This window comes from Bidens hawaiensis, unplaced genomic scaffold (genome assembly GCF_021521415.1).
Source record: "Bidens hawaiensis isolate Kalapana, Puna unplaced genomic scaffold, B.hawaiensis_p1.1 tig00003654_1, whole genome shotgun sequence".
Classification (NCBI taxonomy): domain Eukaryota; kingdom Viridiplantae; phylum Streptophyta; class Magnoliopsida; order Asterales; family Asteraceae; genus Bidens; species Bidens hawaiensis.
Window position 1 is genome coordinate 7,805 of NW_027491210.1, and position 72,089 is coordinate 79,893.

The 72,089-nt window shown below is 37.8% G+C and overlaps 1 protein-coding gene and 1 pseudogene across 1 annotated transcript; one reads left to right on the forward strand and one right to left on the reverse strand.

Annotated features, from left to right (window-relative positions):
• Window positions 1–2,530: 2,530 nt before the first annotated feature.
• LOC143624098 (pentatricopeptide repeat-containing protein At2g13600-like) lies at window positions 2,531–29,854 on the reverse strand (annotated as a pseudogene).
• A 3,079-nt stretch (window positions 29,855–32,933) lies between these two features.
• Window positions 32,934–36,139, forward strand: LOC143624115 (chaperone protein dnaJ C76, chloroplastic-like). The gene is made up of 5 exons (XM_077094852.1): window positions 32,934–33,317; window positions 34,124–34,316; window positions 35,044–35,150; window positions 35,218–35,425; window positions 35,990–36,139. The coding sequence occupies exons 1-5, from the start codon at window positions 33,174–33,176 to the stop codon at window positions 36,112–36,114; spliced, it is 777 nt and encodes a 258-aa protein (XP_076950967.1). The 5' UTR covers window positions 32,934–33,173; the 3' UTR covers window positions 36,115–36,139.
• Window positions 36,140–72,089: the final 35,950 nt, after the last annotated feature.

Genomic DNA, 72,089 nt, shown 5'->3' on the forward strand with positions numbered 1-72,089 from the left:
ACAAAGGGTACCCTTTCACAAATCACGATTTGAAACCGGCCAATCTAATAATTTATTTATCAATTAAATCCTTAATTTACATTAAAAAAAATGGTTATAACTATAGGGTAGAGATACTGTACAATAATGTCTTAACGTACGATAGGTACGCGAAACGCTCAAAGGCAAAATTACTAAAATGCTCAGCCGAAAACCTAAAACTGTCACACCCCGATCAAAGGCGGCGGAACATGTCGGGGCGTAACGTATTGATTGGACAATAGCTCAAAAGACACTAATTAAAACGACAATAAATATTTAATTTGATTAACATTAAACACGAACACAAATTCAATAATCATAAAACTACATCATATTTATTATTTGAATAAATATCATTGGGTAAAAACTAATATCTTCAGTCTTGATTAATGTAAATTACTTGTACCTGTAGCATGGATAAAAATAGAGTTTTTCAACACGAATGTTGGTGAGAATACATAAGTTTTAGTTATGATATATATAGATAAAAACCACAATTCATATGTTAATGTTAAACATTACACTTCTTATGAAAATGTAAACAATTAAATAGATGTGGACCTGTTCCTCTTGATACAAAATCAATGTACTTGGGTAAATGTATAATCATACTTGATGAGAATAGATGAGGATGAGATACCAACCACCAAACATAAAATAAACATTTAATCACATAGAGCATAATCATAGAGCATGCAATAATTACAAATGAATCATGTTTTGAATAAATGGGGTCAAAAACATAAGTAATGTAAATACAGTATACATGCTACCCCCAAAACGTGTAAAAGATAAAAAGGGGTATGTAAACTCACTTGAATGAAGGAAAACAGTAACGAGAAGATGGTAGCGGTTAGGGTGTACTTAGTCATTTCCACGAGAATTTCCGACAATTTATCCTAATTTTAAAGGAATAAAAAAATAAATATGTAATCGAAACAAATGCACTAGACGCAATAAGGAGTTTATAATGGATTTGAGATCGATCAAGCGTTAAATACATTTTATATTAACTTCATAAAGTTGAATTGAAAACATAATCATTTTTTTTAATATTTTTACAAGTTTCTTTTTAAAGAAAAAATATACTATATATGTATATATTTAGGTATTTAATCATTTATATAATAAGCGAATACTTGTTTTGAAAGATTGGTGGTAAACATTTTGTTAATTAGATTAGTCTTTTAAATTAAGAAAATATAAATTTATAAATATACATAAAATTGTATATTTATTATATATACATGCATGGAAAAGCTAATTGATAATTTATTTTTGAAAGATTAACAGGGTTTGGTTCGTTAAACGGGTGAAAATTGATATTAAATTTCAATATAGTGAAAGATTGTTAAAGGAATAACATTTAAAATAAGAATTAAAAAATACTTACAAAACCGGGCATGGGGAGACTCGAACTGGCGCCCCCAGGCTGGTTCAGACTTAAAAACGGGTGCACCAGCCAACTAGGCTGGTGTCTAAACTGTGTAGGAGAACAAGAAAAATAATATTTAACATGTTATCAAAATCAACCCCAAAGCCCAAGAACCCTAATCCGTAATTCCCCAAACTGATATTCGATTGCCCTCAGTTAACCTAAATTGATAGAGGGCTTTGAATATACCCTTGATTTCGATCTAGCAGCATAAAACAATTACCTTAAAACGAGTATGAATTGAATGTGAACAACCACCCAAGGCGTTCGGCTTAAGAAACGGACGGGAGATGATCAGAATGGCTTCGCTTGTTGCAATTGACTTAGGGCTTAGGTTAGCGACGATGTGAGGAGTGTGTGTGTCAATTTAATTGCATTATGGTTATGTATATATAAGGTTACGAGGTCAAGAGCAGTCCCGGTGAGTTAATGGAAACATTGGTCATATTTGTAAACTTCTAGCTGTCAATTACGCATGTTTACCATAACTATGATGTTGTGTTGGCTACAAATCAAACAAACTCGTCACAATCCTGATTATACGCCGGATTGGGTGGGTTGACCTTGGTCAAAATCGTTAAGGGGGGGAAAGGGGCTGGTATGGGACAAGGTAGGAAGTGAAGAGGGGAAAGAAAGTTTGGGTGTTTGACAGATTTGGCCCCTCAAGATTGGAATGGTTTAAATCTTGCTATAACTTGATAAAATTAATATAAACTAACAATGAAATAAATAATTTTTATAATGCTAGATATTTCAAATCAAAAATATAAGATGGGTCGGGTTTCGTGTTTGAAAAATAATGAATGTTACAAAAACGCTCAGCCAAAAACTTAAACGCTAAAAAAGGTTTCGTGAAAAAAAATAAAAAATTGATCGATTAACGATCCAAATATGATTTTTTCGGTGACTCGATGATTAATTGAGTATGTATTGATGATCCAATATGTGATTTTATGGATTAATTCCATAAATATATATATTCTTGTACGTTAAAGGATTATCGTATTGAATCTTTTCTCTATAAAATTATAAGTCAAACAAAACCCTACATAACATAGGGTCAAAAAAAGAACTCTAATTATCCTCAAAAAGTACCAACATGTGATACTTGAATTGGTCCAAAACACCAGATATCTCATTCCAATCATTCCCACTTCCATCTTGAGAGTAAAACACATGCAACTCATCTCTCACTTCTATCCAACTACACCCTCCACTTTTCTTCAACCCTCTTTCCTTCATCACTTTCCTAGTTTTCAAAACTTCCCGCCATTTTCCTGCCGACGCGTAAACATTCGACAACAAAACATACCCGCCCGTCTTCCGTCCCGCCAGTTCCTGGATCGTCGCAGCAGTTCTTTCCGCTATCTCATCTTCACCAAACGTTTTACACCCGCTCAAGAGAGCCGCCCACGTGTTGACTTCTGGTTCAAACGGCATTGACTTTATCAGATCTTCAGCTTCACACACCCGTCCTGATCGCGATAAAATGTCAACCACACACGTGTAATGTCTCTCATTCGGTTTTATGTTGTAAAAAGTTTCCATTAAGTTGAAATAATGAAGACCCTTGTCCACAAGCCCGCAATGAGAACACGCAAACAAGATTGCTAAAAGAATGAGTGAGTTCGGCTTAATACTTGTCGTTTTCTCCATTTCTTGAAAAAGCTCGAGACTTTCTTCTGCAAACCCGTTTTCTGCTAGCCCTTGAATCATGGCTGTCCAAGAAACCTTGTTTTTTTCAGTCATTTTGTTGAAAACACGTCTAGAGTTCTCGATATCACCTGATTTTGCATACATGTCAATAAGTGAAGTGCCTATAAAAACATCGTGTTGAAACCCAAGGTTGAATGTCTTTCCATGAATATCTTTCCCCTTATTTAAAGACGTTAGGTTTGCACACGCGCATAAAACAGTTGACAAAGTAGATATATCGGGTGTTTGACCCGAAAGTAGCATGTCATTAAAGACTTCAAAAACATTATCGTATTGCTCGGCTTGTAAGTAACCCGAAACCATTGAGTTCCATGAGCCGATACTTTTAATGGGTATTTGATCAAATAGTTTTTTCGCCTCTTCTTGTAACCCATTTGAGCTATACGCGCTAATCATTGAGTTCCAATATACCACATTCTTTTTTGGGACCATGTCAAACACTAAAAACCCGTCTTTCGGGTTTCCACATAACCCGTATAAGTCGATAGCTGCTAACGAAAACATCATTCACCAATCCTACTTTAATCACATGGGCATGAATGGTTTTACCGGATTGTAAAGATCTAAGGTTTGCTAACGCGTTAACCACACTAGAAAGGCTAGACGAATTCGGCTTGATCCCGGTTTCAATCATTTGAGAAAACAGTTGTATAGCTTCTTTGGAACAACCTTTTTGGGTGTACCTTGAAATCATAGCACTCTAAGAAACTTCATTTCTTTTAGGCATTTCATCAAACACCTTACGCGCTTCTTCCAAATCACCCGTTTCAACATACATGTCCAGAATCGCGGTCCAAGAAATCACATCCCGCGTCCCATTCGTTCAAATATTCTTCTCGCGACCTCCATTTTCCCCAATCTCAAACTAAATGTAATCAAAGAATTACAGACCGAAACATTATCTTGAAACCCGAGTTTAACCGCTAAACTTAAAACACTCATCCCGAATTCAAAGTCCCTCACTTCAGCACAAGCTCTTACGACAGACACAAACGTAACATGATTAGGATAAACCCCATGACTCAACATACCCAAAAACATCTCCATGGCTTTCAAATGCATTCGATTCCAACAGCCCGCTAATGGCAGCCGTCCAAGATATGACATTCTGAAAAGGGTTTCTTTCAAACAAGCACATGGACTCATCCACCTTCCCATGCTTCAAATACCCAGAAATTAAGGCAGTCCAAGACACCTCATTTCGTTGAGGCATTTCGTCGAACAGCTGGCGTGCTTGATCAAGATTCCCGTATTCGACACTGGCAAAGATCAAACAGTTGTGAACAATCATGTCAAAGGTGTCGTAGTCTCTAAGCAGCTGATGGGCTTCTGGTGGTTTTCTGAAATGCAGATACATGATGAGTAGTCTGAGCGATATGCGTCTGTGTGAAGAGATGCCGAGTTTGTGTAAGTGGGCGTGGATGAGTTGGCCTTGGGCTATTAAGCGATGATTGGTGCAGTGTTTAACAACGGAGACGCTGGATTCGATGAAATTAACGAATGCTACCCATCGTTTCAATTATCAGTTTATCATCACAACAGCATTGGCTGAGCTGGGGTCAGTTAACATTTGATTTTGGTATGCGTCGGTCATGTTCAACTTTCTGCATGTGTCACATAACTTTTGGTTAGTGTGAAATTTTCCGACTAGCAATATGCAAGCATGACTAGTGAAGAAACACTAACCGGACCCCGGGCAGATTACTGGTAACCTGGGGGTTAGATAGATGTTTCCCACGAGGGGTTAGACCCTTGGAAGATGGTTCTTCTGATAAGCTGCAAAACAGACACCGTGAGCTCGTCACTGAGAAGGGGGGGTTCCTCCTTGTGACCACCCTCCGGCGTGAGAATCAGACTAGATTGCTCTTTAAATATAAAAGTATATTAAGAGATTGCTAGAGCAGATATCAGGTATATTATGATGATAATGTGATATGATATGATGAGATGAGATGGTCATACCATTTGTGGTATTTATAGCCGAAGGTAGGTTTCCAAGGAGGTATGGCCGGCTGCAACAGTGTTCCTGTTTACCAACAGTAGCCTACGCACGTGCCCTGCTGGTAGTTGGTGGGTAGGTAGCGGCTGATAGCGACCAGGCCTGCTGTATACTATTCCTTTTCCACCAACTGCCGGCTACGCACGTGATATGACAGGAGTTGGTGAGTAGGCAGCGGCTAATAGTGACATACAGTGTAGGAACATGCTGCTCGCCATACTGTTGTCCATAAGCTGTCGTATCTTTAGTCAGATCTTTTTCCCATACCTCGTCAGGTACAGTACAGAAGATCTTCCCGTATCGTACGGACTGGCTTATTTGGGCGGGAGTATTCCCCCTCCCACCCTTGTGCGGGATTGTTCCCGGCTTCGCTCATTCCTTCAGGTGACACTGAATGATTGAGAGCTAAGTGCCTTGTGCGTGTAGCCTTGCTGCGCGGGTGGCCTTCCATAATGGCTTGTATCCGAGGCTGCGGGGACAGGCGGAGTCCTTTACCATTGGGATGCATTTCCTGCGGGACCAGCCTGCATACTGCGCGTAAGGACGTCACGTCTCTGAGCATGGTTGGTCCTGCGGATCCAGTTGTTTTCTGCGCAGACGTCCCTGTTTAAGGTGAGTCTTGCGGGTCCAACTGGGCTCTGCTGGGACCTACCTCTTCAAGTCCCCCAGTCCAATGTTCTTCTCATGCATGTTTAATAAAGTGAGGTGAACTTTTGGACTTAAGCAAAGGGTTTTGAAAAGGGTTTTTTAAGGTTTTCCATGGGGATTCTTCCCGCGGAAGTCCTTGTCACTTGCAGAAATGCCCGAGTTTTCTGCTTGGTCTTTGGGTATGATGCGGGTAGGTCTGTAACCTCCTCGCAAGTCAGGAGCATTGAGTCCCAGTTGTATGGATTTTCCATGAGGTTTTGGTAGTTTTGAACATAGTGATCAATTATGTTAAGACCACCAATTCCATCTTGGAGCTTCAAACAACGTAGTTCTCGACCTTCCCGCTATGCGGGGATGTTATTTCCGTTTCCGCAAGCATTGCCCAGAAGATCCTTCTTGGTTTCAATTCCCAGCGGAGCGCTAGGTATGTGAAGGGTTTTGCCTTAACACTGTACATGCGCTCGTCTTACGGTTACTTTACTTCCAAGGTATTCCTAGCGTCAATTCCCTGCGGGTGCTAGGTATGTGAAGGGTTTTGCCTGAACACTGTACCCGCAGCCGTCTTATAGTTACTTGGTTGCCGAGGTACTTGGCTTCAATTCCCTGCGGGTGCTAGGTATGTGAAGGGTTTTGCCTGAACACTGTACCCGCAGCCGTCTTATAGTTACTTGGTTGCCGAGGTACTTGGCTTCAATTCCCTGCGGGTGCTAGGTATGTGAAGGGTTTTGCCTTTACACTGTACCCGCATCCGTCTTACGGTTACTTGTTTGCCAAGGTTTATTTGGCTTCAATTCCCTGCGGGTGCTAGGTATGTGAAGGGTTTTGCCTTTACACTGTACCCGCATCCGTCTTACGGTTACTTGTTTGCCAAGGTTTATTTGGCTTCAATTCCCTGCGGGTGCTAGGTATGTGAAGGGTTTTGCCTTTACACTGTACCCGTATCCGTCTTACGGTTACTTGTTTGCCAAGGGGTAAGGGGTATTTTCCCGCTTTTTAATATTTTCAAATTTTTGAATTTTGAAATTCGAAGAGTTGGTGAAAAGATAAGAACAGTCCAAATCTCTGAAACGTCGTGTGACGGTTTCTTCTGACTGTGTCAGGACGTGCAGGAAGTTATGGTGACGTGACAGAACATGGTCATTCCAGTCGCTTTTTCAGGCGCGTGGGCGCGATTTTTCGGGCGCGTGGCCGCGAAATTACCGGCATACGTCCTTTCAACAGCTGTTGCCAGTTTGGTTTTTGCCACGTGTCATAGTTTCATTGCACATTCGATTTCTCTCTCCTCCGCATTAATTTCACCGCATTAATTGCGATTACTATATAAAGGGGGAGAGGGTTACTTTGCAATTCACACTTTTCACTCTTCTCTTCATCTTTAAGGCGATTTCCGGCGAATACTCCTTTATTCAATCGAGCATTCTCTCGAAATCGTTCTCTTCTTTCTCTGCAAGATGTCTTCTCGTGATGCTGAAGCTATAGCTGACGACAGGGGTACTGCTGGCGAGTGCCAGTGTGCTCTGCCCGGCGATCAGTACCGGTATGTTGTCAGGAAGTTCATGCTCGATCATCTCGAGCCTGAGTTTCCTGAATCCCACCAGACCGTGTATGATGCCCCCAGAGGCAAGATCGGGGTTTATGCTGCATTTTTTGTCTATGGGAATCTTAGATTCCCGTTGACAAAATTTGTTTACCGTGTCCTTGAGAGGCACGGTGTTCATTTGACCGAGCTGCACCCCATGGCGATCGCCAAGATTCGCCATTTTGAGTGGGTGTGCCGGATTTTGGGCATCGAGCCCCATGTGGACCGCCTGATGACCTTCTATACCTGGAGGTGCATCCAGGGGTGGTACACCTTGACGACCCGTATTAAGGGTCTGAAGATTTGCGACACCGAGCGCAGTCTTCGCGCGTGGAAGCAGGAATTCTTCTACATTTCTGCCCGCGCCATCCCCCTTGCCATGAAGTTTAAAAATGGCCAAGCGATACCGAGCCTTCACGCCCCCAACTACCAGGAGGCGGAATGGTTTTCGAAGATATCCCGGATCCAATCTCCGGTTTACCGGTTTGCGGAGTCCGGGATGGTCATGTTAGGGATGAGCCGGGTGTGGAAGGATGCGTCTCAGGTTCCCATCCTTCTCGAATACGGTTTGAACTCTATTCCCTATGGTATGTCTTGTCTTTCTTTTTGATACAAGTTTGTCTTCTAACTGTTTCTTTTCTTTCAGAGGGAAATAATTTGGAGTCGCTTCTGTTCCCGCGGGAAACCGACGGTCCCGCGCGGATGGGTACTCGTGCTCTGGACGAGGGCGAGTTGCCCATCCTGGAGCAAACGGCGGATCGTTTTGTGGAGGTCTATCCGCTGGGCCACGAGATCCTGAGCCACCGGCGGCCAGGTAAGGCGATATTCTTTCCTCAATCTCTCAATGCTGTACCCGCTGTTGGAATTCTTGACCTGTCTTCTTCTGAGGAATCCTCAGATGCTCCTCCATTGGTGCGGAAGAAGAAAGCTGCTGCCGGTGGGAAAGGGAAGGAGAAGGCCTCCACGGCTGGTCCGGTGGTTCTATCTGACTCGGAGTCAGATAGTGAAGAGGTGGCGGGGAAGCCCGGTGGTGAGAAGACCACTGTTCCGGAGGCTACGACCGTTACCTCCGGAGAACCAACGAAGACGACGGTGACCGGTACCAAGAGGCCGGCTCCATCGGGTTCCTCCCCGCCCGTCCGTACGTTCAGGGTCAAGAAAACCCGTAAGTACAATCATAATGTCTTTGCAGATTTATTACTTCTTAAATTTATCTAACGCTTTCTTCTTTGTCCAGGCGTGGATGTTGACGCATTCCGGGGTGAAGCGCATGGGAGTACCTCCCCGCCAATGACGGTAGGCTCGGTCAGCCTTCCTGAGGCGTCGACCCAGGCGCCTGCGCCTGCATCCGCTGGTCCAGTTGCTCGTTCCTTTGAGCCAACTGTTCCGGCCGAGATGACGTCACCGCCGGCCGTGAGTGCGATTTTTACAGCATCCTTCACGGAGCCGGCGGTTACTGCTGTTGCTGAGGAGGCGGCGACCGCGGCGGCGACCACAACGGCGACCACGGTGGCTGCCACCATGCCCGCGCCACCGGCACCTACGGCCGGACCATCAGGTACGCGCAGGGCTTCCCGCCGATCTTTGCCCCCTTCCCGTCTGCCTGACCTGTTGGATGGATTTCCTTTAGGTTCAGGTGATGGGTTTGGCGGCTATCGGCCTGTCATTGACCCTACAGGTGCGTAGGGTTCCTTTCTTTTTCCCTTATGTTTTTTATCATCTTTTCCTTACTGCCTTTGTTTCTTTTGCAGTGTCGGATTCCAATGAAGTGTATGTTCCGCGATGGAACATACGCCGAGGAACAACCCTTCGTACCCCTGTGGAGTGCGTGGACTGGGCTCGCCACGCTGCTCCTCATGGTGCGTTGGGGGAAGCCATGGCTAGCTACCAGGAGGGTAGGCTAACCAATGAGCTTCGGGTTCTCCAAGCCCGGATGCAGCCGCGCGTCGAGCTGCTTTGTCGTGAAAACGACAAGTTGAAAGCAGCTCGCGCCAAGGACGTATCTGAGGCGCGTGCTCTCCGGGAGGAGAACCAACAGCTGGCGGCAGCTGCCGCCGACAAGGAGAAGGCCTTCAAGGCCCTCGAGGTTGAAGTTCAGGCGCGACTCGAGGCCCGCTCCAAGGCTGCCCAAGCTGTGAATGAACAGCTTCGGCTGGCCAGGGAGACTGCGCGAAACGCAACCGAGAGGGCTGCCAAGGCTGAAGCCGTTGCTGAGCCTTTGCGTGTGGAGAATGAGGAGCTCAAGGCCAAATTAGAGGCTCTCCAACGCGCTCATGATGCCTTGGCAATGGAAGATGCCAAGAAACTCCAGGAAATCTTGGACCAAAGAGGGGTGCTTGACCACACCGAGCGGAAGCTTAAGGGCGTCGAAGAGGCTGCCGCAAAGGAAGTTTTACTTGCCAACCTTAACAAGAGCGAAGCCGAACGCGCCCATAACGAAGATCAAGCTGCCCTCCAATGGCTTCTTCGAGAAGCGTTGCCTCAGGTATGTTTAGCTTTATCTTCTCGCTTTTCTTTTGTAAGAAAAGGTTCTAATACTTGTATTTTTTCTTTGTAGGTTGTGCGTCGGGTCTTTTCAGAGACCTCTTACGATGATGCTATGACCGCAGCCCTCAACGCTTCTCATGAGGATGGGGAAAAGGCCGGCTTCCTGCTTGGTCTAGGGTTTGTTGAGAAAGGCGTCCCGCCTTCCAACTTCCCTTTGTTCGATGTGGATACCGAAGCCATTTATGACCAAGCATTGAACCAATACGCCGCCTTCCCGCATCCAGTGGTGGAAAAGGTGGACGAAGTAGCTGCTGCTGATGATGGGTTAGCTGTCCTCAAAGCGTTCCTCGAACCACCCCGTTCTTCTGACGGAGCGGGTCCAAGTGGAAGCGGCCCTGAAGCTTGATCCTGAAGATCCCTTCCCATTGCTAAGACTTGTATAGTTTTATTCTTTTAGGCGGGTAGTTACCCGGCCATTCTTGTAATATATTCTTGAAATATTAATCTTTTTGCGTATAAGATTGTTATTTCCTTCTTTGGGTTCCTTGCTTTATAAACTTATGACTTGCATACTTAGTTTAAATTAGCAATTTTCCAAGTGTTTAGAATAAGAACCTTTGAACGTGGTTGATAATGGGTTAAAGTTTCGCTTCCTCCTTCGTGATTGTGCGGGTAGAACCGTCACTTGCACTTGGTAGGATGGCTAAACTTTAACCTTCATCTGACCTGCGTGTAGGTTTTCCTTTTCGAAATTTCTAAGGCATTAAGATAAGTTAACCTTTGAACGTGGTTGATAATGGGTTAAAGTTTCGCTTCCTCCTTCGTGATTGTGCGGGTAGAACCGTCACTTGCACTTGGTAGGATGGCTAAACTTTAACCTTATCTGACCTGCGTGTAGGTTTTTCTCACCTTTTGAGGATAAGTTAACCTTTGGACGTGGTTGATAACAGGAAGTCTTGCTTCCTCTTTCGTGATTGTGCGGGTAGAACCGTCACTTGCACTTAGTAGGATGGCAAAACTTTACCCTTATCTGACCCGCGTGTAGCTTTTCCTTATCCTTTTTAAGAATTTTGTTTTGAACCGTTCGACGCGCGGTTGTCGATAGGTTAGTGATCGGTTTCCTTTCATGATTCATGCGGATAGACTGGCACTTTCATTTAATAGGATAATTGAACTCTTCCCCTTCAACTGACCTGCGTGAAGGTTTGTCACGTTATTGGGTTCGTGCGGGTAGGACCGCCTTCCCATGCAATGACTTCACGTAATTATGCGGTGAAAACCGGCATATTAGTGTTCAGAAAAGTATGAATGTAAAATCATCAGCTTCAATGTTCTTAAAGAGAATCATTTCCATTAGAAGTGGCTCTTGGCCTTTTCTTTACAAATTGGAATTGATTTACATGCAGACTGTGTAAATGAGCTCCCTTCCATGTTGGGATGGGAGTGCCATCGAGCCGATACGCACCTGGTTCGGGATCTCGTTCTTTACGCAGCATGTAGTCTCGATTTTGAAGCTGGAATTGATTCGTGTCTTCCCCAGCTGAGGTTCTATACGCACCCGCCTGCTCAGCCTTTATTGTGCCACGAGGTGCGCGAGCGTCCCATCTCTGACAAATGCTTCGACCATGTCCTTTACGTCTATGCATTCTTCAGTGTTATGGCCTTTTGTCTTGTGGAAGTCACAGTATTTGCTCCGATCAGCATCGTGACGATGTCGGATTATTGGAGGCTTTGGCCATGGGAGCTCTTCAGTGGCGAATATCTCAGTGACGCTTTTGGTGAGTGGCGTCCATCTGGAGTTCCGGTGCGACTGTACATTATCCCTTCCGCCCACTCGATGTTGCAAGCCGGATGAGGTGTCAAAGTTTACCCTTGACTGCCAAATGCCTAGCTTTCGCTTTTTATTTAGTCTGGCGGTGAGGACGTTGTCTTCTCTCGTCTTCTGAGTGTAGAGGTTTGTGCTCTGTGGGAGATCTCTACCCAGTTGCTTCTCTGTTTCCGCATAGCGTTTTGCTGCTGTCATGATGCCATCCCATGTGGATGGCATGCCATCTTTACCCGTTAGGGTGCGGATGAGCTCTGGGTCATGTGCGCCCTGGATGAAGGCAGCGCGAACAAGATCTTCGCTGATATTGCCCAAACTTAGCTTCTTTGAGTTGAAGCGAGTGATGAAGTTTGGCAGAGATTCATCTTCCTCTCGTAAGCATTTGAGGATTGTCCATTGCTCCTCGGTATACTTCCGTTGCTGGCTGAAGTGTTGGCTAAACTTCTGTTGGAAGTCTGCCCAGTCGTAGATGTGGTTGACCGGTAGACGATCAAACCAAGCTCTAGCAGCCCCAACAAGCGTCATTTGGAACATGTAGCACCACGTGGGTTCCGTCCAATTGCTGACGGTTGCCCCCGCTATGAACCTGTTCAAATGATCGTCTGGATCAGATAAACCGTCATATGTGCCTATGTTAGGCATTTGTTTGGCACTCTTTGGGGCGATTGCTTCCGCAATGTCCCTTGCAAACTTGGACGTTCCTGCATTCGCAACGTTTGGTCTGAACGTTTTGGAGAAGTCTCGTGGACTTCCACCTGTGGTTTTTGGTTTGAAGGCTTGTCCAAAATGCCTTTTCGGTTGGGATTCCGTTTCCTTACGCTTCCCTTTTGCCCTATGGCGAGGGTTCGCGTCGGAGTCGGATTCCTCCGAGTCATCCTCCCAGTATTCGAATTCGTCGGCCTGTTGCACGGAACGCAAGCGTTCGTCCAACTCAGCCTGGAATTCCTTTTGTCGTGCCTCCGCCCATGCCTTAACTTCATCGAGAGTCTGGCGGGGGAGTCTTCGTTTCTCAAACTGGGTATCGGTGGATCCCAGTAGGCGATCATTTACTGCACTTGCCCCAGCTTTGGTAAGTGGGGTAGTGTTCGTAAGATTTACTTCACTTGCCCCGGCTTCGGTAGCCGGGGTAGTGTTCGTAAAAACTGTGTTGCCGGTATTCCCCCCAGTAGCTGGGGTTGTGGTTACCGGAATTTCTCTAACCATCTTTGTAAAAGTTTGAAAAAACTGGAGAAAATTGTAGTTCTAGCTTTATGCACGGATGGCGCCAATGAAGAAACACTAACCGGACCCCGGGCAGATTACTGGTAACCTGGGGGTTAGATAGATGTTTCCCACGAGGGGTTAGACCCTTGGAAGATGGTTCTTCTGATAACCTGCAAAACAGACACCGTGAGCTCGTCACTGAGAAGGGGGGGGGGGGTTCCTCCTTGTGACCACCCTCCGGCGTGAGAATCAGACTAGATTGCTCTTTAAATATAAAAGTATATTAAGAGATTGCTAGAGCAGATATCAGGTATATTATGATGATAATGTGATATGATATGATGAGATGAGATGGTCATACCATTTGTGGTATTTATAGCCGAAGGTAGGTTTCCAAGGAGGTATGGCCGGCTGCAACAGTGTTCCTGTTTACCAACAGTAGCCTACGCACGTGCCCTGCTGGTAGTTGGTGGGTAGGTAGCGGCTGATAGCGACCAGGCCTGCTGTATACTATTCCTTTTCCACCAACTGCCGGCTACGCACGTGGTATGACAGGAGTTGGTGAGTAGGCAGCGGCTAATAGTGACATACAGTGTAGGAACATGCTGCTCGCCATACTGTTGTCCATAAGCTGTCGTATCTTTAGTCAGATCTTTTTCCCATACCTCGTCAGGTACAGTACAGAAGATCTTCCCGTATCGTACGGACTGGCTTATTTGGGCGGGAGTATTCCCCCTCCCACCCTTGTGCGGGATTGTTCCCGGCTTCGCTCATTCCTTCAGGTGACACTGAATGATTGAGAGCTAAGTGCCTTGTGCGTGTAGCCTTGCTGCGCGGGTGGCCTTCCCTAATGGCTTGTATCCGAGGCTGCGGGGACAGGCGGAGTCCTTTACCATTGGGAGGCATTTCCTGCGGGACCAGCTTGCATACTGCGCGTAAGGACGTCACGTCTCTGAGCATGGTTGGTCCTGCGGATCCAGTTGTTTTCTGCGCAGACGTCCCTGTTTAAGGTGAGTCTTGCGGGTCCAACTGGGCTCTGCTGGGACCTACCTCTTCAACTAGTTTAGTATCTCTACTCTACGGTGCAGAAGCTAAACGGGTTGGGCTTGAAAATTGTTATCTATATTCATCTTTTGGTGTTGGAAATCACACCCAAAAACACAAACGTTGAAAGAAGCTTTCTGTTTATTATAACTCTTAAGAGTGGCCCATAAACCACCTATTTAGTACTTAACAAACATCGTGCAAAACAATTTAACCTATTCTAGTAAATTAAATAATACTTAATATTCTTACCAAAACAAGCATAAAATATTTTTATTTAGCCCCTTCAATTTTCTTGATAACCTGTTTCAGGATTAACTTTCAATAGTTCGGTCGTTTATTTCTATAGTATTTTTGAAAGGTGTTTTACACGGAATAAATTAATATATACATTACAATGAATAATTTAATACAAATAAAAAAGATAATTAAGTCTCTTTATATTATGTAAGAAAAATGTATTACAAATATAGTCGTTTATATCATCAAATATATTTGAATTTTAAATTGAGAATGAGTTGTTCTACCATCGGTATACAATAATGAAGCAATATCACTGGAAGCAACATTTAAAACAGTGAGGTCTTTCGATGTGAAATATGTAGCTAAAGTCTTTCCCAAAAATGTTTTTTATTCCATATCCGACCATATACAAAAAAAACACACCAGATTTTCCTTTTTGAAAAGCTTTCATGTTGTCCTTATAAACACATTATTATTCAATTATTACAATATTATTATAATACATATAAAAATGAAAATTTTCTATATGATATTTAAGATTGAATATTTGTAAAAAAAAAAATTAAAAACAAATTATTATAGTTTTCTTCAATATGAAGATGTCTCAAAAATTGAATGTTAATGTACTCTTTAAAAATAAACTCTTTTATATATACATTAGTTTTTATCCCCCATATTACGGGGGTTGTTTTATATTATTTGTTTCCAATATTTTTTGTGTTTTGAATTTTTATTTTTTTTGTTGAATGAAAGTTAATAATATACTTATGTTAGATGATTAATTGTTTCACAAATAAATGAGATGTTATTACCTGGTTTAAAACCTATATGGGTTTGATGAGACCCAAGCCCCGTTTATTTTTTTTACTATTAAATTGGTTTTTTTAATTATAAATTATATATATCTTTTTTTTAAATAAATCATATATTAATTTTTAGTATATCCCTACTTTATAGGAATTTTATATCAAATATTTGATGAGATTAGTTTTTAATTTAATGAGGTGTTATAACCCGTTTAAGAAATATTTCGGTTTGATAAGACCCATGCCCATGAATTCAGGTCAAGTGCATGAGAAGCCTCAATTTAAAAATCAAGCAAATCTAGTGACTCCAAAAAATAGGGGAGTGACCATATCGTGACACGTAGAATTTTATGTTTTCGTTTATATATATATTACTAGTTTTTGTCCCCCGTATTACGGGGGCTATTTTACATTATTCGTTTTTAATATTTATATACTTTTTTGGTGTTTAACTTTATTTATTGTAAGGAATTTAGTAATATACTTAAAGTTTGATGATAAAAGGGTTTCACAAATAACTAAGATGTCATAACCCGGTTTAAGAGTTATCTGGTTTGGTGAGACCCAAGACCCGCGTATTTTTTTACTATAAAATTGTTTCTTAATTATAAATAATATATATATATATATTTTTAAAAAAATCATATATTATATTTTAGTATATCCCTATTTTATAAGATTTTCATATCAATAATTTGGTGAGATTGATTATTAATTTAATGAGATGTTATAACCCGTTTAAGAAATATCTGGGTTTGGTAATACCCATACCCGTGAATTCGGATCAAATGCATGAGAAGCCTCCATTTAAAAATCAAGCAATCTGGTGTCTTCCATAAAAGGGCGTATCTGAGGCGCGTGCTCTCCGGGAGGAGAACCAACAGCTGGCGGCAGCTGCCGCCGACAAGGAGAAGGCCTTCAAGGCCCTCGAGGTTGAAGTTCAGGCGCGACTCGAGGCCCGCTCCAAGGCTGCCCAAGCTGTGAATGAACAGCTTCGGCTGGCCAGGGAGACTGCGCGAAACGCAACCGAGAGGGCTGCCAAGGCTGAAGCCGTTGCTGAGCCTTTGCGTGTGGAGAATGAGGAGCTCAAGGCCAAATTAGAGGCTCTCCAACGCGCTCTTGATGCCTTGGCAATGGAAGATGCCAAGAAACTCCAGGAAATCTTGGACCAAAGAGGGGTGCTTGACCACACCGAGCGGAAGCTTAAGGGCGTCGAAGAGGCTGCCGCAAAGGAAGTTTTACTTGCCAACCTTAACAAGAGCGAAGCCGAACGCGCCCATAACGAAGCTCAAGCTGCCCTCCAATGGCTTCTTCGAGAAGCGTTGCCTCAGGTATGTTTAGCTTTATCTTCTCGCTTTTCTTTTGTAAGAAAAGGTTCTAATACTTGTATTTTTTCTTTGTAGGTTGTGCGTCGGGTCTTTTCAGAGACCTCTTACGATGATGCTATGACCGCAGCCCTCAACGCTTCTCATGAGGATGGGGAAAAGGCCGGCTTCCTGCTTGGTCTAGGGTTTGTTGAGAAAGGCGTCCCGCCTTCCAACTTCCCTTTGTTCGATGTGGATACCGAAGCCATTTATGACCAAGCATTGAACCAATACGCCGCCTTCCCGCATCCAGTGGTGGAAAAGGTGGACGAAGTAGCTACTGCTGATGATGGGTTAGCTGTCCTCAAAGCGTTCCTCGAACCACCCCGTTCTTCTGACGGAGCGGGTCCAAGTGGAAGCGGCCCTGAAGCTTGATCCTGAAGATCCCTTCCCATTGCTAAGACTTGTATAGTTTTATTCTTTTAGGCGGGTAGTTACCCGGCCATTCTTGTAATATATTCTTGAAATATTAATCTTTTTGCGTATAAGATTGTTATTTCCTTCTTTGGGTTCCTTGCTTTATAAACTTATGACTTGCATACTTAGTTTAAATTAGCAATTTTCCAAGTGTTTAGAATAAGAACCTTTGAACGTGGTTGATAATGGGTTAAAGTTTCGCTTCCTCCTTCGTGATTGTGCGGGTAGAACCGTCACTTGCACTTGGTAGGATGGCTAAACTTTAACCTTCATCTGACCTGCGTGTAGGTTTTCCTTTTCGAAATTTCTAAGGCATTAAGATAAGTTAACCTTTGAACGTGGTTGATAATGGGTTAAAGTTTCGCTTCCTCCTTCGTGATTGTGCGGGTAGAACCGTCACTTGCACTTGGTAGGATGGCTAAACTTTAACCTTATCTGACCTGCGTGTAGGTTTTTCTCACCTTTTGAGGATAAGTTAACCTTTGGACGTGGTTGATAACAGGAAGTCTTGCTTCCTCTTTCGTGATTGTGCGGGTAGAACCGTCACTTGCACTTAGTAGGATGGCAAAACTTTACCCTTATCTGACCCGCGTGTAGGTTTTCCTTATCCTTTTTAAGAATTTTGTTTTGAACCGTTCGACGCGCGGTTGTCGATAGGATAGTGATCGGTTTCCTTTCATGATTCATGCGGATAGACTGGCACTTTCATTTAATAGGATAATTGAACTCTTCCCCTTCAACTGACCTGCGTGAAGGTTTGTCACGTTATTGGGTTCGTGCGGGTAGGACCGCCTTCCCATGCAATGACTTCACGTAATTATGCGGTGAAAACCGGCATATTAGTGTTCAGAAAAGTATGAATGTAAAATCATCAGCTTCGATGTTCTTAAAGAGAATCATTTCCATTAGAAGTGGCTCTTGGCCTTTTCTTTACAAATTGGAATTGATTTACATGCAGACTGTGTAAATGAGCTCCCTTCCATGTTGGGATGGGAGTGCCATCGAGCCGATACGCACCTGGTTCGGGATCTCGTTCTTTACGCAGCATGTAGTCTCGATTTTGAAGCTGGAATTGATTCGTGTCTTCCCCAGCTGAGGTTCTATACGCACCCGCCTGCTCAGCCTTTATTGTGCCAAGAGGTGCGCGAGCGTCCCATCTCTGACAAATGCTTCGACCATGTCCTTTACGTCTATGCATTCTTCAGTGTTATGGCCTTTTGTCTTGTGGAAGTCACAGTATTTGCTCCGATCAGCATCGTGACGATGTCGGATTATTGGAGGCTTTGGCCATGGGAGCTCTTCAGTGGCGAATATCTCAGTGACGCTTTTGGTGAGTGGCGTCCATCTGGAGTTCCGGTGCGACTGTACATTATCCCTTCCGCCCACTCGATGTTGCAAGCCGGATGAGGTGTCAAAGTTTACCCTTGACTGCCAAATGCCTAGCTTTCGCTTTTTATTTAGTCTGGCGGTGAGGACGTTGTCTTCTCTCGTCTTCTGAGTGTAGAGGTTTGTGCTCTGTGGGAGATCTCTACCCAGTTGCTTCTCTGTTTCCGCATAGCGTTTTGCTGCTGTCATGATGCCATCCCATGTGGATGGCATGCCATCTTTACCCGTTAGGGTGCGGATGAGCTCTGGGTCATGTGCGCCCTGGATGAAGGCAGCGCGAACAAGATCTTCGCTGATATTGCCCAAACTTAGCTTCTTTGAGTTGAAGCGAGTGATGAAGTTTGGCAGAGATTCATCTTCCTCTCGTAAGCATTTGAGGATTGTCCATTGCTCCTCGGTATACTTCCGTTGCTGGCTGAAGTGTTGGCTAAACTTCTGTTGGAAGTCTGCCCAGTCATAGATGTGGTTGACCGGTAGACGATCAAACCAAGCTCTAGCAGCCCCAACAAGCGTCATTTGGAACATGTAGCACCACGTGGGTTCCGTCCAATTGCTGACGGTTGCCCCCGCTATGAACCTGTTCAAATGATCGTCTGGATCAGATAAACCGTCATATGTGCCTATGTTAGGCATTTGTTTGGCACTCTTTGGGGCGATTGCTTCCGCAATGTCCCTTGCAAACTTGGACGTTCCTGCATTCGCAACGTTTGGTCTGAACGTTTTGGAGAAGTCTCGTGGACTTCCACCTGTGGTTTTTGGTTTGAAGGCTTGTCCAAAATGCCTTTTCGGTTGGGATTCCGTTTCCTTACGCTTCCCTTTTGCCCTATGGCGAGGGTTCGCGTTGGAGTCGGATTCCTCCGAGTCATCCTCCCAGTATTCGAATTCGTCGGCCTGTTGCACGGAACGCAAGCGTTCGTCCAACTCAGCCTGGAATTCCTTTTGTCGTGCCTCCGCCCATGCCTTAACTTCATCGAGAGTCTGGCGGGGGAGTCTTCGTTTCTCAAACTGGGTATCGGTGGATCCCAGTAGGCGATCATTTACTGCACTTGCCCCAGCTTTGGTAAGTGGGGTAGTGTTCGTAAGATTTACTTCACTTGCCCCGGCTTCGGTAGCCGGGGTAGTGTTCGTAAAAACTGTGTTGCCGGTATTCCCCCCAGTAGCTGGGGTTGTGGTTACCGGAATTTCTCTAACCATCTTTGTAAAAGTTTGAAAAAACTGGAGAAAATTGTAGTTCTAGCTTTATGCACGGATGGCGCCAATGAAGAAACACTAACCGGACCCCGGGCAGATTACTGGTAACCTGGGGGTTAGATAGATGTTTCCCACGAGGGGTTAGACCCTTGGAAGATGGTTCTTCTGATAACCTGCAAAACAGACACCGTGAGCTCGTCACTGAGAAGGGGGGGGGGGGTTCCTCCTTGTGACCACCCTCCGGCGTGAGAATCAGACTAGATTGCTCTTTAAATATAAAAGTATATTAAGAGATTGCTAGAGCAGATATCAGGTATATTATGATGATAATGTGATATGATATGATGAGATGAGATGGTCATACCATTTGTGGTATTTATAGCCGAAGGTAGGTTTCCAAGGAGGTATGGCCGGCTGCAACAGTGTTCCTGTTTACCAACAGTAGCCTACGCACGTGCCCTGCTGGTAGTTGGTGGGTAGGTAGCGGCTGATAGCGACCAGGCCTGCTGTATACTATTCCTTTTCCACCAACTGCCGGCTACGCACGTGGTATGACAGGAGTTGGTGAGTAGGCAGCGGCTAATAGTGACATACAGTGTAGGAACATGCTGCTCGCCATACTGTTGTCCATAAGCTGTCGTATCTTTAGTCAGATCTTTTTCCCATACCTCGTCAGGTACAGTACAGAAGATCTTCCCGTATCGTACGGACTGGCTTATTTGGGCGGGAGTATTCCCCCTCCCACCCTTGTGCGGGATTGTTCCCGGCTTCGCTCATTCCTTCAGGTGACACTGAATGATTGAGAGCTAAGTGCCTTGTGCGTGTAGCCTTGCTGCGCGGGTGGCCTTCCCTAATGGCTTGTATCCGAGGCTGCGGGGACAGGCGGAGTCCTTTACCATTGGGAGGCATTTCCTGCGGGACCAGCTTGCATACTGCGCGTAAGGACGTCACGTCTCTGAGCATGGTTGGTCCTGCGGATCCAGTTGTTTTCTGCGCAGACGTCCCTGTTTAAGGTGAGTCTTGCGGGTCCAACTGGGCTCTGCTGGGACCTACCTCTTCAACTAGTTTAGTATCTCTACTCTACGGTGCAGAAGCTAAACGGGTTGGGCTTGAAAATTGTTATCTATATTCATCTTTTGGTGTTGGAAATCACACCCAAAAACACAAACGTTGAAAGAAGCTTTCTGTTTATTATAACTCTTAAGAGTGGCCCATAAACCACCTATTTAGTACTTAACAAACATCGTGCAAAACAATTTAACCTATTCTAGTAAATTAAATAATACTTAATATTCTTACCAAAACAAGCATAAAATATTTTTATTTAGCCCCTTCAATTTTCTTGATAACCTGTTTCAGGATTAACTTTCAATAGTTCGGTCGTTTATTTCTATAGTATTTTTGAAAGGTGTTTTACACGGAATAAATTAATATATACACTACAATGAATAATTTAATACAAATAAAAAAGATAATTAAGTCTCTTTATATTATGTAAGAAAAATGTATTACAAATATAGTCGTTTATATCATCAAATATATTTGAATTTTAAATTGAGAATGAGTTGTTCTACCATCGGTATACAATAATGAAGCAATATCACTGGAAGCAACATTTAAAACAGTGAGGTCTTTCGATGTGAAATATGTAGCTAAAGTCTTTCCCAAAAATGTTTTTTATTCCATATCCGACCATATACAAAAAAAACACACCAGATTTTCCTTTTTGAAAAGCTTTCATGTTGTCCTTATAAACACATTATTATTCAATTATTACAATATTATTATAATACATATAAAAATGAAAATTTTCTATATGATATTTAAGATTGAATATTTGTAAAAAAAAAAATTAAAAACAAATTATTATAGTTTTCTTCAATATGAAGATGTCTCAAAAATTGAATGTTAATGTACTCTTTAAAAATAAACTCTTTTATATATACATTAGTTTTTATCCCCCATATTACGGGGGTTGTTTTATATTATTTGTTTCCAATATTTTTTGTGTTTTGAATTTTTATTTTTTTTGTTGAATGAAAGTTAATAGTATACTTATGTTAGATGATTAATTGTTTCACAAATAAATGAGATGTTATTACCTGGTTTAAAACCTATATGGGTTTGATGAGACCCAAGCCCCGTTTATTTTTTTTACTATTAAATTGGTTTTTTTAATTATAAATTATATATATCTTTTTTTTAAATAAATCATATATTAATTTTTAGTATATCCCTACTTTATAGGAATTTTATATCAAATATTTGATGAGATTAGTTTTTAATTTAATGAGGTGTTATAACCCGTTTAAGAAATATTTCGGTTTGATAAGACCCATGCCCATGAATTCAGGTCAAGTGCATGAGAAGCCTCAATTTAAAAATCAAGCAAATCTAGTGACTCCAAAAAATCGGGGAGTGACCATATCGTGACACGTAGAATTTTATGTTTTCGTTTATATATATATTACTAGTTTTTGTCCCCCGTATTACGGGGGCTATTTTACATTATTCGTTTTTAATATTTATATACTTTTTTGGTGTTTAACTTTATTTATTGTAAGGAATTTAGTAATATACTTAAAGTTTGATGATAAAAGGGTTTCACAAATAACTAAGATGTCATAACCCGGTTTAAGAGTTATCTGGTTTGGTGAGACCCAAGACCCGCGTATTTTTTTACTATAAAATTGTTTCTTAATTATAAATAATATATATATATATATTTTTAAAAAAATCATATATTATATTTTAGTATATCCCTATTTTATAAGATTTTCATATCAATAATTTGGTGAGATTGATTATTAATTTAATGAGATGTTATAACCCGTTTAAGAAATATCTGGGTTTGGTAATACCCATACCCGTGAATTCGGATCAAATGCATGAGAAGCCTCCATTTAAAAATCAAGCAATCTGGTGTCTTCCATAAAAGGGGGGAGCGACCACATCACGACACATAAGATTTTTGAGTTTTCATTTATATATTACTAGTTTTTATCCCCCGTATTACGGGGGCTGTTTTATTATTTGTTCTAATATTTATTTATTTTTTGAATTTATATTTTTTTATTGTATGAAAGTTAATAATATACTTATGGTTTGATGATTAATTGTTTCACAAATAAATGAGATGTTATAACCCGGTTTAAAAGTTTATAGTTTTGTTGAGAACCAACACTCGTTTATTTTTTTTACTATGAAATTGGTTTTTTTAATTATAAATAATATTTATGAAAGTTAATAATATACTTATGGTTTGATGAGACCCAAGACCCGTTTATTTTTTTTACTATAAAATTGGTTTTTTATTTTAAATAATATATATATATATATATATATATATATATTAAAATAAATAAGATATTAATTTTTAATATATCCTATTTTATAGGATTTTTACATCAATAATTTGGTGAGAATAATTTTTTATTTAGTGAGATGTTATAACCCATTTAAGTAATATCTGGGTTTGGTAAGACCCAAACCCATGAATTCGGGTCAAATGCATGAGAAGCCTCTGTTTAAAAATAAAGCAAATCTGGTGACTCCAAAAAAAGGGGGAACAACCACATCGCGACACGTAGGATTTTTATGTTTTCGTTTATATATATTATAGATAGATTTTATTTTAAAGAAAATATATTTATGACACTTAATTACTGTATTAATATTTTTTTATATTAAGTATGTTTAAAATATAATTTATGGCATTAATAATTCAATCAATGAAGATTGACCAATTAATACGGTATGTTGAATTTATAATCAATACTATATTTAGAATCATTTTTTTTTTCATTAATAGAAGAGAATGTGATTTTGATGGAAATTTAATAGTGAGAATTAACCTTAAAATGTCACGTGTCTAGAATTATTTTCTTTTTAGTGTAGGTAAATAGTTTTGTAAGGTGTTTTATGACAAAAGTTAAATTTGTTAGATTTTTATACTAATACTTAAAACTTGTTTTTTTTCCGTAAAGGTTTAATTGCATAGTAGTATGCACTAAATAAATAAATCATGTAAAAAAATGTGACCATGTTAACCTTTAATTTTGTCACTAAATAAACATGTCATGGGTGTTAACACCTATTAACTAGAGGTGTTCAAAACCGGATATCCGGAGTTTTGGATATCCGAAAATTTCGAATAGTGAATTTCACTATCCGAATCCGTATCTAAAATTTTGGATATCCGAAATTTAAAAACAAAATAAAAGCATTTTCTTGCAGATCTGGGCATTAGAAATTGGGGCCAAGGAATGTTACTTTCAATCTATCATCACGAAGGAATTCCATGGCTTAATTACAAGAATTGAATTAAAACAAATGTTGGTTGGTTTCTTGGAGTTTTGGCCAAGAAATTGAGAAAACTAAACTTACACAGTAACGACAATAACAATATTCTATCTTCCAAAATCACTAAATTAAAATGAACATTATCTAGAGGAGGAGAGGAACAAGCGATGGGCTAAGAGAGGACGGGCTGGTGCGTGGTGAGGACCCCATCACGCACACCGCCGCCAGTCCCCCATCACGCGTGATGGGGGCGCGCGTGATGGCTATCACGCAGAGGGGGTTAATTTCGAGAAATGTAAACGTTGGAGAGGGAGCCGTGATGGGGGCGCGCGTGATGGCTATCACGCAGAGGGGGTTAATTTTGAGAAATGTAAACGTTGGAGAGGGAGCCGTTGGAGGATTTGGACCACACCACACCACCACCACACCACACCACACCACACCACACCACACTACTACCCCTACCAAATTTTATCAAATGTGATGGATTTGAGGTTGGTGATGTGACACACCACCATTGGGTGTGGTGTGTGAGGAAAATACCACCACCCCCTCCCCCTAAGCAAGAATGAGATGGTTTTCACTTTTCAAAGCAAATTAATGAAATTGAACAGGCGGCATGGCTTTAAAGGGATTTAGAGTATTGATTTATAAATAATAAATAACTAAATTTAAAATTTCGGAAAATTTTAAAAATCACTCTCCGAATCCGAATCTGAAAATTCGGATTCGGATTTTCAGATACTTCGAATACGGATTTTTTTACACCCCTAATGGTGGATTCAAAAAATTTTCAATGGTTTAAATAAAAGAGAATGAGTTGATTTTGATGAAACATTTTCTCAAGTGGTTAAGATAATTACTATAATGTGTGTTATTTGTTTAACTACTCAAAATGACTGACATTTATTTCAACTTGATATGATAATACTTTTCTCTACGATGATTTACATAAGGTAGTATATATATGTCTTTACATGAAGGGTATTTTTCTAAAGATGAAACCAAGGTTTGCAAGTTATAAAAATTATTGTATGATTTAAAACAAACGCTTAGAACGTGGAATGCTAAACTTGTTGGTATTTTGTTAACTATAGCCTTTGTTCAAAGTTATAATGATTATTCTTTGTTTATAAAATCTGATAAAAATGTGTTTATTGTTTTACTAGTATATGTAGATGATATAGTTTTGACTAAAAACAGTACAATTGAAATTGAAAATGTTAAAAAGTTTTTAAGGTCTAAATTTCTTATCAAGGATCTAGTATTGTTAAAATATTTTTGGGAGTCGAAGTTTTAAAAACTGAGGAAGGTTATTATCTTTTTCAAAGAAAATATTGTTTAGAATTGCTAAATGAATTTGAATTAATTGCGTATAAACCAGTTAATGTTCCAATATAACAACATTATGTTATCTCTTTCTTAAGTAAAAAGGATGAAACTCTTTTAGTAAATGTTACTAAGTATCAAAAACTTATTGGAATGCTGATTTGCTTATCTCACACACGTCCGAATATTTCTTACTCAGTTCAATATCTTAGTCAATTTATGCACAATCCAACAAGTATTCACTTGGACCTTGCATTAAAATTTCTAAGATATTTAAAGAAATCCCTCGGTACAGGTGTTTTGATAAGTAAATCTGATAATCTAAATCTTGTAGCTTATTCAATGTGACATTCAAGAAAAAATGAGTTACACCTTATTTATTACGTAGTGACCAAACGATTAAACGAATGCTACTGATTATGACCTGTATACATCTGGGGCTATATATAGTTGATATACATATTATAGTTGGGATGAGCTTGAGACAGTACCTGTATCTGTAATCATACCTGTATCCGTACCAAAAATCAATAAAAACATGTACCAATACTCATACCAAATTTTTCGGTATGGTACGGGTATTTCGGTACAGTACCCGTTTTTGTACCACTTTTTCTTTTTTATTTCCAAATCTTCGACGATCTTGAAACTGGTACCAGTACGAGTAACAAACAACCTGAATTAGTTCCGGTATCGGTACTTGCACATGTATGTGACGGGTACCAAGTTAGTACAAGTACCAAATTGGTCGCCGATTTAATGATAATATATTATTGAAGAACCCTAATTCGGCCGCCAACTTTAAGTGATTTATTTGTTGGTTCGAGTCTTGGATGTTATATTGTTTAATATTGAAGAAAAGTTTGGTACTTGTTCAATAATAACATAGTTGGATAATTTAGTTTATATATTAAATATGAAGAATCCTAATTGAAACCCTATATATTCCAACCAGGTACAAAATACCAACCGTACCCGTACCTGTACTCTATTGTACCTGTACCAAAATTCAACAAAAATGAATACCAATACCCTTACCGAATAGACGAAATCGATACGGGTACATGTACGAGTACGATACGGGTACGAGTACGTGTATTTGGGACAAAATGCTAATCCCTGTATTATAGTAACTAACATTAAAGCCCTAGTATGTACAAAACTACTTAAACGAAAGGATTTTCGTTAATAATACGCTATGATATTAAACGCAATCGATTGTATCAAAACAAGCATTGCATCATCCGTTAAGCCGAAAAAGACTTATAAAACACTCATTTGAGATGTTTTAAGCAACTTGTGAAATATTTTGGATTTTTACAACAAAATGACTAGGGATGGCAATGGGTCGGGTTTGAGATGGGTTTAGTCAATCCCAAACCCATACCCGATTAGGAAACCCCATCCCAAACCCGTCGGGTTTTTTTCGGGTAATTACCCGTTGGGTTTCGGGTACCTATCGGCTAAATCTGACCAAAGACCCCGGGTATCTATCGTATTTTGGAAAATTATAATTAATTGATTATAAACAAATGAACAATGATTACCATAAAATGTCTCACATAATTGCCTAAACAAGTTTCATATATACATGTTTGATCTATTTTTTTTATACTGAGCTACCCTTCAATGAATTTAAAAGTCTCGCTTTATTCAAACCAAGTATCTACTTTATGCTTTCCACATATTACAAACAACCAAATCAACAAAATATATTCTAATAATAATAATAATAATAATAATAATAATAATAAAGTTACATCGGGTATATATTCAGGTAAATGGGTTAATGTTATCGTGTAATCGAGTATTTTAGAAATCCCAAACATGTCCCAAACCCGCGAAAAATTTCAAAACTAAACCCAAACTCGTCCAAAACCCTAATGGGACGGATTTTACCCATCCCAATTATGTCGGGTTTCGGGTATTCCCATCGGGTTTGGGTTTCATTGTCATCCCTATAAATGACATGTTTTTCTTAATTTGCAAAACTTAGCCGAAAAACACTCGTTTTTGCGCTGTTTATCACATCCGAACACTTTTTCTCACCAAAAACTTAACTCAAATTAAATTTGAACTCGGGATTTCACGTATGGGACGCAAAACGATGAAAATGTGGACAAAAGAGGGGCCCTAGGGGGCCCTCCTATGGCGGCCGCAAGTAGGGGGCCCACCCCCTTGTGGTTTCTTCCCTTTTAAGCTTCTTTAAACATCAAAACTAGATATTTTACCAACTCAACATCTGCTCCATCAATTTTCTCTCTAAAAACCAGCTAACAATTGAGGTATGAACTTGATTTTTCATTGTTTTAAGCTTGTTTTAATCATAAGATTATGTTTTGACTAGTAAAAACCATGTTTAACCATATAAAAACCTTCAAACTGGTCCAAAAACATATTTTTATGCTAAGCATGGTTTCAAATCAGAATCAAATACTTTTTGGCTAAAAACACGGATTAGGAGGTTTAAATCACGTTTTTTCGGTTTAAAAACTCGATTTCAAACCCTAACCGAAACCATAGATTACAAGACTGTATGATTGATGTTATATGCTTGGTTATGTGATAAATTATTTGTAGATACACTAGCTAGAGAGCCAAGAACTCGAAAAGGCGAGAACAGAGCCCAAACACCCAGATACCGCAAAGGTACTAACCGAACACTCGTTTAGGGGTTGTTTGTGTCTAGATTGTGACGTGATTGTTTTTAGATTATGAAACATTGCAGAGACATCAGGGATCATAGGAATGATTCCCTGTCCGAATTTGGTAATATTTCGATAAATGGAGAATATTTGACGATTTTATTACCGTTTATTGATGATTTATTGTGAAAAATAGCAAAACAGATTAGAAAATTATGAAATTTTTTGGGAACTCGGTAAAGTCATTGTAAGATCACACATGAAATTTGGGGTCCATTGGAGAACCCTAGCTATGGTTTGTGGATTCCTGTTTAATCGAGTTTTAACGTTCGATTTATGCTCAAAAAGGTATTTTAGCTAAAGTGTTAAGTTCTGGAAATATTACATGGATTGTATTAAGATATTTTGACCACTCGGAAAAATAATCAAATTTTTCGGGTACAGTTTGGTATAAACGGAGGAATTATCAGTTACAAATAACATATAGAATGGATTTTTATAAATCAATAATTGAGCTTCATAATTCTGAAAATATTTTATTAAAAATCTACACATTTTAATTTGTAAGTGTGAAAGTTTCCATAATTTAGATATATATAAATAAAAAGTTATACAAATTTAACATTAAACAAATATAAGTTTTGATAAAACCGCCAACGTTATGATTAACGATCTGACTGGAATATCAAAACGTGGTCAAATATCATATTTTGGATAAATTTAGTAAAACCAAACTTTTAAGAGAATTCCGGACAATTCGGGTGAATTGTGCGCGTTTTCTACAATCTAGACCGTATAAAAACGGAAACGAACCCTATAGGAAATCCATAATCTAAACCCTAATTTTCTTTTAAAATTTGAATCATTGTTATCAAATAGTACGTTTACTCAAATTTGTGTGATCTTACTTATTTTAGAAACGCATAAACGACCAACTTGACCAGACACGGAAAATGGTGAAATGGAACCAAAACCGATTTTGAATATTGACACTGTACAACGACACAATCTTAGACTATTGATATGATATGGCCGTAACAACCATACCCAAACTAGATAAACAGCCAAATTTAGTTTAAAGATTGTACTAGTATTAACAATACAATACCGATTATAGGATTCGATCTATAATCAAGACATACTATGCATGGTAGTGTGTTATGGACGCTATACTACACTAATGTGAGTTTCATGACCCCTCTTTTTAGACTGTTTTACGAACATTTGGGGTGAAAAACATGTTTGTTTGTGTGTGTGTGTGTGTATCTAGAAACGTGTTATGATGTGAATTTTCTAAGTGCTAACATTTGAAAGTTCCCATAAACATGAGTGATTAACTTTGAGCTGATGGCTTGTGAATAGTACAATTGGTTTGACAAACCCAATTGACAGAGCAGTGGGGTATGCCAGGACATTATACAATTGCACATGACCATATATACATGCTATGTGGTATTAGACATAGTACCCGAGGCATGCGACAGTGAAAGCCACGGGAAGTGCGTGGCAGTGGAGGCCACGTGGTAAAATCACGACAAGGGTCCACTTGTGGCTTAGTATAATTACATCATATACATACATAATATGAATACTATGATTATGCAGACCGATTTTGTTTAAACTTGTGAAACTCAACAACTATTCGTAGTTGACCCCTTTTTAACATCCTTTTCAGGTGTACCAAAGTTGGAATAAAGTGGTTGTGTGCTATATGCTTGGGCAGTGAATGTAACTATAATAAATAGATGCAAGTATGCCAATATGGAATAAAGTGGTTAACGTACTGACCAATGTTGTGTAACACTTAGTTTGTAAACAAAGTTAGAGTTACGTAATACAACGTAAATTAGTTTGTTAATGTTTCTTTATAAACAATGTGGTTGATACTAGAGGTGTCTGTTACATTCCCATTTTACGCTTCCACTATTCCTAGTTGGGGTGTGACAGGGTGTAACATTCAGATTTTGTCTGGGCTAAGTGTTTGACCAGTCGGAGGGCTGTGACTGGTTATTGTATGATGATGGGTTCGTCCTTGGTTACTTGGAAGAGTAAGAAACAACATGTGGTTTCTAGGTCTTTAACCGAGGCTGCATACCGGGCTATGTGTGATGCTTCTTGTGAAGTGACTTGGTTAGTAAAATTGTTGAAAGAATTAAATGTGAATTTGTCAACACCAGTACAGTTATATTGTGATAATACCGCTGCAATATCCATCGCTGCAAACCCAGTTTTTCATGATAGAACTAAACATTGTGATAATACTGTTACATCATCGAACCCTAAGTATATTATTAACTTTCTTACAATAAATAAATTTAAAATCCATAAAAATATATAAATATTAGAAATGAATAATGTAAAACAACCCTCAATTGGCCAGGTAATATTGTAATAAAAAATGAAGAAAAAGACGTTCAATGTGCTAGAGTTATTTTTTCTAGTTGAAACAACCTCTCATCTCCTCTCAAGTTTGTTAGATCTAAAACAATTTCAGTTAGGTTTCTTTTATTGTAAGTTCTTGAGAGAGTATTATATATTAGATCATGGTGTTGTTGATCTAATTTGGTCGTAGTCAGTTTAATCGGTGTTGTAAACTTTGTCTATTTCATTTGTGATTGTTGAAGATTGGTGCAATTGATGTAATTCTGGTGTGTTTAATTGAAGTCGGTGTATAATTTCTGACATTAACTTTATCACTAAATAAAATGGTCATGGGTGTTAACACCTATCAACACCCCTAGTAGTGGTTTCAAAAAAATTAACGTGGTGGTTGGAAATTTTTATGGTCGGTTAACTATGGTTATATTATAATTTTCTTCCATCCGGTTCGGGTTGACTTAGGTTAGGTGATATAAAATTTTTAAGTTGAATTGGTTTTCTTTCGGTGAGACCCAATGAAAGGTTATCCAAATCAATAAATTCAGCAGGTTAGAAGATGATCATTGACCTTTTATTTTGATAAATCGTTCAATTATAATGGGGTTTCAAAATTTATTATGATGTTATTGGGTTCTTGAGTCTGGTTTGACTAATTTTACCATACTATTAAAGCAATATAAGTTTTCACATAGCTTTCAACTAGTATGTCCATATAGGCTTCTAACTCATCAATTTTTCATTTATATAATTTTCACATTTTAATTTGAACATTAATTTTAAACATTAACTCCTAAGTTGAATAAAGTTTGAAATATGGTTATAATAATCACATATTGAGTAATAAATACATTTGTTTTCATTGTTATTTTTTTAAAAAATTTTGAGACTTTGTTATTTTTATATATATATTTTTTTGTATTTCGGGAAATTATTTATGTACGTTTGGACCGGATGTATGGATGTTTGAATTGAAATAATGGTTTAAGTCACGAGTTTTGGATTATAGTGTTGCTTTATTACATGAGTGGTTTAATAAAAATTATAATTATATCTCATTGTGATATTCATATATTTAACATTCTTTATGTTGTGTATTTAAATGTTTCATAATTTCAATAAGAATAGTTTCTATAACACACAACTTATGTTATAACATCTACATGTTTACGCTTTATAGTTTACAACATATGACTTCAGTAGATGATGAAGTTTTAATTAATGTATTTTTTGTTTCATGGTATAAGTTAAAAATATGTGGCATAACTTAGAATTATGCTTTAAATTGTTATATTTCTCTATCTGTCTTTGTATTTTGAATTCTTTTAATAGAACAACAATGTGATACCTTATAATAATAATAATAATAATAATAATAATAATGTTAGATTATCTGATGTTTACAATTCAGTAAAATGTATATAACAACACACGCGCGCACACACACGCGCGCACACACACAAAAACATATGGGTGAGTTAACGTACAATAATGGCTTATTGTACATTACGTACGTGACCTTCCAGAGCGTTAGATTAAAAAACACGCGGTGACAATTTCGTAAATAACTCAATAGTAGTTCGCAATCAAAATTTGTCTATTACAAATCGACTCTGATCCAAATTCGGAACTGTCGCTCAATCTAATTCAATTTCTAAACTCTAATCACAGCTTAAAGTATGAAATCTCTAAAGTCAGAAACCAAAACCAAATCAAAATCGAACGTCGTTGAACATCAAGAAAACTTTAAAATTGATCAAAAAATGATGATTTAATCAATCGAATTGATGTGTAGAAGTATTTAGATTCATAAATCGATTATGGAACTGCAGAAATAATGCACTCAATCGAGCTCTGATTAGGGTTCAAAATATTACGTTTAACGTTATGAAACAAAACTGAACATCTTTAAACGTTCTAATACGTTCAAAGAAGTTCTGACCAAAAAAGAGCATATTTAAACGTTCTGAAACAAAACTGAACATCTTTAAACGTTCTAATACGTTCAAAGAAGTTCTGACAAAAAAAATAACATCTTTAAACGTTCTAACAAAAAATGAACATCTTTAAACGTTCTAATACGTTCAAAGAAGTTCAGAACTTCTAAACTAACAAAAAAGTCCAGAAACACTTATACCTTCAGACCTTTAAACGAACACCTTTAAACGTTCAGAAGTTCATATATAAAATTAAACACCTGTAATATGAAATTGAACACTGAAATCACTTCATATAATCTCGTAATCATCAAACAATTATCAATCGACCGTCAATTTGATCATCGATTCGACCATATGAACAAAATATGGAACGCCTGCAACTGGGTTTCTGCAAATAGCGTATTCAACTCAAATCAATTGAAGTGTGTGTCTGAAAATGACGCCGGTGACGATGGTTGAATCGATGCAACGGTTAATTAGGATGAAAACGATTTGAAATAATTTAAAATTTTGCCACCGCGATATATATATATATATATATATATATATATATATATATATATATATATATATATATATATATAGAATCAGGATCATGAGAACTTTTTTGAAATTAAGAACTATGACTATATATATATATATGAAATTTTATATATTTTTCGTCTATGTGTAACAGATAATTTAACCTAGTCCAACTAATATACTAGTACTGTTACGAAAACGCCATGACAACATTATGTGATTTTCAATCAAATTCATTTTGCCAATTCGTCCATTTTGCACATTGCCTCGTGGAGTATCATACTTCATTAATATCTAATCCACAAAGACCTGTATTTGTAGTTTACGCAATGAATTTATAAGTACTGAAAATAACAAAATTAAATCCATGTCAGCGTGAAAAAAGTGCATAAAAAAATATCTAAAACCAAAATATCTTAAGGTTGAATATTCTGTTTCAAAACACTTGGAGGCCATAAAACCATATACATTTTCCACCAAAAATAAGAGATAAAACGGAGAAATGGCAGCCTTTGCAGTTTTCCGGTTGCCGGAAGTCTTTAACCACCGTGCCGGATTAAACCATCATCCAAAACAATCCCTCTCAAGGTATCATCACAACTTTCCGTTAATTAATATCATATCATATCATAAAACTAAATAGCACTTTGCTAACTTATAGACGGAAGTCAAAATCTGGTGCCACCACATGTCGTATGCAAACTCCTGATCGGATCCGGAAGACAGGTCAGAATTATTATGACCTGCTCGAGGTTTCAGTGAACTCCAGTTCTCAGGAGATCAAAGAATCATACAGAAAACTACAAAAGAAATACCACCCGGACATCGCGGGTCAAGAGGTCTAAATCTTTCTCTCGCTTTGCATACATAATAAAATGGATGGGCTGGAGGAGTTCCACTCATTAACTTATGAGAGCTCTCGTAAGCTCGAGCTTATCTCATTACTAGTTTTTTTTAGCCCGGGCTATGCTTAATTGTGATTTACTAATTAATTTATGTACATTTATAATTTTTTATACTTAAAAAAATTTTTAATTAAAATTTTTCTATAGTTATTATTTATTTTTATCACAACTCTATATATAATGATACTTATTATTATAAAATTTACATTTAATTTTTTTTTATAGAAATACATCAATTTTTTATACATAAAGTCAAAACAGGCTAGTTTAGGCTCGCTAGTCAACTCAAGCTAAATAAATGAAGCTTAAGGTTAGGCTTAGTTATTAAACAAGATTATCTCTAAGCTCGGGCTTGAATTTAACTTTTAGAGCTGATCTTGTGTAGCTCACGCGTGACTTGGCTCGTTTACACCCCTAGGCAGCGAGCTTAATTTAAACGAAATGTTTTTTTGGTACAATAACCTATACTTAACATTGAGATTAGGAAAAACAAGCTTGTTTTGCTCAGGTGGCGGAAAAACCAACGGTGTCATGTATTAAACTGGATTATGTCAGTTTGATTTGCGTTGATCCGAAACACATTTTTTTCAAAAAAAAAGTATATATATATATTTTTAATTAGTAAATTTTTAACAAAAACTAATTTTTTTCGACCTATATAGCTCGTTTAGTGTTTAGATTTTCTTTTTTGTTTGGTTTTACCCTTGGAGATAAAACATAACACGAGTCGATCAATTTAGGGTCATGAGCATACAATTCTCTTAAACGAGGCGTATACTGTGCTAATGAAAGATGATTTAAGAAAAGATTATGATGCTTCAATCGGCCATGTAAGTGTTGGGTTCGGAGGAGATGAACTGAAGATGGGTTACAGCTCGTGGAATGGACCGTTTCGACCCCAAGCACTTTTTGTTGATGAAAAAGCTTGCATAGGTCAAGATTTCCTCTAACTGGATTTAGATAATAGTAGTGTTTTAGCATCTAACTCAACATCTTGAGTTACATTTGAAGCAAGTTTTGTTAACATTTTCTTCATTTTGTGGGACCCAAGTAAAAGATAAAAATGGGAGAAAAATAGCATAAATGAACATACCATAAGATGATTTTATTCAATTCCAACTCTTAAGGCCTAAGCTATGATCACGCTATAACAGATCAAAATTAAAGGTTAGATTTTAATAAATTATTACGATATTAAAATCTACTATGAAAACTACTATCAGAAATAATGTCAAGCTAATATGAAAATCATAGGTTTGAGTTTAGTCTAAAAGAGTAAAAGGGTTTGAGTCAGTTGTGGGTCGAACCCGCAAACATGCTTACCCAATATGATCATGCTCGGGTTGACCCGGTGAGTTCACGGGTTCACATGTCCTGTTTGTTACCTTTTTTTTCTTTTTTTAAATGAAAATATGTTTTATCTCAACATTTAAATGATAATAATACATAAATGAGCATAAGGTTTATAGTATAAACAGGCCGTTTGTGTCAACCCGTGAAAACACGTCCCATGCGAGGATTCATGTCATGTCATACCACGCCAACCCGTGAATACGACCCATATAACATCCCAACTAGTAGATGTAAAAGTAACAAAATTTTCACAGAAACTTAAATGGCCTCATCTAGATGACCCATTAGGCTGTATGCACTGTTACAGGCTGTAGAGAGTGTGTACACAATGCCAGCAAAACATTCATAATGGATGAGACTACCGGATGCGCCCGAGTCAAAGTTCAATTCGGAGACGACGCCACTAGAATCGAGGTATCCAAAAAACGTTTATAGTCAAACATCATTTAAGACGTTTGATTATTTGATTTGCATGTAACAGGTGGCGGTTGAATCATGCCCATTGGACTGTATCCATTGGGTAGAAAGAGAAGATTTAGCCGTGTTGGAGTATCTTAATACGCCACGACCCAGACAAGGGTACGGCGTGTTTGGACAAGGGTGGGAAAAACCTGAAAACGTATTCATGGAAGCCAAAACATTCCAGAAGCATCTAAAGCAGCAACAAGCTGAATCTCTGCGAAGAAACGGTAAGTAGGTCTGTAAATGAACTGATTGTTCAGTGAACCCTTGAGCATGATCTTTGTTTAAGAAATAAACGGACAAACATGAACAAATTTGATTGTTCATATAACTAAACAGTTACGAACATGAGCACATCATGTTCGTTTAAATGTTTATTTGAATTTAATTATTAGTTATTATTAATGCTAATTGGCCCATCATGCGCCAAATCATCAGCTCAATCAAATTTTAGAATCAAGCATTCGTAATCGACTAATGAGCGAATGAATGAACTAGAACACATTTATTTTCTTTGTTTATGTCCGTTTAAAATATTAACGAGTGGAAATAAACGGACATGAACACAGTCATCTTCTTAATGAATGAACATGAACAAGAAAATCCGTTCTTTAAGTGTTCGTATATATCCATTCGTTTGTTTGCTTAGAGTTAAATGGAAGAACACGGACAAGCCGCATTAGTGATTACTAGGGACCTCGTTTACAGGCCTAACCTTAACTATTTGCATAAAAAATGACTTGATAAAATGCTGAATTCAATCTCTTATGAAACATGAATTAAAATTGCAGCAAGACATGATGTTGAACAAGAAACTGAAGCGCAAGCAGAGGCTCGAGAAAGTGCAAGCTTAAAACTGAAGATGGAGAGATTTTCAGGGTTCTGGGAATGGATGAAGAAAGTTTCATTGATGTAAAACTGTAAATGGAATAGGAAATATGAATGGAAATCGTGGTGCAGCACCAGTTTATATTGCTGACTAAAAATGTATATAAACTTATTACACTTTTGTTTACAATCAACATTTACATCTTTTTGCAAGCCTCGTGGTTTAAACCAAACTGAAAGAAAACACAACCACATGTCCTTTTTTTTCTATGATATAAGTTAGGGAAAACTTATGGCATGCTAGCCAATAATAACATGTAGTTTTCAAGAAAATAAGATGTAAACCTTCAATAACATGAAAGAAAACACATGTAGTTCTTTCATTGGGAAAATGGTCGACTGTCAATTTACAAAAAATAATAATGGTTCTTAACTTTTATCTGTCTTCTGACCTTAAACTCAATTTTCATGAATCGAGTTTGATTGGGGTCTGAGTGGATCATTCGGAGGTTGTTCGGTTGCCAATATGGTTGGATGTAAAAGTGAAAAGATTCCTTTTATTTATCTTGGTCTTCCGTTGAAGCCAAGATGAATTATCTTAAGGGGTTCTTAAGGCAGGGGTGGGATCTAGTTTTGGATAAGTTTTTGAATCGTCTTACTAAATGCAAAGCTAATTTGTTATCCATCGGTAAAACGTCAGTCACACACCATAATAATATTTTCTCTACATAAATATTATTATTATTATTATTATTATTATTATTATTATTATTATTATTATTACCGTTAGAATTCTGATTTCCTTTGTATTGCTTCATACATATGTACTTTAGAGCTGAGGGTCTCTCTGGAAGCCACCTCTTTATCCATGTGGATAGAGGTACGGCATGCCTACATCCCACCCTCCCTAGACCCTACTTATAACTATGCTATTGGTGGGATTTCACTGGGTATGATTGATTGGTGAAACGTCAGTCTTTATCTCTTCGGTTCTTGGAGCGATTGGTAATTATTATTTTTCTTTGGTTCATCTCCCATTTACGATTAATATAATAACTCTTGTTATTATTACAGAATATTGATTGAAATTCATTAACTAGTTTTTGGAATATATATATATATATATATAGGGCACCCCTTTATATAATCTCCATGCGCCAACTTAAGAGAGAGTAATAACCGACATATATTGTTTCTTTTCAATTCGAACTTCAACCATTTTATGAGAATGCATTAGACGAGTGCTACCCTTGTACTTATGTTTGAGGAGAAAAACCCGCACAACCCGTCTGAAATCATCTACAATGGTGAGAAAATATCTTGCTTGTGTGTAAGAGGGTGTTTACTTGCCCCATACATCGCAATGAATAAGTTCAGAACATGCACCAGTTTTTGTATGGCTAGTTTGAAAGGGCAATCTAGTATATTTTGCTTTAATGCAAGAATCACAAACCTTATTCGAGTTTGAAGAAGCATCTTTGATAAAAGCAAAGAAAAATAATAGGCACGTGACCTAATCTTTTATGCCATATATTGACTGTCGCCAACATTACTTTCCTCTCATTTCCCATCATCCCCATCTTGTACAGACCTTTTGAGCATTCACCCGCTCCAATCAATTCCCTCGTACGCAGACCTAGCATGACACAAAACTTGGGAAAAATATCATGGCACACTGTAAGTCATTTAAAATTTTAGTAACCGACAATAAGTTACACTTAAAATCTGGGACATGTAAGACATTCTTAATGACCATTCCATTCGGTAATGTGTAATTACCACATCCTTCAACAGGTATTGTGGCTCCATTTGGTATACTAACAGAAAATTCGTAATTTTCTTTTGGTTAGGTTTTGAAGTAAAGCTTTGTCATAGGTAAAGAGTTTGGTAGCCCCTGAATTAATTATCCACTTACCGTTTTGGTTCATGTTACCTGTCACATTAGCCTTTGGTTCAACCACCTCTTTGGTTGCTTGTTCCTTGTTTCAAAAAAATCTGATGAACTGCTGATACTGTTCTTCGTTTAAACTCAATATGGGGCTTTTCTTATTTTCTACACAGGCTGCCTTCGGTTTGATTTGTTTTCCTTTGCTCGACCACTACTCTGGGTAACCGATACGTTTCAAACAACCATCTTTGTTATGGCCATTCTTGTTACAAAAGGTTAGGGGTGGAAAATGTGACTCACAGGTTGAATAAGTTGTATTAAAATGTATATAATGGGTCAGAATGGGTCAAACTAAAAAAATAAAATGATTGAAACACGTCAAAACGGGTTGACATTTCTCGAATTTTATTTATTTATTTTATGGAACGAGAAAAATTGAGAAAACTTTTTAGTACTTTTACATTTTTAGTTTTGGATTGATATTTCGAGTTATGATTTTTTAATTATTTTTTTTGAATTTTTAACGAGGAGTTTTTGAAATGGGTCAAAATGGGTTGAGATTTCAACCCTCACTAAAAAATAAAAAAAAATAATAGAAAAATTATAACTCGAAATATAAATCAAAAACTAAAAAAAGTAAAAGTACTAAAAAGTTTCCTCCGTATTCTCGTTCCATTAAAAAAACTTGAGAAATGTCAACCCGTTTTGACCCGTTTAATTCATTTTCTATTTTTAGTTTGACCCATTGTATACATTTTAATACAACTCATTCAACCAAATGGGTCACATTGGCCACACCTACAAAAGGTGCAATTTTCCACAGATTCACAATTGCTTCGTTTAACTCCCTTTCGAACAATTTTAAATTGGGATTGTTCTGGGTTCAACTTAGCTGAGAAGGAGGCCCATAACGCAACGGGCTTTTATGTGGACATGTTGCTGCTGGACTCAGCCTTTTGCTTTCCGTCATTCTTGTCATCATTGTTTTTGTCACCAGCCATGATTTAGGGTTTGGTTAATGAGTTTTGTGAATGGATATCAATCTCGCTCTGATACTTTAATAACTCTTGTTATTATGGCAGAATATTGATTGAAATTCATTAACTGGTTTTTGGAATACATATATATAGGGCACCCCTTTATATAATCTGTAGGGGGCAAAGAAAATAGAACAAATAAAAGGCCAAAAAATTAAGTAGATAATTAAGGCACGAATCAAGGTGCACCAGAAAAGAAAAATATATGTCGTTTTATAATAAGCGTCTTGAGACTATGAGAGCAAGACTTTTTTGGGGAGCAGCTTATGAGGCCAGGAAAATAAATGGGAGTTGGTTTTAGCTGACAAATCTAAAGGGGGATTGGGAATAGGAAGTTTGCCAAGACTTAACCGGGCTCTTCTGTACAAGCGACGGTGGAGGTTTGTCTTGAACCCATATTCTATATGGGTTCGAGTCATAAAAATATGTACGGGGAAAGACTCGATATTGTTAGTGCACGGTTTTGTTGTCTCGAGTCTTTGTAATTTATCATTTGTAATTTATTATTATTTAATGTTAAGGGGTATTTATGGAATTATAATCCCATTCGTTATGTAAAGGCTCATTCGTTAAGGTATTTATAACGAATGAGCCCATTCGCTATTTGTACAATTCATTCGTTAAGGATGTTTAACGAATGAACTATAATCGTTATCTTGTACAGGCCATTCGTTAAGGATGTTTAAAGAATGGACCTTAGTTCGTTATATATGTAATCCATTCGTCATGGAATGTTGATGAATGGGGATATAGTGAATGAGTCATTCGTTATACCTTATGTTTTAACTTATGTAATGATAACGAATGGAGGCCATTCATTACGGGATGTGTAACAAATGGCATCCATCGTCTATATAAGGCCTGTTGGAGCCTTGTTAATTTAAGTATTGTTTAAGCTATAAACCAAACCCCTGCCCAAGTTCTCTCTTATAATTACTTCGTTTAATATTATTATCAATTATCTAATCTAAAAGCATGTCAAATAACTACATCTAATATCTAATCAGCATAATATGAATCTGTGTTGATTGGATCTCGGTGTTCAACAAGTGGTATCAGAGCATCCATGGTTAAATTTCTCTTGAATTAAGGTATTCTAGTATGAATTGATAAGGAATTCAATGTTTATTTGTTAAAATTTGGTTTAATTTTAAGTTTATTGAATTTGGTTGAATTATCATTCTGAAATGATAATTGGAAGTTGAATTTGGTGGAATTGTGTTCGAGTTGAATTGTGGAAGGTGTATGAGAATTGAATTGAGTTATTGTGGATATTTGAGATGATTTTGGTTTGGAATTGAGTGTGTACGGAACATGGGAATCTGTTGGTTGATTTTGTGTATTTTGGTGATCAGTGGATTGAGTTAAGGTTTACGGAATAGATTACGAGGGTTCGCGAGGCGATAATGAGTATTTTGATAATTTATATGGCTGATTTGGTGCATAATTGAAGTAGTAACATAATTTTCATTTGTGGTTTACGAACTTTGGTTTTGGAAATTTTCCAAAAATCTGGAAAACATTGGTTGAAGATTTGAAGTTTTGAAGATTTTCATAATTCGTTATGATGGTTATTACTCATTCGTTATATGCATGTTGTCATTCGTTATCAATGTCTAACTGATTCGTGACATGTGTAAAGTTTGTTAAAACTGACTAACAAACTAATTCGTTATTCACTGTAGCTATTTCGTGCTCAGTGTAGTTAATTCGTGCTCACTCATTCGCTACACATTCGTCATTAATTCGTCATTGATTCGTCCTCTGATTCTTCATTGTTTCGTCACTCATTCGTCTAAGTCATTTGTTACTTATTCGTTGTTCATTCGTCATCCATACATCACTTCGTTCGTTAAGTTACTGTTCCTAATTCGTTATCACTCTTTTTCACTTAGTCGTTACTTAATTTTCAATTTAAACCTTAAAGTTTGAATTTTGTTTAAGTTTGAACTTTTAAAATGGCTGGTTTTTATGCATTGGCATCTTAGAATGTACTGATGAAACAAATGTTACATCTTGATGCGAAAATTGGATCACACTCGAAATGTCCCCGTTTGATGAAATTTAGTGACATTGCTAAATGGGAACCACGTTTTCGAGCACATCTTGGTTATGTGCATCCTGATTGTTCTCAATGTCTTGATGAAGTCTATATAGTCCAATGATTGGTAGTGAAACTACGGGTTTTACCCCAAAAGCTTTTTCTCAATACTCGCAAGAGGAAAATAAAGCTTTAGAGATTGAGACTAAAGCATACTCTACTTTGACTATGGCATTACTTGATAACATATTTTATCAAGTTGGGAGTATTAAGATATGTGCATCATTGTTTTAACACATCATGATGAGAAGTATGAGAAACACAGAAGAAAGCAAGAAAGTGATGTTGAAGTTTCAATTTTGAAACTTTAATTTTTTTAAGGTGAGACTGTTGAAGAAATGCTCACTCGATTTAATAACTTGATAGCAGAAATGAATAAGTTGAAGATGGAACCTACCGAATCAAACAAAATTGATATTGTAAAGAATGCTTTACCTGGTTCATATTCAACATTTCTAATGGTGTTGAAGGAAAGCAACTATTTTCAAGAATGAAGATCTAACGGCTTTGGAATTCATGCAAAAGGTGGAAGCTTGAGAATATGATCTGAAATATCAGAAATCTTCAAAAGAAACTCAAGAACCAACTCTTTATGGAGGTTGTATGCCTTTGAGTACAACTGCAACTCCAGTTACTGCTTTCCTTACTCAAAATGCACAAGAGGGATCTTTGACTTATAGTGATCCTAATGTATGTTTCATGGCATCTGGGTTTACTGATAATTCTAGGGGATCTGTTACTACCAATAGCTTCACTGCATCACCAAATGTTAACATGAAAGAAGCTGAACATAATTTTTTGTTTCTTTTTGCATTCATGACATCATATGAAAATTTGGTTGGTAGTAAGATTGCTACAAGTGAGTTGACTGATGAAGACTATGACCAAATTGATCCAGATGATTTGGAACTTATGGATCTCAAATGGAATATGGCCATGATTGTTAGAAAGGTGAAGAAGTTTATGCAATGAACTGGTAAAGACCTACCATCTCTGAACAAATGAGTAGGTTTCGATAAGTTAAATGTCAAATGATACAACTGTCAAGAATTTGGTCACCTTCCCAAATAATGTGATAAACCGAAGAAGGAATATAATGGACCTCAAAACCAAGAAAGAAATTATGGGAAGAAGGTTAATGATTCTGCTGAAAAGCCTTCTGGTGGTAACTCGTCTAAAGCTTCGGGATCACAAGCTCTTTTCTCTGCTGCTGAAGGAACTGACTGGACTCAAAGATTGTTGTGTAATGATAATCAAGAAAATCTGGTTATGTTCGAGTTTACTGAAAGATTTCAAGATGCCAGTGGAAATGAATTGTCTTCTGACAATGAGACAGAATCTGATTCTGATGATTCGTGCCATATGCAACCAACTTCTTTTGCATGCATGGCTAAGATTGACGAGGTTAGTTCTTCTTCTGTTAAATTATCTGCAAATGTGTCTTGTTCTGTATGTGAAACTGTTAAGCCTAGGTTAGATTCGTTGAAAGAGCATAATGACCTACTGGTAAAAAAATTGCTTCAATCAAGGATACATATAAAAATCACGAGAATCACAAATGAGATATAGGGAGAAAATAGAAACATTGTCTATTAATAACCATGATTTGAAAGCTGAATTGTTTGTAAAAATGACAATCAATGATCAACAATTTCAAGAGATTCTTAAGCATAGAACTAAGATAACTGAACTTGAAAATGAGGTTCTTGATTTGAAAAGCAAATTAGGCATGTTTCAAAGCTCTTCATTTTTGTTAAATGAAATTATCGAGGTGACTGGTAAACAAAAAAATTCAAAGAAAGGAGTAGGTTTTGTTGAAGTACCACCACCATTTCATAATGATTATACTCCAAATCCTTTTGCGGGAAAGGAGGAAATTGTTATTGAACCAGTTTTTGTTGAAGAAAAACCAAATTTGATTAAAACTGACAATGTTAATATTCAATCTTCAACTCAAAAACCACATATTCAAAGTAAAAAGGTCTTTGTTGAAAATGTTGATAAGGTAATCATTGAGGATGTATTTGAATCTGGAGTTGTGCACAAAAACCTAAAGATTCCAAGTTCAAATCACATTTCATGTGAACCTCATGAATTTGAGGAGGCTGTGTATGGTTCAAATACATCTCAAGTGAAAAATGATAAATCTGTTAAGGTTAAGGCTCAGAAATCTGAAAAACCAAAGATTTCTGATGAGGATTTGATGCGTTTCTTCAATCCTGTGTCTTCTAAGCCAAATACTGGTCGAGTGTTTAAGTTGAAAGGAATCTGCAAAGTGTTCACTGAGAAAGACATTCCGCTTAATCTTATCAAGCCTGAATTGATAGAAAACGTCTTTCAAAATGAAACTTCCAAGATACAAGATCTTGAACATAAGTTTGTAAACTCCAAAACATCAAATGCAACAGATCCCTTGTTAAAAGCCAAACAATTGTTAAAATCTGCTAAGAAAGTTCAATTCGTTAAATCAAATGGAACTAACACTTTACAGAGTTTTTCAAACTGTTCAAACCTTGATTTTTACATGAAAAAGAAGTATGTGACGTTCGATGATTTAGACAAAGGTCCAATTTCTGGTGTTTTTCATCAAACTTCTGTTGCACAAGTTTATGATAAACCACAACGTGAGCGTGTTGATATGAGAACGTGTTTTCTATGTGGTGAACAAGTTCATGTAGTCAGAATTTGTGGATTGAAGAAATCACAAAATCATCATCCATTTATCAAGGAACAAACCAAACCCGTTCTTGTGATTAACGAGATTTTGAAAAGACCTATATAATGTTTTATCATAGATGATGAAACTCATATAATGTTTTCTGATGTGAATCCTCGCAAAGTGATTCATGTTAATGAAAATTCAAGTAATTTAAAGCCCAAATTTGTTCCTACGGAACCAATTTGCAAGAATGTGAATACGAATGTAGTTCAAGCTGCATACTTGAGACGAAAGTCGAAACCACCTGCGACTTATTCACAGGCGGCTAAACCACATTTCAATTCACTCAACATTAAAACTTCAAGTGAAACTAAAGAGGTGCCCAAGACTGAGGCTTGGGCTGCCTTTTTGAACTAATAATCTTTCATCTGTGTGCAGAGTTCATCCAAGACTATTTCTGGTGAAAACTGGATTATGGATAGTGGATGCTCTCGTCATAGTACCGACAACATTAACCTCTTATCGAATGTCAAGATATTCAAGGAGGGTATGTCGCTTTTGCGGGTAATTCGGGTGGAATGATTACTAAAGAAGGAGATATGTCAAATGGGTGTATCACCTTTGAGAAGGTTAATTATTGTGATAAAGTGGATCACAATTTTTGAGTGTGTCACAAATTTGTGATAAGAAATATACCACAATATTTAATGATAAGGAGTGCATAATACTTAAAACCAGGATACGTCATTCCTGAAGATATGGTTGTTATGCGATCTCCTCGATCAAACGATATTTATGTTTTAAATATGACTTCTAAAGCAACCACTTCTGTTGAAACGTGTTTTGTCTCTATGGCAACTGTGAAAGACTCCATTATATGGCACAAGCGGATGGGTCATATTCATGTCAGGAAGATGAATTATCTTATGGCTAATGAATTGGTTGATAGGGTTTCTTTGAAACACTTTAAAATGACCGACCACTGTGTTGCATGCAAAAATGGCAAACAGAATAAGAAGTCACACCCTTCTAAGTTAATCAATACAATTAGTCTCCTCTGGAACGAATTCATATGGATCAGTTTGGTCCTATGAATCGTGCGAGTATTGCTGGTGATTGGTATTGTTTAGTTGTCACTTAGGGCTATTCAAGATACTATCGGGTGTTATTTATGATCTCGAAATATCAAACACCAATTCTTGTTCAAAATCTACTCACGAAGATCGAGTCACTGTATAAGCAGAAAGTGAGACGTATTCGTAGTGATAATGGTACGGAGTTCAAGAATACTATATTGAATTTCTTTTGCATTCATAAAGGAATTCATCGAGAATACAGTTCTCTATATGTACCTTAACAGAATGGTGTTGCAAGTAGAAAGAATTGAACACTGATTGAAGCAGCACGGACAATGCTCGCAGATTCTAAGCTTCCTGTTCGATTCTGGAACGAGGATGTGAATACTGCTTGCTATACACTTAATCATGTTTTGACTGTAAAGAAGCTACTAAAAACGAGCTATGAGCTTCCGAACAAGAGAAATCCTAATTTATCGTATTTGGAACCTTTTGGGTGTTCTTGTACTATGTTGAAGAAAGATGCGGGAAAATTCAAAGAAATAGCGATTGAAGTTTATTTCTTGGGATATGCATCTCCTAAGAAACGTGTATTTAATTTTATTTCAGGTTGTGTAGAGGAGTGGTACAATGTCGATTGTCAACGATACATCACACCTCCCACTAGAAAAGGACCTGATTGGATGTTCGACTCTGAAAGTTTATTTAACTCCTTTACTCAAATAGTTGATCAACCTGATGAGGACTTGGTACATGCTTATTTAGAAGATCAACTTCTACCTCCAAAATTTTCTGGTACTAATTATGCTAATGCTTCACAAGATGATCTTCTTGATACATCTGATGTGATCTCTATCTTGTCGGATGATGGTCATTTTGTTGATTCCTCCTCAGCTCCATTTCCTGAAACACATGAGATTGGTTAATCGTCTCATGATGCTGAGGAGAATCTAACTAATTTAACTAACAACGTTGTGGTGTCTGAGAATCATACTCTCCGGATTCAGCACAACATAATTGGTTTTCTTGATATCGGTGTGAAAACAAGTCATCAGATTGATACTTCAACTAATGCTAACATATTGTGTGTGTATGCCGATATGCACTCCTTGGGAATCATGAATCTCGCAAAATGTACTTGTTTTTTTATATCTCAAATGGAACATACGAGCGTTCGATGCAAGAAGAGTTGCAACAGTTTCATTGACTGGGTGTATGGGATCTCATTGACAAGCCCGTTAGAGTTAATAATCTAATTCCGACAAAATGGGTATTTATGTGTAAGAGAGATGATCGTGGGGTTATTGTAAGAAACAAAGCACAACTGGTTGTTCAAGGCTTCCATCGGCAAGAAGGCATAGATTAAACGAAAGTATATGCTCCAGTTGCTCGATTAGAGGCTATACAAATATTGTTGGCCTATGCAGCTTTCGAAAATACTAAGGTTTATCAAATGGATGTCAAGAGTGCGTTTCTGAATAAGGAACTTCATGAAGAAGTATTTGTGTTGTAGCCTCCTGGTTTTGAAGATCCAGATTATCCGGACCGTGTTTACCGATTAACAAGGTCCTTTATGGTTTACACCAAGCCCCGAGAGCTTGGTACGACACACTTGCTGACCATCTTACCGATAATGGTTTCAAACGAGGGACTGTGAATTGTAATCTCTTTTACAAGAACGTTGGCGATGATCTGCTCCTTGTCCAAATATATGTCAACGACATCATTTTTGGTTCAACAAACGACAAGCTATGTAAGGAATTTGAGAAGTCAATGCAGACAAAATTTGAAATGAGCTCGATGGGGGAGATGAATTTCTTCTTAGGGTTGTAGGTTCATCAGTCTGACATGGGAATTTTTATTCATCAGACCAAATACGTGAAAGATGTCTTGAGCCGATTCAAGATAACTGCTGGAAAAATCCATTCGACGCCTCTTCTTGTGGGTCACAATTGTCACCGGACGAATTGGAGGATACCGTTGATCCAACCCTTTACCGAGAAATGATTGGTTCATTAATGTATTTAACTGTTTCTCGTCCTGATATAATGTTTGCAGTTTGTTTATGTGCCAGGTACCGATAGAGTCCCCGAGTGACTCATCTGGCGGCAGTTAAATGTATACTTCACTATCTGAGGGGTAATCATGACACCGGGTTATTGTATCCCAAGGATGATAGCTTTGAATTTACTGCATTTTCCAATTCTGATTATGGAGGATGCAAGATCAATTTCAAATCTAATACAGCGGGTTGTCAATTTCTAGGAAGCCGACTTGTTTCCTGGCAGTGTAAGAAGCAGACAACGGTCTCTAATTCAACCACAAAAGCAGAGTATGTGGTAGCCTCGAGTTGCTGTTCACATGTTCTTTGGTCCAGCAACACTTGTGGGATAGCGGTTTGAAGTTTCTTACTACTCCCATCTTTTTTGGTAACTCTGCTGCTATTAGTATTACCAAGAACACCGTGCACCACTCTAAGACAAAGCATATTGAAATTCGATATCAATTTATACGTGATTGCTTTGAAAAGAAATTGCTTGATATTGAAAAGGTGCACACGGATTTTCAGAAAGCCGATCTGTTTACCAAAGCATTTGACAAAACGCGTTTTAACTTTTTGCTTGGTTTAAATTGATTGAAAAATCTTGCTGATATCTTTAAGCAAGGATAACTATCTTTATTTTTATTTTGTTTATTTTCTTTTACTATTTTTATGTTTTGGGTTTTGGGGGTGAAAATGAAAAATTAAAATTGTGATACTTGCTTGTATAGTATAAAATCCAAAAACATTAAAATTTTGAAAATCCAAAAACATTGAAAATTTGAAAAATAAAAAAGATTGTGTTTTTGTTTGTATAGAAAAATCAGAAAAGCCAAAAATATTGTGATTTTTGTATGTATAGAAAAAACCAATAACATTCAAATATTTCAAAAATATCAAAAAGATTTTTGCACTCTCGGCTTAAAATTATGCCAGCTACTCAGATTTGAAGGACATATATACGTGTATATATTTGCTCCTGATATTTACTTGTAAATGTTCGGGATAAAAATTTACCTGATAATGGAAAGTACTTGGGACGATTGTTGAGCGTTTTTATTTAATTCTATCGCTGAAAATTATGTTTGCTATTTAAGTTTGTGGAACATGCTTGCATGTTTTGGTCCTGTTATCTACTTGTTGATTTATAGGATAGAAATTAATCTATAGACTAAAAGTGACTGGGGCGATTGAATTTTTATGCTCCTCAAAAAAGAGTTTTGAAGGAAAAAGAGAAAATGATAGTACATTGATCATCTGGTCCCATATCCAGAAAGAAATAAGTTTAAAAGGCTGAGTGCTTAATTGCATTGGTGCATTGATAGGTCTTAAACAAGCTGTTAGGGTAAAGTATGTGATATAAACATAAAGAAGTGCCAAATTGAAAGGGGTGTTAGTTGATAACCGTCGTTTAAGTCAATCAAAAACCTAATTAAACTACCTAGATAGGATAAGTAAGGTGTCTTATCCACCAGGTGTATGTGGTCAATGTGATTCATGTACAGATTTAATATTATGAAGTAACTGGTTTTAGTGCTGATCACATAAACAATTAAAGTGAATTTAGAGAACTAAGCAACAAGCAAGTAAATGAGTTTTAAGAAATTAACAAAGCAAATCACACCCAGGAATTCAAGTAAACAACATACAGTTATCTCATGAAACCTAACAGATTAATTATTAACGATTAACTACAGACTGATCAATCAGACAAAACCTTAGACAACGACAATCACTTTACACACGACACTAGTTATCAAACAGTCCTTGCCAGTGTGACTCAGTTAAGGGCAATCGTATGTTTTATCGTATTCAATCTAACCAAACAGTCATATGATCCATTATCTAGCAACTGGTAACAAATCATTCAGACTAAGGTCAACCTAAATCGATTGAACACAGAGAAATACCAAACATCAATAATCATATATCAATCATCAATAATTATACAAGAGTGTTCTTAATCACATGAGAAAAACTGTAAAGATTACAAACTATACATCCCGGGTAAGATTCTAGGATATTAGCCGAGCCTTGACATTGTTAAATCTTCAATATGGATGATATGGATCATGCGTAAGGTCTTGGCATGAGCAATGATGGTGAAAATCGCCTTCTTGGACTGCTGGAATCGCCTCCTGTTTATAAAAACGGAGTTAGGGTTCTTTATGATGAAGAATATGATATGAACCTAATTTTCCCGTCTGCACCCCCCATCACGATATGTGATGGGGTCTTTACTGGTCCATCACGTATCACGGATGACCAGAAGTCAACATTATTTTAAAATCCCATCGCGATACGCGATGGGTCCTCAAGCAAGCCCATCGCGTACCGCGATGGGTCTTGTCAACAGCAAACTTCATTATCTTGTCTCGTTTCGCGTGTTGGACATCCCGGGTCTTCATTCCGTGCCACAACAGGTCCAAATTGAGTACTTTAATGCCTGCGACTTGAAATCCAATAATGCACGTATGAAGTATCGAAGTTCCTAAAATAAACGATTAAAACTAAATAATAAACGAACTAAAACATATACAAATTAACCGACCATCACATCCCCACACTTATCTTTTGCTTGCCTCAAGCTAACTCTAAAGCAAACATCAACCTCCATCATAGGTATGTAGATTATCGCCATTAATACTAGTAAGGTTTAAGGTCATACCCAGTTTCCTAGACTGGCACTTTTTTAGATTGATATCCCACAAATATGGTTAAGTGCTATAATAAAAACAACATAGCCGCCCAGACACGTGTAATTTGTTTCCGGTTGAGGCATACATGCTCATTCCCCTCATAATATAATAACTATCGTCTCGGTTTAATATCTGGACTAGCAAAAGATGTGCTAGTATCACTCTGCTCTCAGTATCACTCATAAACAGTTGTTCATCCATAAAAATGCTTTGACACAAATGCAAATCAAGAGGACTTAAAAAGGGTTGTAACGGGGCTAGGTGTAAGGGTATGGAAGGGAAATTTTTAAGTAGCTCAAACGATCTGACCTGCCTTATTACAAAACATTTAAATAAACAAAACTAACATACAAACTGGATTCACACTTTTTTTTGACACAAACTACTAATTACGTAACTGAATATAAACAGAGTTTTTGGCTTTTTGCTATTTTTTAAGCATAATAAACGTGATGATTAATACTGAAATAACTACAAATACAAAAACAAAAAATAAATACAAAGAAACCTATTAAGCCAGATCGTCTCGTAACATAATGTCGGGGTTAATCAAATGAAAAAATAGTTCCAAGAAATGTTTTCTAAGGGAATCAACCCCCCGCCCCTCTCATTACCCACACTTATATGTATAATGTATGAGGCCCAACACCCCGTACCCACACTCTCGCTTATCCAGACGAGGCTTAACCTAGTTGCGTCTATCACTTTTGCATTTTTCCAACTACGATCCCGTAATCCTGAACATCTATGAAAGCACTAAAATGACATGTGTGTACTATATATTATATGTGTATTATATATATATTGTCAACTCATACACGTACCAGAGGAATAAGGTTGCTGATATAAACATGGGTACCTGTCCCCATGACTCGTTATCCCCGCCTAAACGACCCCATTTTCAACTTCTCGTTATGAAAACATTTGTGAGTAAAACTATTGAGAAGCTGAAAAACCAACCATGACCAGAAACCTATAACTTGGCATTAATGGCAATAATTAATTGTTAACAACTTTGGTTTCTGAACACTCTTCGAGGTACTATATGGTTAAAATTTTTAAATTTCCCCCATCCCCACACTTGAGGTTTACATTGTCCTCAATGTTAAAATAGTTAAAAAATACATGAACATTTGAGGGATGGGGTTGAAATTGACTTTTTGACTGTTAATCAATTTTAAAAATTTAGGGCTCAAATGTGACGGTTCTACTAGCAACTATACAATTACACTTTTAACATTTAAACTAAGAAAACAAAATAAATTTTGAAACTAAAATCACCTGATATCAATGAGACTGGAAAAAGGACTAGTCGGCTCGTAAACTCTCATAAACACTCGTATGCTCTCGTCCCGACCAAGTACCAAACTGACAACCGAACATGCAAAATCTCGAGATGTGTAGAAGCAAGCTTCTCAGAAGTGTAAGACGTAGGTCTTTTAAAAGTTATAAAAAATTGATTTTCGGTTGATTTTATTAAAATAATTACCGAGCCAAATTAAGTCGTTTTCATAATAAATTTGTTAAACAAGTTAAAACGTTAAAAGACCTAACTCACTTTTGTAGGAATCACGATTGCATTTAGCATATGAAACAAGCCCTGTAAACCTCCCGGTAGCCCGGGAGGATGAGTGGGGTCTCGTGAGGGTTTATAGTGAACAACACCCACAAAGTTCGTACAACACAATATACAAATAAATCAAACACAGCAGCAATCAAAAGATATATAAACATAGACACCCAACCGGTTACCCATACAATATTCCCAATAATATAATATTAATATAATACAGACCATGAGAATAAAAAGAAACAAAATAAAGTAAAAAGGTAACCAAAAGCTACTGCACTGGGGATCATTATCAATATCATCATGCGGGACCATAGGCTGCTCCACTGTAATAATCAATGATTGCGGGAGCGGTACCTGCGAAGAGACAAACAATAAACGAAAATAATCATCATGTCGTGCCAGGCAGGCCCTCGTCTCCTGTCTGTGTGCTCGGGCCTCCTCCATCTCGGCCTGAACCTCCTGTCGATGGGCTTGAGCCTCCTCCAATATCTGCTACTGCAGCTGATAGATCATCGCGAGTGTGACAGGCGGCTGCGGCGGTGGTGGCTGTGATGATGATGATGCTGCCTGCCTCAACTGATGCTGCTGCTGAGGTCGCATGATGTGTGGGATCGATGCACGCTGCCGATGAGTCAGGATCCCCCTCTGTAGTGAAACGGCAGCATCTGATCCCTCTGGTGGTGGCACCTTTGAACCCTGTTGGACCGGGACTAATGTTAGTGGATCATACATGTCGACGATCCCGGCCCGTCGTGCCTCCTCTAATCCGAACACCCCCGTAGCTGGTCCAGGAGTGAAATAACCGACCGGATAACGGTCGAACACCAAGAGTCGCTGGGCGATCCTCGTGATATAAGGCCCTAAAGATAAGAGTGCCGAGGTCCCGGGTAAAGTGCGACCTCGTGCGAACGACGTGAGTAGGAGCATCGCCACATTGGCCGATCGGCGGCCAATGATAGACAATAAACACAAAAGATCAAGGTTGCTACACTTCTCTTGGCCCGAATGTCTGTCCACGATGGTGCAAGAAACGACCCTGTGGATGTAGCGATAGACGGGGTTCCTGATGGAAGACTTCACTACGGCGCTGGAGTGGGCCCCGTCGGCGATCTCCGCCTAATACCGGCCAAACTGGTCCTTCGTGAGCCAATGCTCACGGGGCTGCTGAGTATTTGTCGTGTAACCACGAAAACTCTGTAAGAAATCAGCACCCTGAACCTGCTCGGCCGTATAATATCCAGTGGCCGCAGCGAAGTCAGGGACGAACATCTCATACAGATGTCATCCTAGTGAAAATGACACCGCATGTGGCTCCAGAAAGTCCGTGGGCGTAAATGAAAAATTCGAGCAAAACTCGCGCGTGAGCTTGACATACTGAATCGAGTCACACGCGAGCACGTCCTCCCACGGACCAGTCAACAACCCAGGTACCTGGACGTCGATGCCTAAATCCCGCAGCAACGTCCAATCGAATGACCGATGGTGCATCAGCTCCATCCGCCGGATCCTGTCCAGCCTCATATACTCATCTGTAAGAATCTTGAAACTCAGCCCCTGTTGATGTGTGCGGCGTCCATCACCCATGATCTCCTCAGGGTCGATGTCAGGGTTGATCGGTAACTCATGACCATCGTAATGTATGACCCGAGGGTCCCTACGCTGAATGAAACAGGGTGCCTTAGGGTCACGCTGAGCAGTTGCGACTGAACCACGGCGGCCCGCTCCCTGAGACCTTTGTCTCTTGCGCCCGGCGGCGCGAGAAGACTTCTATGCATTAGACATATCTGGAAAGAAGTGTAATTTGACCAACGCTTGCCAAACTTCTCAAACTTCCAACTCTTCAATGAGCTTCCCCACACTTGGCGTTTGCTGTGATGGTACACTTAAAATACAATTAGTAGTATATAAGAAAAAGAAAGAAAAAAAAATGCAAACTAAAAATATAAAAAATGTACAATTACCAACCTTTTGAAAAGTTTATGACATTCAAGGTGGGCGTCTGGCCTGTCCCCGTGCAGCCTTCTCGTTACATGCATGCTCCTCAAGAGATTCCTCCAAACCTTTTGGCACGCCGTGATCCTGCCATTTTTCATTTACTTCTGGCGGTTTCTTTACCTCTTTCTTTTTCGTATTCTTTCCCCTTCTTGTAGTTGTTTCCTCACCATCTCCAACTCAATGCAACATCTCATTCCATCCTTTGACATTAATGCCACTCCTTAGCTCATTCCTGTCAGTCACAAAACATTTCTCTTTTGTGTGATCCTTGCTCAAGGATTCACACTTGTCAACAACATGGTTAGTAGCATTTTCAAAAATGGTAACCGTTTATCACGATCTCCACACTTAATTTCCAATATCCCATTAGCACAATTAATCACCGCATGTGTTGTGGCAAGGAATGGCCTACCCAATATGACTTGTGGTTGTGTATTATTCACACGTTTAGCATAGTCAAGTACAAGAAAGTCAACCGGGTAGAAAAATTCCTCTACTTGAACCATTACATTAGTCACCATGCCCCGGGTAAGTGTATGAGTTTGGTCTGCCAACACCACGGTGGTGTCTACCCTTTCTAATGGGCCAAATTCATACTGATCATATAAACTACCGGGCATGATACTAACACATGCTCAAAGATCTAGAAGTGCCCGATCAGTTTTAAATTTCCCAATTTGAATTGATAAAATCGGCACTCCTAGGTCTTGGAGTTTACTTGAGGTGGTATTATTCTCCACCTCCTCATCTCTCATGTTGGTCAATTTACCATTTAAACATTTTTCACATGTGCAATTTTCCCAAAGACATTTCATATGTTTTTGGTTCTGATTCATTTTGGAAAATTGATTTATTTTGACCGACGCAATCACTCTCACCACTAACATCTTCCACCACCCCCTCAGCAAACTGTGGTGGTGAATCAACTTCAACACAAGAAATTTCAAAACGAGGTAAAAGACTTACAGCATTGATGTGCACATTGTTTCCATTCTTAGAGCTTGAGCAGTAATGGTTCGGGTTGACTGTAGTATCACTCGGGAGTTGACCTGCACTCTTTTTAAACTTTGCCATATCTGCTGCGAGCTGACCAATCTGCTTTGACATTGCCTCTGATGACTTAACATGTAACTCAAACTGTTTCTTCATTTCAGCCTTATGATCTGTCATAAATTTCATCAATGCATCCAACTTTGATTGCACCGACTCATCCGCATTTCCCTAGGACCCCCTTTGCCGGTCCTGATTACCCGATGAATTTTCACCCAGATTACCGTCTCTATTATCCCCCCGATTCTGATCATACGAACCTTGCTACTGCTGATAATTGCCCTGGCGGTAATTACCCTGAGAACTGTTCTGGCTCGATTCCTAAAAGTTCGGGTTCAACTGTGTAGACGCGTTTCCGTAACGAAAGTTCGGGTGATTCCTCAAGCTCGGGTGATATGTGTTTGAATCCCCGTAAGCATAGTTAACCTCCTCGTCATCATAAAACTCGGGGCAATTTTCTGCCTTATGCCCGAATTCACCACAATCTTCACATACCGGGAATTTAACACCAACTTTCCCGACTTCTTTTTTCTTACCCTTTCTATACCCAGCCAGTTCACGTTCTAACCCTGCAATTCTTTCAGATTCACTCGTGAATGACTTAACTGATCTGGAGGAATTACCACGTCTTCGTCTCTCAGCTGCTGCTTCTGCTTTCGACTCTTCACACATAAACTCCTAAAAAATCCAATCATCCTCCTCAGGCTGATTCAGCAACTGACCATTACATGAGGCCTTAAGATGCTTTCGATCCTTGTATGTCAAACCATCAACTAAACACTTTACCAGTTCCCACAGTTCGATTTCGTGATGTGAGCATTTTCTGATCATATCTTTATACCTGGTAAAGGCTTCATGGAATAATTCGCCAGATAACTGTGAAAAGTTATGAAATTCTGAACGGGCCTCGCTAGTCTTCGACTGTGAATAAAACTCGTTTAGAAACACCTGCTGCATCTCGACCAAATTTCTGATACTGTGTATCGGCAGCGAATTAAACTAGAGTTTTGCTTTGTCTTTTAGAGAAAACTGGAATAATCTCAACCGGACCTCATCCTGATCAAACGTACCATCACCAATAGACCCACAAATAGCCAAAAAATCGGTCAAGTGAGAATACTGGTCCTCCGAAGCCATCTTATGTAAATGAGGAACAATGTTGATGTAAGATGGTCGGGACTTAAAAGTTTGTTGTCCCAGCACTCGTTCCTGTGGTACCAACGGGGATGCTCCATCTGCGATAGCCGGTCTAAACCGACTGTTAACATCATGAACCGGGGCCATATAATTCCTCCTGAGCCCCCCGGGGTTCGCCAAACCGCCCCAGTTAACCTGAATACCACAAACTCTTTCGGGCCGTTCCGCCCGCTTCACTCCGTCTCGACCCCTTTCGTTTCTGTTAACTGCTTCAGCCCATCTTCGATTAACTGGCTCTTCTACCTGTTCATCCCCATTATCATCACCCACTTCTTCCAGCTCCACAACCTCGTTCTTGGGCTCAACCACCCAATTTTTGCTAACCCACCGATCTACCTCGTTCTCAATCTCAAAACCCTCGTTCCTATTATTATTTCCCCCTATTCTTCATCTTCTGTCGGAATACTCGGTTGAACATCATTGATATCTATCCGAACTCTGCGGTTGGGGTTATTATTTTGAACTGATGGTCCGGCTTGGTCAAAGTTGAGGTTTAGGTTTCGGTTTAGGTTTTGATTTTGGTTTTGGTTTCGGTTTCGGGTTCAGGAAGCACAAGCTGAGTGATTTTGGTTATTGAAGTTTGGTGGGTCATGTATGTTATCTGGGTGAAACGCGTTATTTTTTGGGAGTGGGTCTTGGTTTTGGTTTTGGTTCTGGTTATGGTTTTCTTTTTGGTTCTGGTTCTGTATCTGATCTTCCAACTCTGAATTTCTGTTCTGAACTCGGATCTGCCGAGCTAACCACTCGATTTCGGGCTCGAAAATTAACGGTGAGTGTCGTCCCGAGTTGCGGGTGCACACAAACCTGTTATCTGCACAACTAACACAACCCACGCAAAATAAAGAAAAATAAAATTTAAACTAAAACTGAAAATCAAGACTAAAATTAAAACTAAAATAAATAAAAAAATCAACTAACACGACTAACACTAAGCGCACTAACTCCCAACAACGGCGCCATTTTGATGACCGTCGTTTGAGTCAATCAAAAACCTAATTAAACTACCTAGATAGGATAAGTAAGGTATTGTATCCACCAGGAATATGTGGTCAATGTGATTCGTGTACAGATTTAATATTATTAAGTAACTGGTTTTTAGTGCTGATCACACAAGCAACTAAAGTGAATTTAGAGAACTATGCAACAAGCAAGTAAACGAGTTTCAAGCAATTAACAAAGCAAATCACACCCGAGAATTCAAGTAAGCAACATACAGTTATCTCATTCAACCTAACAGATTAATTATTAACGATTAACTACAGACTGATCAATCAGAGAAAACCTTAGACATCAACAATCACTTTACACACGACACTGGTTATCAAACAGTCCTTGCCAGTGTGACTCAGTTAAGGGCAATCGTATGTTTTATCGTATTCAATATAACCAAACAGTCACATGATCAATTATCTAGCAACTGGTAACAAATTGTTCAGACTAACGTAAACCTAAACCGATTGAACACACAGAAATACCAAACATCAATAATCATATATCAATCATCAATAATTATACAAGAGTATTCTTAATCACATGAGAAAAACTATAAAGATTACAATATATACATCCCGGGTGAGAATTTAGGACATTAGCCAAGCCTTAACATTGTTAAATCTTCAATATGGATGATATGGATCATGCGTAAGGTCTTGGAACGAGCAATGATGGTGAAAATCGCCTTCTTGGACTGCTGGAATCGCCTCTTGTTTATAAAAACGGAGTTAGGGTTCTTTATGATGAAGAATATGATATAAACCTAATTTTCTCGTCTGCACCCCGCATCCCGATACGTGATGGGGTCTTTACTTGTCCATCGCGTATCGCGATTGACCAGAAGTCGACATTATTTTTAAATCCCATCGCGATACGCGATGGGTCCTCAAGCAAGCCCATCGCGTATCGCGATGGGTCTTGTCACCATCAAACTTCATTATCTTGTCTCGTTTCACGTGCTGGACATCATGGTTCTTTATTTCGTGCCACAATAGGTCCAAACTGAGTACTTTAATGCCTGTGACCTGAAATCCAATAATGCACGTATGAAGTATCGAAGTTCCTAAAATAAACAATTAAAACTAAATAATAAACGAACTAAAACATATACAAATTAACCGACCATCAGTAGTCTCCTCCAAAACTCTCGGTAATGATGGCAGACATGTAATAGCTTATCATACCCAAGACTTATGTTTGTTAGATCACCAAAAACAAAAGTCTGAAAAAAAAGCATCCGGGTTTTGGACACTGTGAATCATTATGCGACTTAATCATCTGGGTATTCATAAAAATGAATATTTCAAAAGCTTTTAGAGCAAACCCAAAGTCATTAAACTTGATCACTGTTGTACATGGTACAAATTGAATTACTGACTTGATCAAAAATCCCCTGTTAGTCATACATTGTTCATCCCATGTGTGCATCTCAATATCAATAAGAAACGGACCCAGGGGATATACTGTATGTACGCCTACAGATGAACTCGTGCATACTCATTCACAGTAAAGGAAGCTTGGTGCATCACTCAAAAATTTCTATAAAAATTCTAATTTTGATCGGCAACATAATGGTTAAGTCAGGTTGGCGTGATACAGTAAAAATCAAATTAAGCTTGAACCAAGATTAGAGGTTGATAGTTTCTGATATAATGTGCTTTAATTGAACATTAAAACATATCACAAAAATACTTGAAGGTTTGTTATAAGATTTAAGTTCACAAAAATATCAATAACCGACTTAACACCAGTCATAATAACGCTGAAATATAAAACTGCGATGGAAGGGCAATTTGGTCAATATGATTCTCTGCTTAAACTCACAAAAATATATACTGCTTGCGTAAAATAATTTTCATATTTTTATTATTTTTCTTTCTAAATAAAACAATTTAAAAAACCAAAAATATTTTGATCTCTATTTTGATTTCTGTTTTATTTTCGTTTTTCGAGTTTAAGGTTAAATATTTGAAAAGAAAATACCAAAAAGATTTTTTTAATTTAATTTTATTGTATTATTTAATTCATTTAAATTATTTGATTTAAGTTAAGTGTTTTAAATGTAAAACATGTTAAGGTATTGCACTTTACTTCGACTGGTAAGATTCGTAAGGTAAAGTTCATCGGGACACGGGTTTCGATGCATTATTTAATTCTTTAATTTTAAAATGAAAAATATTTTAATTTAATAAGTTCATTCGCTATCAATTTGGATAACGAATGAGGGTCATTATTATACATATTTGGATAACGAATTAGTCCAATGTGTCATCATTAATTCGCTTCCACTACACTTATAACGAATGACCCCATTCATCATCTGATCGATAATGAATGAAGCACGAATGTACATTAATTCGTTATGATATTTAACGTATCACCCATTCATTAACGGAGTATACGAATGAAGTAACAAATTAGACCATCGTTAATATTTAAATTAACGAATGAGCTCATTCGTTGTCTGGAAAATCGTGCAAGTTTGTCGTATATAGTGAACAGGGATTGAATGAAACGTCTCATTCGTTCACATTGTTATTCGTACCTTCACTAACAAACCTCTTGCAAAAATTTCCAGAATTCTCGACCTTCATTAAACTTTGTTTTGATCATCATCTTAGAATCATCAGGTAATTGCGATCAAAACACAATAAAAAACGTCAAAATCCATGAACATTTCAAGGGTTAATTAGTTGATTATAGCTTCGCTTGTTAACTTATGAACATAACTATAATTAAACTCATTTTTTTACCAAAAAGGTTGTAATGAATCGGCCATCGAGAGTATTGAGAGCCGATTCTTGCTCAATATTGGATAATACATCGTCTAATATGGTCTAATTGAATCTGATAGTGCATGTTGACTATATGTGTTCATACTCAATTTTGACTTTGACGCGTTGTAGTCAAAGTTGATAATTATTGGTGACCATTCGTTATAGTTAAAGAATGGATACCCATTCATTCATTAAGTTTATAATAACGAATCAACTCCTTCGTCAGTAATGATAAATAATGAACTCATATTCCTTATGGTTAATTCGTTACCCATTCGTGATTGATTCATTATCATACACTCGCTTTAGTTATTGATAACGAATTAAGCCATTTGTTATAGAGAATAACCTCATTCCTTATAACGAATGAGCCTAGAAAATACGAATGACATTTTTAATTATTTTCAGAAATTAAAATTGATAAATAATTTAAATGTTTAATGTTCATTTTTACTAATACTCAGGTTTATGTATTTTCAGATATGGCAGAGGAAAATGCCCAAGATGCTCCAGTAGCTACTCGGCAACATGTTTAGCAACAACAAGAACCTGAGATCCTGATGTTGCCTTTTGACAAAAAGAACAACATTTGTGCCTTTATTCAAGAGAATTTTGCTGATGAGGAAATCTTTCGAAACATCATAGCATTATTCAACGATCACTGATAAGTTAGGCTGTTACTGCTGACACAACAGTTTACTTCAGCGGCATTCGATCGTTTTGAAATTCGGCTCGTTACGTTGAGTCTGAAAACCATATCATCGCTGAAGTCAACAAAAAACCGGTTATTATAACACCTAGAGTTATCAGACGGGTGTTGAGGTTTGTGGATAACATGGATAACCCATGTGAATTTGATAGGTCGTTGATCCGAGGGTTATTTCGACGAGTATTCTATGCGGGTGACCTTGAACGTTCCCAGTACAACAAGTGTTACTTGTGCGCCCCGTACAAGTATCTACTACATGTGCTTATACATTGCCTTGGGGGACGCAATGGTGGATACGATGAACGTCGGATCATGTTGCAATCGGCATTCATAGCTCTGATTTTGAACAAACCATTCAACTTATCTGCGCTGATCTTCTATCATCTAAAGGAAAACTACTTGGTCAAGAAGCGACAAAGTAAATTCTTGATGTATCCATGATTTGTGCAGCTGATTATTCATGATTTAATTCCTGATTTGGAGATTGATAGGATGTTGAAAGATGTCGTGTTAAAGCTGGAGCATATGAATGCCGATACGATGAAGAGGATGAAGTCTTACAGGCAGGATACTCCAAGGACCAAACGTTTGATTGGTCACTTGTCGAATCTGGCATATGTATGTCCCTCTAATGATCGTTAGATCCATGACAATTCGGATTCCGAATAAGAAGAGGGACCAGGTGGGAACGCTGGTGGAGATGATGTAGATGGTGGTGGTAATGGTGGTGATTCACGACGTGCTGACATTGCAGCAGCAAGTTCACATGCTGCTCAACGAAAGCGTAAAATCAAAGCATTAGCGAAAGATCAACCATCCAAACGTCGTGCTACTCATGGATCCGGTGTGGAAATTGGTCCACAAGTGTCGAGGTCGTCTGCTTCTCAAAGTCCGGTGGTGCCGCTTATTACTAGCACCCATAAACTCACTTTGACGAACACGCTCACTTCCGATCCAAGGCTTGGATTGATTCCACAATCAGTATTATCTTCTATGCCAAGGCCTGCTGCTGCTACATTGGTGGTTCCTCTGACATCAACTGTGATGCCCACACATCCTTTGGACATCTCATTTATGAGAATCAGCCGTCCTCAGGGTCATGTGCATCCCGTACCTCTGACATTTCATACTCTGACTCCAATCCATCAAATGAACATGCTCTTGAGTTTGATTCATTTATACGAGAATCAAATGGCGGCCTATCGTCAAGTTCAAGAACAAATGATGCTTAACCAACATCGTCTGATGGGGTATGTTTCCTATTGTCAGAAGGAAACAAAGGAGCTGCGTGATATTGTCACGGCTCAGGTGGTGAAGATAAAAGAGCAGGAAGATCTCATCCTTCAGTTGACAGGCAAAGACGATGCTCTAAAGAAATTGAGGAACAATGATGATGATCCTGATGCTCCAGGTACTGGAGGAAGTAGGCTGAAACAAGTTCATGGCTCATCCTCGGGAGCTGGTACCAGTGGTGGTGAAAGTGGCAGCAATGATCGTCAGATAGTGATCTATCAAGACTCGACAAACGTTCAACCTATCGAGTCGATCAAAGCCAACATCATATTATTAATGGATTTCAAGAAAGGGGTAGTGATGAGCATTGCCAATGTGGACGAAATCGAGAAAGGTTAGTTTGTCGATCAAGCCATAACATGCGAATATATTTCATTACTATTAGGGCTGTATGATGAATATTTGGACGCGTTGGAGGCTACAGAGGATGTTGAGGTGGTGATAGTGAGGAAGTGTTATTGGATGCGAGTATTCCACACCGGAATACGTCGTTATATATGAAGACGAGGAAATAGAGATGGAGAATGTGACAATAGAGGAATACCCCGATCTATATCAACGTTCAAATGTTGATCAGGGTGTTCCTACATTTACTTAAGAACACGTTAAAGCTGCTGAATACCATCTAGAGAAGACAACAAAGAATAAAGCCAAGATGCCTGAATGGGATTCTGATCTGTAACACCCCAGCTAAAGCGGAATACGCCCGGGTGTGACGTACAAATTGTTCAAAACACACGTGACACTATTAAGTGACAATATTATCATTAATTCATTCAAATGCATCAAGTACGCAAGTTGTTTCAAATAAGGAAATTACAATGAAAATAAACGTTCCATTCTTATTTAAAATATCCTAGGTCTTGTGTCTTCATCTGTTTCATCCCCTAATAATTGTACCTGTAACATATATATATATATATATATATATATATATATATATATATATATATATATATATATAGAGCAAGGTTAAAATAAGAAGTAAAATTATCCTAAGAAGTGGTTTTTACCCCTTATAAAATAAAATACACCAAACAAAAAACACAGCAAACTAAAAAAATAAAACACACCAAACAAAAAAACACACTAACAATATCCACCATTAGATGATCAAATCCAACGCCCGATATTACTTCTCACACTTCTTACAAATAACTCACTTCTTATTCTAACCTCACCCTATATATATATATATATATATATATATATATATATATATAATGTCAACTAACTTAATATTTGGTTAGTTCACATAGCTTAAATACTACATAAATTTCATACAATTCCATGAAAACTTGTGAAAAGCAAGTAAGGGTTCTTTTCACTCGAATCAAAGGTCTTGAGTGTAAAATAAATGAAGGTCTTTTCCAGTTGGGATTGTGCACCAACGTACTCAGATCGGGGTCCCTTTTCCACTCGACACATGGTCCCGAGTGCAAAAGAGGGCGTATGATCATACTTATCGAAGAAATCCATGCACGTAATATTTGAGCAAGTAACAAGTAAACACACAAGACAATGATGCGCATTGTAGTTTGTAAATAATAAATAAACGAAATTGAATTTTTGATAGGATATACATGCTACCCTCAAAATAGTTAAAAAGGACAAAAAGGGGGTGTGAGAAACTCACCTTTGAAATTGGAAGAACAACTTGGAAATGAAATGGGAAGCGCGTTATATGAAACCGAAAGTTCTAATCTCACGAGTTAAAATAATAAGAAAACGAGTATTACTAACTAATTAATGGAAATAGCATGTCGGTTTTAAAGTTCTTATATTATCGTTTGTATATATACTTTGCACATTTTAACATATTTATCATTATAATATTATTTGTAAGTTGAATATTAAATTTGAATAGAATACAATTTACGAGATTTTAGCGTTACCGGTATATTTTAGTAATACATTTGACGGTATAGTTTCAACAAAGTTATAACAATATTATATTATATGTATTTTACGAGCTTTAACGATGTCTAGGGTTTTTGATTGTAAACGTTAAAAATAATCAAAAACAAATTTTATTTAATTTAGAATTATTTTATTTGATTTATAATAATTTATAAACATATATTTGATTTATTAAAACAATTAAAATGGTTTGTAAAAATACAAAATGGATCTGTATTGACCCGGGTTCGAACTTGCGTCTTCATGACCACAACAAACCCACTCAACCACTGGACCAAACTGATATGTGTTATAAAATTAGAAACAGAAAATATAAATATAAAAACATCAAGTTCATAATCTTCTTGAACAAACCCTAGATTAAATTCTCCTAATCTGTTGATTGTTTGCTTGATTTATGTTAGGGGTTTTGTTATACACTTGAAACTAATACAATTTCATATATCACTTACTTAGTTTGGTGCCGTAAACTCACCTTTGAAATTGGAAGAACAACTTGGAAATGAAATGGGAAGCGCGTTATATGAAACCAAAAGTTCTAATCTCACGAGCTAAAATAATAAGAAAACGAGAATTACTAACTAATTAATGGAAATAACATGTCGGTTTTAAAGTTCTTATATTATCGTTTGTATATATACTTTGCACATTTTAACATATTTATCATTATAATATTATTTGTAAGTTGAATATTAAATTTGAATAGAATACAGTTTACGAGATTTTAGCGTTACCGGTATATTTTAGTAATACATTTGACGGTATAGTTTCAACAAAGTTATAACAATATTATATTATATGTATTTTACGAGCTTTAACGATGTCTAGGGTTTTTGATTGTAAACGTTAAAAATAATCAAAAACAATTTTTATTTAATTTAGAATTATTTTATTTGATTTATAATAATTTATAAACATATATTTGATTTATTAAAACTACTAAAATGGTTTGTAAAAATACAAAATGGATCTGTATTGACCCGGGTTTGAACTTGCGTCTTCATGACCACAACAAACCCACTCAACCACTGGACCAAACTGATATGTGTTATAAAATTAGAAACAGAAAATATAAATTTAAAAACATCAAGTTCATAATCTTCTTGAACAAACCCTAGATTAGATTCTCCTAATCTGTTGATTGTTTGCTTGATTTATGTTAGGGGTTTTGTTATACACTTGAAACTAATACAATTTCATATATCACTTACTTAGTTTGGTGCTGTAAACACGATGAACTGGACTTGCCCGGAACAGATCTTGGATGAAGTAATTAGCAACTGAGGACAGTTTGTTTGTGGAATGTTAGTTAGAAAAACGTTTAAGAGAAGTTTAGCGTTCTATTTATAGCTTCAATTTCTCTTTTGGTGTTTTATTCGAGGTAATAGGGTTTTTATTATAATCCGGCGAGTTAGTGATTAATACAAGTTAAATGTTTGTTAAATGATGGAATTAATCAAGATATAATGTTTATAATTAGTGGAGACGACGTTTAGGGTGATTGACGGATTAAAACAAGGTGTAAACGGGTATTTTAGGGGTTCCCGACGCCAGAAATCCGGCCGGACTTGGGGTCGGAAAACCGAAGGAGAAGAGGGGGGGGGGTTGGGCTGATTGATTATTATTATTTTTTATTGTGATTTAAATCAAATTTACATTCTAGCCCCTAGACTTTAGATAACTTAATAGTTTGTTATTAAACTTTAATTACACTATGCACCTTGAACTTTATAGTAATGCATAACTTAATCAAACTTGATACATTTTTATTATCTTTGGATTGTTTACGTTTTAGACTCGTATAGTTTTTAACTTTGATTATTTTATAAACTTTTATAGCTCGGAGATGAACTCTACGAATGAATAATGAACGGAAACAAACTTTAATCATTGAAACTGATATAAATCTATAACTTTCAAATACGAATATATTGAAACGACTAAACGGGCCGGTTTAACAAATACAAATACAAATACAAATACAAATACAAATACAAATACAAATACTAATATGAAAAATTGACAAATGTCACATGATCCGTCGGAGGCTGACATTTTAGGATGGTTTGAGTACCATAGCAAACGTGCTCATAAGATTATCGAGGCTTACCAGTACGTTGATCGAGAACAACTGGACGCTGCTGCACGGGCTAAAGCAAATCAGAAGACCACTTTCAAAGCCGTGTCGACATTGAAAGGTGATATTGTTTCTTGGTTATACGATTCCGAACTGAAAGTTTGCATTATTAAGTGGGAGAACATGGTTCAATATTACCAATACATTACTGACATTCTCTCACTGCCGAGGTGCGATGTTCGTACCCTCACCAACCAGTCGTTCATAAATCTTAGTGGAGATCGATTAGCAGAATGGTTTCACCAACATCTGCTCTTCGAGGTAAATCATTGATTTAAGTTATTTAAGCCACAAGTCCCAACCCGTAAGCGCATTGACGAGATTGATCCTCGCATGGGTTGGAGGAAACTTGTACTTAAAGTTAAACCGTCGAAAACGATGAAACGTGTACCGGTGAAGACCTTTCCACAAAGTCTTAACCTATCGTTCAATCAATTGTATTACAATAATCGAACCAGCGAGGCCGTTATTGTGTTGGGTAAAGGACTGAAGACTAACTTTATAAGACTTATCGACCCGGTGTGGCTCGTTAACTTATCTGAAACCGAGAATGACGGGCTTTTTGAGAACAAGATTTTGATCGAGCGTTAAGAAGATTATGATCGAGCTATGCAATTCTAGCGCGTCGTACGCGTTTTTCATGAGTTCGGGATTCATAGTTGTCTAGATTTGAAGACGAAGCGATTCAAGTAATTAAAGACAAAAAGCTCAAGACGAGGGGGTGTTTGTTAGCACACGGTTTTCTCGTCTCAGTCTTTGTAATTTATCATTTGTAATGTATTATTACTTAATTTTAAGGGGTATTTATGGAATTTAATTCCCATTCGTTATGTAAAGGCTCCTTCGTTAAGGATGTTTAACGAATGAGCCCATTCGCTATTTGTACAGTTCATTCGTTAAGGATGTTTAACGAATGGAACTTAGTTCGTTATTTATGCAATCCATTAGTTATGGAATGCTGACGAATGGAGGTATATCGAATGAGTCGTTCACTATACCTTATGTTTTAACTTATGTAATGATAACGAATTAGGGCCATTCGTTACGGGATGTGTAACGAATGGCATCCATCGTCTATATAAGGCCTGTTGGTGCCTTGTTAATTTAAGTATTGTTTAAGCTATATACCGAACCTCTATCCATGTTCTCTCTCACAAATATTATTATCAATTATCTAGTCTATAAGCATATCAAATAACTAGATCTAATATCTAATCAGCATAATATGAATCTGTGTTGATTGGATCTCGGTGTTCAACAGACATATCGGGGTGGTGAATAGGTTCAATTACAGAGACAATAGGAAAACAATTTGTGCTAACATTAGTCGTGTAGTTAACAAATTACATGATAAGGATGTTGTTCCGCGGCCATCGATGAGAAAAAAAATGGGTAATGGGAAAAATACTTAGTTTTGGAAATAGGTATGGTTAGATGATTCCTTTCTTTGTGATAGATTTTTTCTAAGTTATTGTGTTTAAAAAAAGGAGGCTTTAATCAATGATCGATTACACAACTGTAACATCTTACTTTGGATAATATTAATAAAGGAAATCTTGTTTATTCAATAATAGGTCGTTTATCAGTATTGGGTAAATAAACTATTAGAGGGTGAGCTTGGACTTTAAAAGATGGCATAAGAGTGAAATGGGCCTTAGGTCCATGGGCTTAAGGTGGTATAAATACCCCTAAAACCCTAATCCTTTCCATTTCCATCCATCTCTACACCATAGCCTACACCTTCAAAAAACACACACAAACATCCTCCTATATCCCGAGCCGAGATCCGAACTTGAAAACCCAGCTTGTTGGTGCTAGAACATCGTAACGAGACAAAACAACATCAAGCTTAGATTGGGTTCGTGAAACCAATTCGTTAAAGGTACGATTATAATGGAAACTTGTTCGTTTATTTTCAGTTCGTTTAGTATTCTTAGTTGTACACAAAAATGGTAAAAACGAATCGAACGAAATGATTCAAAATGCAACTCATTAACGTTTGATAGGTTAATCGTTGGTATAAAGAACCTTATATAAACATCAATCAAATACCCCATTAATAACGAATGTTTGATGTTTGGTTGATAAGGGTTTGTAGGCGCTGGGTTTGCGAGTCCTATGATACCAAACTTGCGTTGTTTCATCATGATTTTGAATGTTAATTGGAAATCTGGGGAGGTTTGACTGTTTCTGTTCTTATCAATTTTGACTTTGACGAAGCAGGTCAGAGTTTGGATTAGACTGATGTTCATTCGTTATGAATGAGTGAATGACTATTCATTCGTTAAAAAATCATAGCGAAAGACACATTCGTATGTTCCGGTAACGAATGAACCTCTCATTTGTCCTACAGAGGTCATGAATGATATATTCATTCGTTACTCATTCATTCATTCATTATGATAAGACAGTGAATCAAGCCATTCGTTACAGATACATTCGTGTGCTTTTGTAAAGAATGAGCTCTAATTCGTCTCAAGAAAAGACAAATGGCCCTAGTCGTTCGTTATGTGCTCATTCATCACAGACCAGGCCATACGTTATAACGAATGAAGCCATCATCCTTGTATGAATGTTTTTAATGAATGCTTGTCGGTGTGTGAACGATCTTCGGATATTGCACGTATCGTCAGGGAAAGTAATGTTGTCTTGGTCAAAAATCGATTTAAGGATAATGTAACAAAAATTTTTAAGTGAGGAATAGTGCTTGTATGACAATAACGAAGATAAATAATAACACAGAGATTTGTTGCGAGGAAAAGCCCTTGATATTGGTCGGATCGCCGGCACAAAAACCCCGGGTGATGACAATTCGTGTATCACCAGTTTATTAATAAAAAAAGGGTGTTACAAATGTTGGAGATTATGATCAATGTGTACAGAAGTTGCTAAGTGTGTGTGAATATCTCTAGAAGGATCTCTGCGTTTTGCTTAATGAACGTGATGTGTTTCCCGAACTGATTATAAGCTTGATTAGATAGAAAATAAAAGCTAACATAAAGTCCTATTATTTCGCCACTTCTCTATGACCCGTTGCAGGTTGTTGACCACGTGCATAACCTCATGAACTTGGGATAAATAGACGGACTAGGTCTCATAGTCGTTACATCTGTTAATCACAACACCACTCAAATAAAACAATCGTTAGTAAACAAATAATACCGAGGATCCTTGATCCTGCACAACCTGGAACATATCCCAAGGATACTTGATCCAGAAGCTGTATAAGGATAACGTATCTCATCATAAACATCTATTCCCTAAAAATTAACCCCAAAATGGCGGTTGTTTGTGGATAACAACTGTCATTTTGAAATTCATATTTCCTGCAAAAATAAGATCATTAGACGCGAGTCAGAAATATTATTTATCACTTAACATGATTAACGCTTGCCGCCTATATATGTGGTCAGCATAATCCATTTATAACCACTCTCTTCAGTAGAAAAACATGTATCATTCTCTCTATCTTTTCATTTTCTATTTTAACATGTCGACCATTTCTGTTTCTTCTTCGTCCGATCAATCGGATTCGAACGAACTCCGACCACAAGGTCTCCTTTCCAACCCTTCCTCCGAAATCTGTAAATTTATTGACCCAGAAATCAATGATCTCCGACCATTTTCCCCGGCCAATACTGTCTTTCGTCCTTTTGATTCCACTGCGCGAAGTGACAGCGTATCCAAATCCTAGATCTGCTTTCCGGCTCAGCCTTTTGTAATAGGTTACACATACCCGTTTCCAAGTTTCACCCAAAATTTCTTTACCTTGACCGGAATCAGCTACATTCAGGTGATGCCCATGTTTTGGAGGGTACTACGTACTTATCAGAGTTGTCATATCTTTACACCCTGGTCACTCACGGATCCAACCGTTTCATTTTGAAATCCAAACCACATCAACCAAGTCTTATCCTTAAGGCCACCCAAAAGGATCCTTTTGGAAAAAAACCAATTTTTCTTTGTAAAGAGGGACTCCATCCCTGGTGTGTCTGATTTACCCAGGAGGTGGATTAAGGAGGGTAGGATCCTGGAACCTTATGTAGTACATAGAGAATACTTTATCCTTCAACTAATGACTTATTCTTTCTTTTACAGTTGATAACTTTGCATTGTTGGCCAAGCTTCTTGGAGTCGAAGGGAGAGTTAAGAAATTCCTTGCACTGGATCCAGAGATCAGAGCATTTCAAGCTAAGTTAACCGAATCTATTCAAGAGACAATTTCAGAATCAACTACCAACATGCCAAGTAAAGACTAGTAACATTATTTAATATCAATTGAAAGTAATAGAAAACTTATCTTTAAATTGTGCTTTGTAGGTGCTCAGAAATTCGGTAAGTCTGCTTCCCAATTCTCTCTTGAATACATTGATTGTCTAATTGTTAAGAAAGAGACTCCAAAGTCCACTCTGATTCATGAGCCACGCTCCGTCACGACCCGAGCCAAGTCAGGAGCTTCCAAGAGGAAGAAAACCGTCGAGTCAAATGACCCTTTTGAAGCTGGAAAGGATCTCATTATCACCGTAAGGATCCTTTATACTCTTTAATTGGTATTGTAAATCCAATGTTCTTTTGAACTTATACTATTATAACCCACAGGCCTTGGACTCCGCTAAGAGCTACCATGATAGGATAATCAAGGATTACGAGGAGACCCTATCTGGAATGAGGGCCATGGCTGCTACAAAGGACAAAGCGCTTGCCAAGATGACCAAGGAAAAGAAGCAGGTTGAGGAGCATGCATCCTTAGTCGAAGCTCAGCTGCAAGAGGAAGTGACCCGCGCCACTAATGAAGCAAAGATCTGGGCTGCCAAGTCGGTTCTCCAAGCTAGGATCAAAATTGTGGCTGAGGCCGATGATCCTTCCTTCGACAAATGATGTGTTGTAAAACACACTTATTTTCCGCACATTTTTATCATCTTTTTATTGCTTAATTATATAATAAATAATGGTTTTGTCTTGTTTTAACATGATCTTACAAAGTTTATATCTTTCGTAGGTTGCGGGTTTCAAAAAGAAAAAGAACCGGGCTTTTCAAGACTTAAAAGGCCTTTTATGATCAACTTTGGAAGAACCAAGTTAAATCCCGGCCCGAGTCCATTTATGAGAAGTCTTGCATATGTAATATATTAATATAACACACAACAAAAAAACCCTAAGCTCTCGAATATACTTCAGATCGGCTAGAGTAGTAAAGGAAAAAGAAAATAATAACCCAGAGAAAGTGTGGCGGGAACTAATTCCGATCGGAGTAGGAAATCACAATAAATAATATAAGTGGTTGGCCACAGATATTGAACGTGGCCAGTAGGAAAGAAAAGAGAAACAAAATATAAAACAACACCCCATTCAGTAATTCCGATCAGGCAGCAACAAACCAAGAAGAAAAATACTTTTTGGGTTCTTTTGAAGCTAAGGAAGAAGAAAAGAAGCAAAGGTAATATGGGACAGCAGCTAGGGAGAACTATTCATCTTAAATCTCATCTCTAATCAATAGTATAACACTCATAAACTTTGCTTTCTTGTTTATGTTCATAACTATATTGATTTTGATCTTTAAAGTTAATTGTTTTGCATTTGAGTTAAGGATTGAGTTGTTATTGATTATACTTGATTGTGGATTGAGTTTAATTATGATTTGGTCGAGTACTATGATCGTTAACTTAAGTGTTTGCTGCTGTCCAAAAATTATGATTGGCTAAAGTTCTTTGTTCTACCTAGGTTAGATGATTATTGTTCGATTTTGATGAGTTAAATGGATTGTTTGGTTAATATGACTTGAATCGCTATTGAAAGTTTGGTTTAATGATGAATTAGGTTGTGTTGAGTGGCTTTCGTATTATTGATATTATCTCATAACCTCGTGCTTCGATTAATTGAATTGGTTTTGATTGATAGGTGTATGTTCAAGTCTTTTTGTGGTAGGAACGATCGTAGGGTTTTCTTGAGATTGTTCATTGATTTAATTCAGCGGGTAAACACCTTCTTAGATACCGAGAGGTGATAGGAAGTAAAGTCGTCTCATAGATTTTGCTTGTTAGGATTTGGATTGCGCGAGAGTGGGTGCGGTTCTTGTCGGGTTTGGGTTCGTGAGCGATTAGTTGGTCTAGTTTATGTTAAATCAATTTGTCCTCTATCCTTGGTTGCATAGTATTCGTTTCCATTAGGTTCGTGTGTCGGTGAGTCCGAGAGGAGAGTCCGAAAGAATAAGGAGGATATCTAGGCCCAGAGATCATGGTGTGAAGAAGAGTTAGTCACTCCCGTTTCACTTTAGGGAATCAATTTTGGGGGAGTGTAAGAGTTGGAGGGCCAAGTTCAAGTTGTATGTTTGGGCACATGAGAGCGGTACAGTTGGTTTCTTCCTGACCAATTGTAATAGGAGAGTGTTGAGGAGTATTTATGGGAAGCGGATAAAGGAGAAGCCTCCTGATTGAGGTTTTGAGAGAAAGTCTGGCTAAAGACTTTTGTGTAAATTAGCGCTTTCCGGGAAGCAACCCGGTTATTATATGGTTGGTTATGAGATTCTCTATGAGCTAGGGTTTGAAGCAAGTGTGGGGATGCAAATTGCTTCATCATTTGACGTGACGATATCGTATTGATGGGCACGGAACATAACTTAGGACACACGGCCACTGCTGTTTACTAGGGGAGTCTGTTCCATTTTCCTTTCTTTATTTTATTTTGACTTTTTGAGACAATGTGAAATTTAACTGTGGGGATGGAGAATTTACCTTCTAAATATAATAAAATAAAAAAAATACAAAAAATACAAAAATACAAAATCACAAAAATATGTTTTGTTTCTTATGTTTTGTTTTCTGTTTTGTACTCCGCTAAATGCGAGCGAGTTTGAGTTATTATAGGTATTATTATGCGCATGGTAGTTCTGATGGTTTTTTGCAACTGGTTCTCCCGAGG

Coding starts and splice junctions, on each gene's coding strand:
- LOC143624115 (XM_077094852.1), top strand. CDS start 33,174: ATGCAAACTCCTGATCGGATCCGGAAGACAGGTCAGAATTATTATGAC. Junction 34,317..35,043: donor TGATGAAAAAGCTTGCATAG/GTCAAGATTTCC, acceptor GCACTGTTACAG/GCTGTAGAGAGTGTGTACAC. Junction 35,426..35,989: donor TGAATCTCTGCGAAGAAACG/GTAAGTAGGTCT, acceptor TTAAAATTGCAG/CAAGACATGATGTTGAACAA.